The sequence below is a fragment of the Maylandia zebra genome, linkage group LG10 (genome assembly GCF_041146795.1).
Source record: "Maylandia zebra isolate NMK-2024a linkage group LG10, Mzebra_GT3a, whole genome shotgun sequence".
In the NCBI taxonomy this organism is placed as follows: Eukaryota; Metazoa; Chordata; class Actinopteri; order Cichliformes; family Cichlidae; genus Maylandia; species Maylandia zebra.
This window is the reverse complement of record NC_135176.1, coordinates 25,189,377-25,261,465: the sequence shown is the minus strand read 5'-3', so window position 1 is coordinate 25,261,465 and position 72,089 is coordinate 25,189,377. Positions and strand designations below refer to the sequence as shown.

Here is a 72,089-nt window from a genome sequence, read left to right as displayed (position 1 = left end):
TTTTTTATGTACAAGAGGAGTGTGTGTGTGTGTGTGTGTGCTCTGTTTAACAGAACAAAAGGTTCCCCTGTTGTTCTCCCAGAGGACCAATCAGCCGCATTGCAGCTGTGCTGTCTCCGCACATTGATGACAACACGTCACTTATCCACACACACACCTAACTATGGCCCAAAATACGTGGAATACGTGGAATAGTGCACATCTGCAAACAAGAGCACACTGACCCCTGACCTCTTTGACCAGAGGGCCTCCTGGGAGAGTTCAGCTGGTCAGCCTGGAGCACCTGCCTCCCATTTCTAGCCAATCAACTACACACACACACACACTGACCAATAGCATGGTGATTCACAGCGTAATTGTTCTTTTTCATGTGTTCCTGATTTCTTGGTGAAAAGAGGTTTTGTACTGGATAATTAATACATACTTATAGCTTTTAGATATATTTGAAAACAAAGGATAACACTAAGAAGCAGATGGGTATAAACAGAATTAGAATTACTGAAATAGAAACAGAATAGTTCAAATTCAGTAGCCACTGCTTATGATGAACGATCAGGAAGCACATATGAAAAGAAATGATCACTATGATCGATTCATAGGTATCCAGGACCTGATCACTGTCATCAAAATAGTATCTCCTAGTCCTTTTTTCTAGCAGACTATCATTCTTAACTGTTCCATCATACATCACTGACTTTAATGGAGATGTACTTTTTGACAGTTCACAATAATGAAGTAATTTGATTCCTCAGTTAAAAGTGTTACCCATATGTGTTGTCCCCGTTTATATGGACTACTAAGCACATGCAGAAACAAGACTGTGGGGCAGAACAGCGATTGACACATTCAAATGAGAAGCAAACATGCGCTCAACATGCTTTTAAGCTGCTAAAAACATACCAGAGAATACAACAGAAACGCAGTTCAGCAGTGCAGCTAACACACAGCATCGAGCATATGACTCTGTATTGAAAAACCTCAGAAATACAAATCCAACAGCTGTTCATCTCTCATCAAGACTATTGGGAGGAAGAAAGGTGTAGTTCTGAGCTAGCTTTAACTCAGAGCACCCTTTGGTGACAGATGTATGAGCTGTGTCACCTGAGGGAGGCAGGTGAGCAGGGCTAGGGCAGGGCAGGGTGAGGCCAAGTTAGATAAGCAAAGGTCAGGTAGGAAAATTTTTCTGTGGAATTGCATTACTGCCATACCAAAAGACAAAACAACAATAATTTAAGATGTGAAAGCTAACTCGTACTCTGTTTTTAGTCAAATAATGAAAGCTTGCCTTTCACATATTTGACAGGTATGAAAAACAGATATCAGTGTGTCCGGATTAATTTGACAGTGACACCGACAACAATATTTAATAGATGTTTGCACTCTGCTCTGTATAGAAATATTGCACCTGTTTAGCTACAGGCTAACAAAATAAGTCACAAGCACCTTACTCATGTTTGCCTATTTCTTGGTGCTCCACTAAAGTTGAGTATAATTTGCATACTGGATGCTACTTTTGTTTGGCAGCACTTTGCATGTTCAGACAGTACTAAGACTTTTATTTGAAGAATGGTGACATAAGGCGTGGCAGCCAGTGATGGATGTCAACAGAAACAACCACGCAATACTGGCACATCATGGGAGTTTCATTCAAGCACTTTTCAGCTTTGAAAAGAGCTAATAGGAAACAATATGATGACAGAAGCTTCTGTTCGGGGGTTGTATGTGCAGGACAACATGGCATTGTTCATGCTTTTCGAGGCATCTACAGCTACTCAGTCTGAAGACAATGGAAAATTCTCACTGTGGTCTAAATAGTTATGGTTTGTTGTTTTAAACGTTGCAGTAACCCTTGTACTTTTATATCTGTAAAAACGGACCGATTTCCTTTAGAAGTTGAAAGTGAAGTCAGGTGATCTGAAAGTTGTGCAAGTTAAAAAGGCAGTCAGCTGATCCTGATGAGCTGCTGCGTGTAATTGTCTCCCTTCACGATGACAGATCTAATTATCCAACATTCCTGCCTCCGAGGCCTCAGTGAACCCAGGTAACTACACCTGTAATTAACTGTTTAAATGGGGACTATTCCTTTAAATAACACCACCCTCTGTGTGGCTCAGACTGACACTGGCATTATCTTTAATGGGGGCCTGTTATGGTTTTCTTTAGTTTCTTGGTGAATGCGAACACTAAAAAATTTAACAAATAATCAAGCAACTGTCGAGCGATCCATATTAGCCAGAAGCTCAGGCTTCAGGCTTGTACTGCTTCTTTTCACATGTGTGATGTCAGAGAAGGGGGATATCCTTAATATGTTCATGTCCAACCCATCTGCTTTTCAAATCTTCTGCTTTTGAGGCGCAGCCAATCTGAAGAAAGTTGGATAAAGAAAACTCCAAAAACAAATAAATAAAAAAGCTAAAAATGTTGTGTAAGTTCTAAATTTGCCTTTGTTTGGTACAAAATCCATGTAATGTAATTTAGGGAAAACAAAAGAACGTTACTAACAACTACACATTAGAAGAATTTCAGTTTTCCTTCATTACTAGATGGATAAATCTCATCTAACACACTTTCACTGCCCGTTTTGGTCCTTTTTAATACCTGCTGAATTGCTAATCAACCAAAATTATATAATCAGCCAATCACACGGCAGCAACTCAATGCATTTAGGTATACAAGACAACCTGTTGATGTTCAAGTTGAGCAGCAGAATAGGAAGGAAAAGTGACTGAAGCTGTAGGATTAACAGGAGATAAAAAAAAAGAATAAAATATTGAGTGGGCAGCCGTTCTCTCTGTGAAAAAACCTTGTTGATGTCAAAGGAGAATGGCCAAACTGCATGGAGATGATAGGAAGGCAGCAATAACCCTTTTAACCAGTCTTTATAATCAATGATCTCTCAACATGCAACATATTGAGCCTTAAAGCAGCTACAGCAGCAGAAGATCCACAAGGTGCTACTTTGCTAAGAACTGGGAACTGAGACAATAGAAGATTATGTAAATGTTGCACGAGTCTTGATTTCTTGTAATATTTGGGCAACAGTGTCGGAACTTTGTGTGACCAACATGAAAGCGTGGATCCATCCTGCCTTGTATCAACCATTCAGTCTGCTGACTGTGGTGGAATTGTGTGAGGACGTTTTCTTGGAACTCTTTGGGGCGCTTAGTACCAACTCAGCATTCTTTAAATGCCACAGCCTAACTGAGTATTGTTGCTGATCGTGTCCATCCCTTTGTGGACTTAGATCAAAGTGTACCCATCTTCCGATGGCTGCAGCAGGATAACACACCATGTCACCAAGCTCAGATCATCTCAAACTGGTTTCTTGAACATGACAGTGAGTTCATTTTTCTCAAAATGGTCTCCACAGTCACCGGCTCAATCAAAATTAGTCCACGACCAGTCAGCAAAGTGTCTAAGATATGTTTTCAGCTCCTTGTTGGATTGACACAACAAAGAATTAAGGCAGGTCTGAAGGCAACTGGGTAGTAGGCAAGGTGTATGCATGACTGGTGTCCTAAGAAGGACTAAATCATGATTTTACCGTAAGGTGAGGCTAACTGCTACCTTTCTCCCTCGTTGGTAGTGTGCAGATGACACTGATGAAAGTGGAAGAGGAACCTGGCAGCCAAAATCAATGCACTAGAAATTCACGTAGGGTTTTCTGAGGGTGGTATTTATGTGTAGCTAGGAGATAAATAACACTTTTTATATTACATATGGATCTATATGAATACAAATCTAGATTAGTGTAGCTTCAACAAGTATAAAACCCTCTCTGTCTGCAGGATTTTTCCTAATAAGTAAGACTAGACATAGTACCGGTCTTAATGTTGAGAGTTGGTGATGGAGGAATTTTTTAGTAAATAATTTCCCTATTATTTATCTTAAAGTAAACAATAGGTGTGCATGTGCTGCATCAGTGCATCGGTGTATTTATAAGACCACAGCCTAAAATGGATTCTAAGATTTGATTAATTAAGTGGAGTGTTTTCACCTCTTGCACATACTACAGCTCAGACAGTCCTCCCACCTTCCTGCTGAACTGGTGGAGCCATTAACTAGCCTCTTGCCATAAACCTGCGACAAAATAGCAGCTCCTAATTGTTGAGTTTAACGCCTGGTGATTACAAGGGCTTATAAAAATCCCTTATGACAGGGAAGCCCCCTCCCCCCACCACCACCTCTCATACACATACACACACACACACCTCCCTTCATTCCTCCATGGCCACACAGGGCGCCAGTGCCAATCAGCAAGTCTCGTTTTTAACACCATTTTTTTTTTTCATTTTACAGCCCCAAATAGGGAGGAGAAGTCTAGTCTCATATAGCCAACAGAGACCAATAAACACAGAGAGAGTAAGATTAATTAACCATTTACAACCAAGGGAGGAGGCAGGCTGGGTAAACACTGCTCACTAAATCAGCTGGGATGACTTGAGCTCCCTGCTCCTCACCTCTAAAATACCATGTCAAAATACTACAAGCCAAGAGGGACAAAAGTGAAAGGATCCAATAAAAAGAATTTCATACCTTTATTTTTTATAGTAGATATTAAACTCACTTCTTAAGCATTGCTCACTTGATGGCTTATTCATTCATTCATTCATTCAGTGTCCTGTTACAGAAGTGAGAGTGCAGAGATATTAAATCTGCTCCATGTCTTATCGTCTTGTGGAAGTTTAAGGGATAATACTCATGTTTACGTTTTGTCTCGTCTCCATTCTTTACGATTTGCCTTCGCACATTCACCACAGATGTCAGAGCTTACTTTTCCTCTTCACAAACATTCAAAGCAGGTTGTGCACATTCATTGTGTAAAGATGTTTTGGTTTGTTTTGGTGCGTTCCCTCAGAAACAAACTTGCCACCATACAAACCTACCCAGTACCTTTTCATTTAGGGTATCATTGTTTAAGCCTAATTTGAAGTTTGTACTATTATACAGAATTACATGATGTATCACTTTCTAAACCTTTTCTGCCATGTCAGCGAATGTCAGTACAGTTGAAGACGTAAAGGCAGACACTCTACAGCTTTGAAAGATTACTTTCAGGAGACATTTGGTCTACCTGATATGCAACATGACTGGAATCCAATAATTTAAAACAGTCCTGATGGAGAAATCAAATTCACACATTTCTTACATTTGTCATTTAAAAAGAGAGCTACACACTTACCTTTTCCTGATTAAGCCTTATACACTGTTACTGTTGTCAATTTTTTATCAACCTTATTCCTTTGATATTTGTGCTCGTACTCATTTGAGTAGGAGTACCAACTTTCTTCTTCTTCTTTTCTTTTCTTTTTTTTTTAGGAAACACAGAGACAGAGGAGACTGGGAAAATTATAAAAGAGGATTTCTAAAGCTATCTCCTTGTAAAATATTCACTAACAAAGAAGCAAACGCTCCTCCTCCTAAATGACCAAACCCTCATTTTAAACCCAAACTATAACTAAACCTTTTTGAGGTATTTCTTAATCTTTATGTGAGATTCTAGAGCAGGGGTCTCCAACTCCAGGCCTCGAGGGCCAGTGTCCTGCAGGTTTTAGATCTCACCCTGAGTCAACACACCTGAATCAAATGATTAGTTCATTACCAGCCTCTGGAGAACTACAAGACATGTTGAGGAGGTAATTTAGCCATTTGAATCAGTTGTGTTGGATCAAGGACACGTCTAAAATCTGCAGGACACCGACCCTCGAGGCCTGGAGTTGGAGACCCCTGCTCTAGAAGAGGAGGTTTGGCGTTCTGTAGTTATTGAGTTAGTAGAGCACTGGCGATGTTTACGCTCTGTGCGCCTCAGCACTCTGTGACCCTGCCTCTTCACTTTGTGGCTGAGTTGCTGTGTTTCATCAGTGCTTCCACTTTGCAATAACACCCAGCACAGTTGATCGTGGAATATTTAGGAGGGAAGATATTTCACAAACTAACTTGTTACCACAGTGGTATGTTATTACAGTACCAAGCTTATATTCACCGAGCTCTTTACAAAGATCCGTTCTCAAGGGACTCTCATAGGACTCAAACCACCTGAATTCAGACATTAAGAGACTGTTGCTACTATTGTCCATATATGTATAAATACTGGCAATGGCATTGGCCTCTTGTATAGGCTACATTGCACACTCTGCATAGATTAAACAAAGAAGTATAGATTAAGCTTAAGTCTTAAACTTAACTTGATGTCACAAAACTAAATAAAACATATAATTTTAATTGTTCCCCCAAAGGGAAAGAGAATCGGTTCCATTTGTTAGTCTGTTTGTCTACATATATTGAGCTGATTTAATTTTGGTGAAAGTCTCATCAAGTCAAGGCCACACCAAATGTAAAAACAGTCTGCATATAATGTATATCTTTTCTTTGAGCCCTTGGTACTTCTCCGGCTTCTCGGGTTCCTTCGTCCTCATGTTGCTGTTATTCGGTATCGCTACGTCTATCACTACAGCTGCTTGTCCACCACTACTATGTCCGGTTAGTTAGCCATCACCAGTCTGTATCTGGAAGTCCCACAGGATCTTAGCACAGGCATTCTCGACCGCCTTAGGGGGCGTCTCCCGTTTTGACCTCGGGACTTCCAGGCCGTACTCGGCATAGATGTTCCTGTATGCTATGCCGGCCACTTGATTATGGCATTACATGTATGCTCCGCTGGTAGCATCTCGCACTCTGCTGTTATGTACTGGATTGTCTCAGGGGCATCTTTACACAGCCTGCACCTGACGATATGGATCGTCTTCAAACTTCAGAATATATGAAGTCTTGGGGGTACATGAGTACCTATGGTTGGCTAAGCATTTGACCTTGACCTTCATTGTTAGCACCCAATGGCAAAGTTGGAATTTAAAAACAAAAAACATACAGAGTAACAAATCATATGAAACAGCATGGAGAAAGCTGTGCAATGCATCTTTTTACGTCATCACACTGTAATAAAAACAACATAAACCTCAAAGTTTTAGTGTCTTTGTGTAACCCTTGCTCTAAGTGCTCTTCTTGTAAGATTTTTTGGTGGGAATGAAAATGTTTTCCTTGAATCTATCCATCCATCCATTTAGGATTGTGGACAGGGCTGGAGCCTTTCCCAGGTAACCCCCGTATTTCAGGTTTTCCTTCAAACCATGAACTGTATATTAAAGATGACATATTAAAGTGACATCACAAGTTAAACTGTTAAGTCACATTTTTGAAACTTTTGTCATGAGCATGAGATGGGTTCGAAGGAGAAAGTAAGGGACACAGCACAGTTACGTGGGAGTTGCTTGTCAAACCAAGATACTCTGCAGAGGTCACAGGTCAAGGATTGTTTTCCCATAGACCTTTATGCAATCTGATATCTTTTGAAAACAAGAGGAGCTGCCCCCAGCTGGTCATTAGAAAGAATGAAGGTTTTATTAGGCACTTCATTTTCCTCTCATTTGCTTCTTTTTTCAGCTTTACTGAATGGAAATTTAATTTTTAGGAAATAAAGCAGCCTTACTCCCAAAATAAAGAGACCCCCTCACCACCACGCACACTCACACCACAGCACACACATGCCACCGATACTCCGACTCTAACTGCAACCTTAAACAAATCTTCATCCTTAATGTTATTTTCTTTTTTCCCAAAAGGAAAGCATTGTTACGCCATAAAAAGATTCATGTCTCCCAAACATGAGTAATACAAACACACACACACACACACACACACACACACACACACACACACACACACACACACACACACACACACACACACACACAAGAGGCCTTTGTTGTCTGTGTCTACCACTGAGTGAGCTGCTCTCACAGCTTCAGTGGAACACCATGAATTTAAACATACATTACGTGTCTGTATATTTGTGAGTCTGCGAGCATCTCCTGTGTAATTTTATTTCTCTTTTACACAAAAGGCATTTCAGGCAGCCTTAACTACACGCTGCACAGATGGGAAAGTTTTTTGGTAATTTCGTTTTAGAAAAACAGAGCATCACAAGCTGCTGTTTAAATGAAAAGGCCGAGGGTAGCACAATGCAGAGCCAGGTTTCCCCTCTAATTTTGGCGATGGGTGATGTTTTCATTTTTCACTTGGTCCCACGTGTAGCCTAATTTTATTTTCCAGTTTACATTATTGTCCGGTGAGAGCACAAAGAACCTTTTTTTTCTGGAGATTTACTACAGCCTCATACTTCGAGGGTGTTTTGCTTCGGTTACATGTCTGTTTTCCCGCGATGGCAGGTTTCTGCCTAATGGATCTGGAGGAAAACACTTGTGTGTAGTGGTTGCATGGCATCTTTGTCAGAGGGGTTCTCGAGTCCAAGCTGAAGATGCCTTCTCATTAAGTCGGGGGTGCTGGGCCTTATTGTTGTGCTAATCAGGCACAGATGTGGACACCCCGACTCCGGAAAATCATCCAAGGAGTCTTGACAGCAGACGCCTCTCAGGAGGGAGGGGGTTGGTTTGAAATCCTGGTGGGACCATTATAATTGTTTTTGACAGGGATCCAGTCCAAATATGTACATGCGTGAAAATGAATCAAGCTTGAGCTGTCAACCTCTGAACTGAGATATTTATGATGGTGGTGTGGAGGGAAGCGACGGGTTTCTTTTGTCAGGGATGGGAAAGAAATGATGATTCTCAAGCTTGGATACCCTGGTGAGCCATGAGAAGAATAGATTGAGGGAAAAGTGGGAAAAAATGAATAAAGTATTTTACTCCCTACTGCTCATGTGGAGCTTCACTGTGGCTACAATTACAGAAATACTGTATTCATGCTGTCCAGTTGAACATTAAGTATCTGGAAGTGAAAAGTTTGCAAATATCTGTTAAAATGGACTCACAGGACTACTATAGGTCACATTTGTTAGTGAACTGGACCTAAAGACATTCATTCTAGCTCCTCTATGAGAATATAGTATATGTATAATATGTTAAACAAATTTAATTTATCATGATAGCGTAACCCTTGTGTGTGTGCTATGCGTTGTGTACTGGCGTGGAATGATGAAGCGAGAGAGTAGATATTTTCTTCTTTATGGTCTGTCTATGCTCACCGCATAGGTCACCTCACACACCGACATGACATAGTCACAAAGCCGCGTCCACTTTCCACTTGAACTGTTACGGCACTTTTGTCCATTTGCAGTCTCGCTCCATGAGTTCTGTGTTATCAACAAGCTATTGGTACGGTGGCCCTTAGACGCGAAACGGACTGCAACTTAAGAAAACACCAGCAATAAGAAAAATGCTGCAAAAGCACACACAAGGCAGCCCAGAGGTGAATCCCTTGAACTGACTTTTAGATTTAATGTCCTTATTCTGCTCTGAGTTATCGATTCTGTCACTAGCTAGTGACAGCTAGCTTATGCTAAGTCTTTTAGCTGCAACCAACCACATGACAATACGCTCTGTACAGACAGAAGACGGCGCTAACCGTTGTTTTAATCACTATCAGGCCACAGTCAATGACAGTGATTTAAAAAGGTGTAGTTCATTTTCCTTGTTTAAAAACATGTTTAAAAATAGAGTATTAGAAAAATATATAAATCAAGAATGAAAAGAGCAAAAAGGAGAAAAAAAAAACAACCTCTTGATTCTTTTGCTTTGATGTAGTTACTTATCTAAGGTGGAAAGTTTTTTTTTCTTTGGTTTTTTTTTGTTTGTTTGTTTGGTTTTTGCTTTGTTTTATTTTTTTCTTCAAGCCCTGTGTACAGGAGCTGCATACAAAAAGATATTTTGTGAAAAGGGTTGGCGTAATAAGCAAATGCTTCAGCCAATACCTTTTGATTAGCCTTGTCTCATGCTTTCTTTCTTTATGGTAGATTTTTGTTCTGTTTTCACTGGGTTTTTTTTTCACTGTTTTCACTGAGATTTGAATTTGAATGCTAATCAATAAAATCAAAAATCAAAAAATCAAAATCAAACCTGCAGTTACCTGTAAACATTCAAGAATCACTTAGTAAGTAGTTTTCAGACACGCCAATGTCTTCCATACAAACTACAGGAGTTTCTAAGGGAACCTACAACCAATTTCACCTAGCAGCAACAACAACTACTTGCCAAATAGATGGGAAATACACATTTTCCTTAACGACCAGTGGTTACCATGCGGTCACTGATAAGTCTTTAGGCCTGTGTAGCTGGGACTTATGAATCAATTTCAAGTTATTGCCAGCGCCCACTCACAACCAATTGGTGAATACTCATTTTTCCCTAGTAACTGGTTGTTGCCAGGTGGTCACCAACTGGTCTCTAGGCCTGTGTAACTGAGGCCTAAGATAGACAGGTAAGCTGCGATTCTAGTAGACTGTGTGATATTTGTCACAATAATCTGACCATCTGACCACCGTATTTACAACCATGCTTTATGGTTATATGAGGAGAGAATGAGGTGATTCTGAGCGTAGCTCCTGGAGACCTGATGGAGGCTCTGATACCCTCCCAGGTGTCTCTGGACTGTATTTATCTATGGTTGGTTGAGCAGCAGAATCTAAACATCCACAGAAATCCTGCTTCATGTTTATCTCTCTTTGTATGAGTTACTGTCTCTGTCACCCACTCTTTGTCTGTCAGTGAGCGGGAATCCACCTGTGTCTGTGTGTGTTTTAAAGAAATGCAATTACACAGATATACAGACCTTCTATTCTTGTAAAGACATTCATTGACATTATGCGTTCATAACCTCCCTTCTTTTAACCTTTACTTTGAGAACGCAATGCTTTATTCAGACCTGTACCATGCTCTCATTCTTAGCTGATCTTGGGTCTAACCTCAGCCTTACAGGTAGTTTTAACCCTTTTGAACTTGTGACAAAGATCTAAAATGACCTTACAATGCACAAATGTCCTCCCTATGATGGTTTGGAACGTCCTCACAAACAGAGAAAGATACAGACATATGCCCTGTAATCATGCCACACATTTAGTATGCAGTATAACAAAGGCAACTGTCATGATCTGCGTGTGCAGATCGTGTGTTTGGACCCAAAAGTAGATGCTTGAAGTCAGAATTGATCTTAACAAAAGGCGAGCCGTTTATTTATGGTTGCACAAAACACAAAAAAAGGCAAAAAGAAGACTTTCCTAACATGCAACTAAGAACAGAACATGGCTCATAAAGCATGAACCATGGACCATGGCGTGAGGTGAACTGAAACTGACGTTCCGGCAAAACACAAAGGGGAACGGACACAATATATACATATGAGGGTGATTAGGGAAAGTGGAGACACATGGGAACACAGGAGGGTCAAATTAGGCATAAAGAGACAGGGGAAGCAAAACTGAACGCAATGCACATGAGACGAGGGACTGTCAAAATAAAACAGGAAGTAGCATGCACACCAAGTCTCAGATAAGGACATGCAGGCTTGGCACTAAGACTTGGAAAAACAAACATGGAAACACAACAGACTGGGGGAGAGAAAGGATGAAACACAGGGAGAAGAACAGCGACAGAGAAAACAGGTTCACTTCTCAAAATCAAAAATGAATTAACAAGATTAAAAAGGTCCAAAACATGAACACTGGGTCAACAACCCAGTACCATGACAGCAACAAGGCAAAAGACAAAGGCTACTGACTGTATTGCTCTTTAATCCACTCCTTTGCTGATTAGTTTAACTGCAAAACAAATGTAGAAGTCAGACAAACAAAGGCCTTTGTAATGCAAATTTAGCCTAAAATTGTCCCGAGGTAAGCCCTGAGCTGTTTAGGACATGGAGGAGAAACAATGCAAGGCCAACTAACTCGTGTCATCCAAAGGATCAGTTGGTGATCTGAACTGGAAAAAAAAACTGAAGTAAAAATAAATAAATAAATAAATAAAATATTTAAATTGACTGTTTTAATAGAATATCATTATTTTTACATTACAATTATAAACCTGACAAAACCTTCAGCCTTTTCAGTGTGATGTAAGAAGGGATCAACGGCAGGGTGGCAGATAAAGGTCCTCAGATCCTTCTATCTATTCCAGAAGAGTTCCACCATGATGTCACCCTGGATGATGAATTTATGGTGCCCCGACATGCGTGCTCACCAGCAGTGCTTTCTACTTGATGTGCCACCTTGAGTCTGGACACTGTGGAGGGATGTCACCAGACACTTCTCATGACTTGAGTCCAGCTTTATAAGCCTTTAAGAATAACACTAACATCCACTATCATTCCACAATAACCAGCTTTAATGAACCCTTTTATAAATCTGGTGATAGCAAAGAAGGCTCGGTCATTTAAGAATATGTGGGAGAGACTGTGAGATTAAGAATATCCCCCTGAAGGAACATAAAGGGAAGACAGACTGTTGAGTGCAACACCTTGGTTTGCTTTTCCCACATAGCCTCCCAATCCCTCTGGAATGCTGCATCACTGTCCCTCCAAACTAATGTCTTTCTTTACACTCAAGAATAATTAGTATATGGGTCTAATCCCCAATAAGATCATGGGTTTGCCTCTATCCTCATAAGACAAGCTATTGATTTGTAAAGTTTCACTTTACTGAACAGCAAACACAAAGTCAATATGGTATATGTGGTATCTACAGGGCTTCTAGTTGAATGTTCATTTTTCTTTATGCTCTGGTCTTTATACTTTGATGGTTTAAAACTGTATCACGTTTATTGTTGTGCAGAATAATGAGTCCATATAAAGTGCAGAATTTTTTTAAGGTATTTTTATTCTTAGACGTATTAAAAAGAGGAGCAAAAATCGTGTTACAGTCCCCATTCTGAGAGAAAACTCTGGTGATAACAACGTTCCCGCCATTGTGACTTCCTGATTGTCATCTCTTCATTTTAAGGAAAAGTTTAAGGAGCTGATAAAAAACCACGAGAAATCCGATACTTAGTTGTTTGACTCTTTTATGAAGTTATAGTTTTTTTGGACATACTTCAAGTCATGGCCTTGATTAGAAAAAGCAGATCATGGTACGCACAAGCCAGCCTTCAGCTCCCTTCTTTGATTGATTGATTGAATCTTTATTTTGAACATGTTGAAAAAGTATAAAAAAAAAATAGAATTAAAAGAGACAAATGAACAAAGCAAACAAAAGGAAAACGAGCAACCACAACTCCAAATAACGTCCATGTTCAAAAAGGAGCAGGAAGAAGCATAAGCTTATTTAATCCCACCCCTTTTCCACTATCTAGTATCAATAGACTACAGAAATACCTCCTTGCAATTACATTATATGTTATGTGTAATTTTTTTTTAAATATATACACATATATGTTTCTATCTATCCATACATACGTATATACACATACGCACATATACACATTTTCAATAACCCCATTAACACCTCAAGGATACACAACCTACAATTAATTATATATATATATATATGTATATATATATATATATATAATATACCCATACCAACAAACCCGTGCATGCGCACACACATGAAAATATTAGACAAGAACACCCTATCAAATCTCTACCTTTTCCCTGTACCCTGTAAAAACCATATCCTTAAACCGCTTTTTAAACTGCGCCATGCTTGGACATTGCTTCATATCTTTACTTAGTCTGTTCCACAGCTTCACTCCACACACAGAGATGCAAAAACTTTTTAATGTTGTACGGATACGAGGATGTTTTAAATTTAATTCCCCCCTCAAATTGTATCCCCGTTCCCTTTTAGAAAACATTTTTAGAATATTGTCAGGAAGCAGGTTATTTATTGCTCTATATATAATTTGTGCTGTGAGAAAATGAACCAGATCTGTGAATTTTAGAATTTTTGATTTTAAGAATAGTGGATTTGTATGATCTCTGTAACCAGTTTTATGGATTATCCTTATGGCCCTTTTTTGTAATATAAAGATTGAACCCGGGGTAGCGGTCATGTCCGGTTGGGGGCTCTGTTGGCTCTCAGGTGACTGTTTCCTCGCGGCTGCGTGCAGCGGGGCTAGGGGAGGGTCTGTGCTGACGGACGTGGGCTACTGACCTGGTAGCCTGGCTGGCCCTGGGTGGGTCCGGGATGGGCGTGAGGTTCTGGGGGTGCTCCGTCTCTGGGCTGGGGCCCGGGCCGGGCCTTGGGGGCTTGGGTCCTGGTTGGTGTGTTGCCGGGGTTGTGGGCGGGTGGGTGCATGGGGGCCCGGCCCTGGAGCAGGGTGCCACCGGTGCGTCGAGCCACCTGGGGGGCTCTTCAACTGGTGGGGGAGATGGTCACATCTTGCAGGAGCTTTCCTCTCTTCAGGAACTCTCTCTGCAGGAGGGGGAGATACAGGAGAGGTGGAGGAAGATCTCAGCCTGGGCGTTTACTGTCTTATGTAGTCTGGAAGATGAGTGGATGGTGGGGTGGGTGCAGTTTTCTCTGTGGTGGGGTTGGGTGGACTGTCCCGGGCTCTGTGGGGCCGGGGGGCGCTGCTGCACTGGGCCCCGGTCTGGATGGGCCTGGGCACCCTTTCCCTGGCGGGTCGTGGAGTATGGGAGTGCCTACTGGGGTCAGCGGGGGAGCTGGCCCCAGGGAGGGGTTACCTGCCCCTCCCTTCCTTCCCTCCCCATCTCCAGCTGCCTCCCTCTTCCCGCTCCACCACAACCACCCACACATGCAGGACCTTGGAGTAGGGGTATGTCACCAGGGTGCAGAGGAGGCTACCCCCCCCCCCCCCCCCCCCTCTGTCCCCTTCTGGCTGCCTCTGCCTCAATTTTATCCCACAACTTAGACATTCACATTATTCACACTCTCATTACACATACATATAGGATCTTGGGGGTGGGCACAATCACGGAGTCCAAATTACCATCAGGGTGTACACCTCACCCCTGGCGTCGTTGCCCGCCTCTCAATTTTAAATACACTTAGACATTGAGGGCTATCAGGAGGGACTATGCGCTTACCTGCTGCTCCTTGGCAGGTAGCTCCATGCCCTCCTGGGTTTTAATTGCACCTTAGAACACACATGCATCAACACTACAATGAGCGGGTGGAGGGAGGTTTGGAGTCTTCTCCCACCCCCATTCTGTGGGGGGCTAGGAGGAGTTGGCCGTCCGACTGCGGTCTGGGGTGTGGGGCCTCCCTGCTGCTACGGAGTCGGGGTGGTCTGCCTCTCCCCACCGCAGGGAAAAGGGTAACACCACCTGGGTCTGGGTGCAGTTCCCCCCTCCAGGGGCAAGGGTACCTAGACCCGGTTTGTAGAGTACGCTTGGGGAGTGTGATCGTGTGTACAGCGTCTCTTTATGTCTGTCTCCACGTTGGTTGAGTGTGGCGTGAGTGCATATGAGAGCATGAGGGTGGGAATGGATGTTTGTATCTGTGTGTGCCTGTATGTCTGTGTCTATATGTCAGGTTGGGTATCAGACGCCACCTCTCTGGGGACACCTCAGGCCCTCCAAGGTTTGGAGGACTATCTCCACCCACCACCACTTCCCCTGCCAGTGGCGGACTCCCTCAGGTGTCGGTGCGTTGGTGGTTCTTTGTGTCTGGGGGTGGGCGTCCAGGTACACACCGGCTCACTCCTTGGCGGCCGCTTGTCGGGGCCTGGAGCCTGGGGCTCGCTTGGGCCCCTTCGGAGGTGGGGTGTCCCCGGCCTCTCGGCCTGGGGCTCGGTCACTCAGGCACAGCTGGCGGCCGGCGGAGCTCACGGGCGCGTCACTGCAACTCCCCCTGGCTTCTGCTCCGCGGCTGCTGAGTGAACCCTCATCTGGGACTCTCCTCAGCTCTTACTGGAACAGTGGCGCAGCTGCCCCTCTGTTGGTCTTCCATGGTCTCTTGTGTTCTGGGGGCCTCTGGATGTCTGGAGTTTTGATCTCCTCCATACCCGCTTCACACCCTGGAGGACGGGGCTGTGGCCCCCCCACACTCCCTAGCAGATCGTTACATGGAGAAACCTTTGGAATACAAGCGCGCTGATCCACACAGGTATGCACACGGGTGTTCACTGCTCGTAGACCCAAATTACACTTTTCTTGGCTGCTACTTCGAAGCACATCTGTCCTGCGTGCTGCACAACAACATTGAATATTTAGTATTTACTGCTGTTTACACTTAGCTAGATTAATGCGATGGTGTTGTGTTTAGTATGTTGCTTTGTTTTTTTTGCTTGTTTTCTATTCTTCTCTCAACAGGTGATCCAGGAGATTTTTTTTTCTCCCCCCCTTTCTCACTGTCCCTCTCCCCTTCTGTTTTTCCTTTCCTTCCTCTTTCTTTCTCCCTTTCCTATCCCTCACTCATGTCTGTCCCGTCTGTAACATCTGAAAATAAAATATAATAAATAATAAAAACAAAGATCGACCAAATGGACCAATACGGCAATGCCACGATGATCCATTTGGCAAAGTAAATCCATTGGGTATCCTTGTTGGTCTTCAGACAACAATTCTGATGGCTAAAGAACCAAATGGGACAGGCAAAAAAATAAATAAATAAAAAAAATAAAATAAAGATTGATGATAGCGAACATTTGTAAGTATTGCCCAAACCTCTGCACAGTAATTCAAATACAGTGCAATCAGGGAACAATAGAGAATGTGGAGTGATTTGTGGTCCAGAATGTGTTTTACTTTACTCAAGATTGAGACACTTCTTGAAATTTTGTTATGTATATGATTTATATGAGACTTCCAGTTTAATTTATCATCTATAATCACACCTAGAAACTTATGTTCAAGTACTCTTTCAATTTCCACACCATCTACATGAATCTGCACTTGTGCATTTCTAAGGGAATTCCCAAATAAGATAATTTTAGTTTTACTTAGATTTAGCGATAGTTTGTTCCTGTTAAACCATTTTTTAATTTTGCACATTTCTGAAGTAATTGGATCCAGCAGCTCCTTTAGATTCCCCCCAGAACAAAAAATATTTGTGTCATCTGCAAATAATACTAATTTTAATATATCAGATGCCTTACAAATATCATTTATATAAATAATAAATAATTTTGGACCCAGTACAGAGCCTTGTGGGACACCACAAGCAATGTCCAAGCATGATGAGGAATGGACACCCAGCTTCACAAATTGTTTCCGGTCACTTAAATAATTTTTCACCCATTGCAGTACAACCCCCCTAATCCCATACCGTTCCAGTTTATTAATTAATATGTCATGATTGATTGTGTCGAATGCTTTCTTGAGATCCAGAAATACTCCAGCTGCATACTGTTTCTGATCTATAGCATTCGTAATCTCCTCAATTGATTCGATTAATGCCAGAGATGTTGATCTTTTTGATCTGAATCCATATTGACTGTCAGAGAGTAATTTATATTTATCTAAGAATTTGTCTAATCGTTTATTAAACAGGTTTTCTAGGATTTTGGAGAATTGTGGTAGTAAAGAAACAGGCCTGTAATTTGTGAAGTGGCGTCTCTCCCCGGTTTTATACAGCGGCACAACTTTAGCTATTTTCATTTTGTTTGGCACTTTTCCCGTCTGAAATGATAAGTTGCAAATATATGTTAGAGGTCCTACAATTCCTTCAATGACCTTCTTGACGATTTTCATGTCAATATCATTACAATTAGTAGATGTTTTATATTTACACATGTGTACAATGTCAATTATTTCTTTTTCCTCCACTGATGTGAGGAACATTGAGTTAGGGTTCCTATCAATCAGGTTTTCACTACAGTCTACTGATGGCAGTGACTCAGGAATTTGTTCTGCCAGTTTTGGTCCAATATTTACAAAATAATGATTAAAGCTGTTGACCTTATCAGCAGTGTTTTCCATAATATTGCCATTATCGATAAAGTATTGTGGATAACTTTGTTGTCCAGAATTATTTTTAATGATACCGTTTAAAACATCCCATATTCCTTTCATATTATGTTTATTGTTGTTCAATATTTTACTATAATACTCCTTTCTACATACACGTATAATATTGGTCAACTTATTTTTGTATTTTTTATATTTATTTTCAGCTTCTTTTGTTCTTTGTTTTAGGTATTCCCTATAGAGTGTATTTTTCTTTTTACATGCATTTTGTAAACCCTTAGTGAGCCATGGTCTATCTGAATATTTGTGCTTTCTGTTGTATTTTATTGTTGGACAGTTTTTATCGTACAACTCCATGAATATTCTTAAAAATATGCCATATGCAATATCAATATCAGCTTCTTTGTACACATTGTCCCAGTCCTGATTTAATAGATCGTTCTTAAATGCAGTCATAGTTTCTTCTGTCCTTACACGTCTGTATCTCAGTTGTTCTTCATGCTGATTTTTCTTATAATTAGTGTCATAAACTGCAAAAACTGGTAGGTGATCACTGATGTCATTAATTAATACTCCGCTCACAATGTTGTTTTTCATATTGTTAGTGAAAATATTGTCAAGTAAGGTGGCACAATGTGGTGTAATTCTGCTAGGCCTGGTTATTTTAGGATGTAAACTCAAACTGTACATAGTGTTTAGGAATTCGTCGCTCATTTTATGCTTTTTTGGATTCAACAGGTCAATATTAAAATCACCACAGATAAACATAACTTTTTGATTTGTTTTAGAGAATATTTCCTCTATGAAGTCATTAAATACTTGAATACTAGAGCCAGGTGTTCTATATATACAGCTAATTATTACATTTTTTTCTTTTTCCTTATAAATTTCAATTGTTATACATTCTAGTAAATTATCAATTACAGTTGTCATACTTTCTACCACCTTGTAGTTTAGGTTTTTATCCACATACACAGCTACTCCCCCTCCACTCTTGTTCCTTCTATTTACAAAATTCACTTCATATCCCTCCAGTCCAAAGTCCATTCCTTTCTCCGCATTGATCCATGTTTCAGAAATGGCAATAATTCCAAATGGATTTGTCAACTCATTTAGATATTCCTTTATATTGTTGAAGTTGGCATACAGACTTCTGCTATTAAAATGGATTATTGATAATTTATTTTCCGTGTTGATGGTGTGCTTAAACTGTTCATCAGTGAAGTAGCAGCAGTTACAGCTGATGTTGTAGAAGAAATTATTTTCCGGGTCTATATCCTTTTCTAAGTCTAGAACATTATGGTCTGTGTATCGAAATGTTCTCAGTTCCAGATTATCATAAAGAGAATTCCAATGAGTTATGTTGATATTGTTGCCGGATGCAGATGAAGTTCTTTTGGACTGTGCCATGTGTTGTGTTGTGTGTCACGTCACATGTGTATTCATACCTCCAGAGTAAGTTGACCTCAGTATTTGTCCAGCTCTTCCATATTTCTGATGACCAACACTTTGGCTTGTTCCGGTGTTCCATTGAGTTTAATGAATACTTTGCAGTTGGTGGTCCATGTTGTTACATTCTTTATATGTAACAATGCGGTTTGCGGGATTTTACATAATTAATCACTTTGTATTAAGATGTTGCCTTCAGTTTCTGCCAAAGCAGCTCACTTCACATTTATGAACAGGGACATCTCCAATCTCTGGACAAGTGTAAGGCCTCGGGCCGAAAAAATATAAGCTTAAGTTTTAAATCCCTCATCGTCTAACATCCCATTGTGCTTTAAATCCAGCCTACCTTTAAAAGAAGCCTTCTGAGCCCTGCAACAATGTGACCCGTAAGACCGCCCCAAGACGTTAAGAAAGAAAGATCCTCTCTCTTTCTTACCCCCAACTCCTTCTACTTCACTCAGTGTAAAGGCCTGATCCTCCAGTGTGAGAAGCTCTTAATCAGGGGCCAAACAATGAGGCCCCAGATCCCTGCTTTTTGACAGAGGGCCTGATCTAATAAGCAAAGGATGGCTGAGATGAGGGGGGTGGATGGACTGATCCAAGGGATTACTGAGAAGGATCTATGCTGTAGAGGGGCTTCTGAATAGTGTAGAAGGTGGTTGGGGGTGTTAGGGTGTGAGAAGGACTGGACAGAGAGGGAGGGAAAGATGGAGAAGGTGAAGTGATGGTGGATATGTGTGTTGTAACAAAAGAAGTACATTACACAGAATGCAAGAAAAGGCCATGTTTGATGAATTTCTTTGATCGTGCAGTTTGTTTTGCAGAAAATCAAGAATCTGAGCTGCCTTGGGCCTCATGCTCGGTGCTTATTACTTTTTGATTTAGCAAAACCATGCTCTACAGATTCTTCAAAACAGCTATGTTATGAAGCCAATGAGCAGAGTATCAGCGATATAAGTGTTAACAAATAGCTCTTTTCTTACATGGGACACTTGGTATTGTTGGCTTCACCGATCTGTCATAGCCTAATAACAGTTTGCATTTCAGGTATGGTAGATCTGTTATGTAAATTTTTAAATGGTAATAATAATAATTATTAAGTTATTATTATTAAGTTATTGTTATATATGTACGTTTGCAAATGAACACAGAGGAGATTAATAATGTTTAAAAGATGGCACAATATAGCAAGCTATACATCTGATCACTAAGAGCATACGTGTGCTCGCTTTTGAGAGCTTGAGAGTTGTTATTAAAATGTACTTTTAAGTAAAGCACTTAATGAGTGTGGTTGATTGCTTATTTTGAATAAATAATTTTACTCCTCTTTTAGGTTGCTAAGTCAGTTCTAAGTGTTTTTTTTATTATTATTATTCTTTTTTTTTTCTTTTTTTCTTTTTTTTTTACAATTTTCGTGTGCTTATTGGGTATATCACATCAACTTTATTCAGACATATAAATATCTTATGCCCAAATAGACACATTAATTCTTTAGTTGCAGTACTTTATGGACATCCACGATATTTATACATGACATAAGCCTGTTACTTTAGAATTTTTTCACTGTATATGTTATTCTGCTCAGCACTATTTTATACTTTTTTTTTTTTTTTAGCAATGTTTACCTTTTCTATGCTGTGCTGTAAAATAAAATACATACTTTTTAACATAACTATTTACTAAAGTTAGTTAATATACTATATATAGCAGTTCCAGCTAAGAAAAAGTTAAGCCTTAAATCTTTCACATATACAGAGCAACAGTTTCTTACAATCATGAAATTAAATGAAAAAATTAATTTAATTTTTAATTTAAAAATTAAATGAAATGCACATTTTATGCATGCCTGTATTCGACTTTGTGCTGCTGCAGTATTTCTTCTTATCTAATAAGAGATTCGGTGCAGAGCCACACCTGGATGTGTTGTAGGAACACCTGCTGGTCTGCCTTCAGAAGATTTCCTTTGCCCTGTCATCCCTGTAGGTTTTGGACTTTTGAATTCTTTATTATTTAATGCTCCATTGGGCTTCTTGGTTTGTTTGTCTATTCTTGAACGCTGTCTTTAGTTTGAGTTCTTAGTTTCAGTGAATTGGTTTCACTTAATATTTTGCTTAGGGATTAGTTTTAGATATATCTTTTATTACTTTACTTAGGTATCCCCCCGGTGTCAAGTTCAATATGTTAGTGTCATTGTCTCAGTGTTTTGATTATTGCCTGGTTTATCTTGGTAGCTTGTGTCTTTTGTGTCAAGTTTTTAGTTTCACTTCCTCTGTGTTGTCATCATGGATTTGTTACCCAGGCATTTCGCATCTCCCTGAGTTCCTCGAGTGTCTATTTAAACCGTGAGTCTGCTTAGTGTGTTAATGCCTGTACTGTTTCAGTTTTTCTGGAGTTCCCTGTCTCTGCCTTATGGTTTTAGTTTTCTCTGTAGTTTACAATCTGCCTCTATCTGTCTCTGCTTTTGTGTCCACACTTTAACACACTCCAAACATGACATGGGACTTTTGGGGCACCCATTAGACAAACGCGTAAAATGTTTAGAATCAGTTTATCTTACTGTGACACTTGGCTGCGCACACTTACTCATGTAGACGGAGAACAGCTCCTGGTAACTTGTAGAGTTAATTTCTAGTGCTCTGTAAATCTGTAATATTCCTGGTGGAGTGCAACAAATATTATAACGGCTACTGTTCTCTTCACTTATCAAATGCATGCAGCAGAAACGACCACCTGCCAAACCTGATGTTGAACAGAGCTGTTTTAAGTCTCCTGCTGCAGTGTAAGGTTACTCTCGGAGAACAATGTGTGCGTTAGCAGTGTAAAAAAAATGCACAGGGATGAAAACACCTGTCTAGAACTAACAGGAGGTCATTAACTTGTGCATGAAGGTAGGAGAAAGGTGAGGAGACATACAGAGTTTTTGTTGCTACTGGGGTTGCATGTGTAACCATTAAAAATAAGCATTAATGTTTTTTATAAGTTGCAACTGTGTGGCTAGTATTGTTTTCACCTTGTTAGTCAGTGTGTTTATACGTGTATGTGTCACAATGGCAAAATGTGTTTTTTAAGACACCTAGTGTTACAGTGCAAAGGCACTTAAATACTTTAACAGGTGTTTACATGTCCGTGGATGAGTTTTCTCTGCACAAAAGCATTAAAAAAAGCAACTGCAAAAAGTTGCAAAAGCTCTGTGCTTTGCATGCTTTGGCCTCTGAGTACTGAGCAAAGGATGAATCATGCCAGCCACGCATGAAGTATCAAGCACGAAGGCAAAACAAAGAAGTCCTAATAGTTACAGATGTCCCACTGCTACAACTCTTTTTTTCTCCTTTTTCTTCTCAGAGCCTCTCAGTTTCAAACCTTTTCTTCCCAACAATTAACACCATCCATCTTTACACAAAAATGCCATTTTGCCCACAGATCTTAAACCAGTATAAAACTATAAAGATAATGTTCGACTTAACAGAATTCATCAAAAGGTTACTCCAAATACTAAAACGATATAATTGAATCTGTGCATCTTTGGTTACAAGTATTTTTTTTTAGGTTTTTTTCTGACCAGTTAAATAAATTCCTTGAATAATGAATCCTGGGTATTAAATTGAGGCTTTAGGTCAATGGAGGCCAACGTGGACTGCATGGTGTGTGAGGGTCATTCACTGGAGGGCTGGAGAGCGTGCCTCTTAATGTGAAACAGGGGGCGTCTCGCTTCTTGGTCCAATGGAGAGGGCGGACCCATTAGCAAAAGCTACTGTGACACCGAGTGTTCAACACCTTTGATGTCTTCATAGCAGCAGGCTGCAGTGGTGCAGGAGAAAAGACCTGCAAGGTTTCAAAGAGGAAACCTGGTGTGTCTTTAATTCACAGCATTATCTGTCAGAAAACAGGAGATTCTGTCTTCATGCATGACAAAAGGTTCAAAAAGCAAGGCTTGTTTTTAGTTTAATGGGACCTAATGTATAAGCTTTATTAACTTTAAAGTTTGAGTAAAGCTGAGATGTGGGCACCTTATAATTCAAACATGTCTTCGTGCCTTACAGACACAAAAATGATTTGATATTTTTGAAAAATGGCTGCTAAAGAAAAAAGATTCGGATGTCAGAAAAAGAGAGGAGAAGAAGAAGAGACAGTAAATGATTTCCAGTTAAGTGAGGTCAGGAGGAAGAGCCAGACCACAGATCCGTTTCCATCCTCTCTTTCTGTTTATTGAACTGTAATCATGAATAATACCTCCCATATGTAACACGTTACCGGATTTCCTCTAGAATACAGCAGCCAGGGGTCTGCGTTCACTCAAGCCCGAGTGTTGAGGTTAACCAAACATGTCTCTGCACGTACATCCTGGGTATATCACACTGTGTGTGTTTGGGGCGACAGTAATCCATCTGTTGCCAGCCAAACAGTAACAACACAGTCTATTAATTACATAAAAATATGTCTTTATATGAACACATACACACACATGCATATTTCTCTTTATAAAGTAAGCCATATATAGTGTGTGCAAGCCTTTAGCAATGCTGTAATACATGTATTTACAGAAGGGAAATGTTAAAGTGCTGCGTGTCACATTTGTTCCTCATAAAAGTTTTTGGACGATGGTTGTTTTGGATGATGGGAATGAAAAGTACAGAAATTACCAGTAGCACCAGCATGGCACCATAAAACTGATGGGCTCAAAGTTGTGGAAATGAGAAGGGAAGAACTTCACAGATGATTTGCAGATGTAGCTCGGACATTTTTGCTCACCACGATTTTCTTCCTACGGAAATGTGGGAAATGTTGGATCTCTAGTAACCCAGTCAGAACTGGCTCTGCGTCAGTACTGTGTGGAGATGTTAGCCTATAATTTGATATCGTTGTGCTGGGGCTGGATGAGGATGAAGGTATTAATAACTCAAATAATTTGAGTTATTATGGTAAGAATTACATCCTCTAGGTTAGCAGTTCAGTGGTTTCATAGTGTAGTGGCTTACATAGTTGCCTAACAAGTGAAAGATCCCTTTGGCGTTGCATCATGCGTAAAAAATCAGCCAAATCAAACACGTGGTACAACCTGCTGTGGTGACCCCAAGTAAATAAGGAAGCTGCTGAAAGTAGTAAACAAGTTAACGGTTTATTAAGTTCATTCAAAAAGTTAAAAGATTTATATAAAAAATATTTTCAGTGCACAAAACTTAGAAGCAATCATGCTTTGGTGTCGAGCAGGCCCTGAATACAGGACGTAATTGGACATTTCATGTCATATTGAACTTTTCCAGATCCAGATGTCACTTCATGTGGAGGGAATATTGGCAGAGATCTGCAGTCTGGCACTTATCATGTAAGCTAATGCATTAATCCTTTAAAGCCTGCACCGAGAAAAAAATTGCTCGTGATAACTTGAGTTGTTCTTAAAATATAATTTTCAATAATGCACTTCCTCTGTGTGATTTATTGCTTATATTGAATAATTAATTTTATTAATTTAATCAGTCCTAAGTGTTTTTTATTTGTTTGTTTTTACAGATTTGACATGCTTATAGTTAATATTGTACTGCACTGCAGTAGAAATAAAACAGTTCCTCATTAACTTAGTAATACTTTATAAAATATATATATTAATTTGCACAAATATGATACAGTAGATGCCAAAGGGGTTTGTGTATTATACAATACCAACCAAGCAGTTTGACTTGGCAACATTTAGCACTCAAGAAGTTAATCATACTTTTCATTCGTTAAGCAGATATTGTCCTTAGTGCACAGTAGGAACTGTACAAAACTCTGGTGAGTCTTTGGAAATATTTCTCACAATGCTTTATGTTGAAAGAAAAATCAGTTCAACTGAATACAAAGAATAGATGCTACATTCAGTTGCTCCCTTCTTCACAAGGTCTCGATCCACATGTTTGATTTTGCAATTTTTTATGCTCTCCCTGCTTCACGCACAAGGGATTTGTGTCTCCTCCTCCCAGAACCAGACTAGCAATGTTTTGCCTGTTAGGTGAATGTGTAAACCACTACACTATAGTCCCTAACACAAAGAGAAACTGCACCAACAATTAATTTCTGTAGTTGCTTCTCCATGTCACTATAACTAGATTGATTGCTGCTGAGAAGCCTGATAGTGAGGCAACATTCACACTGTTAAAGCAATCATTTAATGTTAACTTTTGTTAGGCAGCAAGTAAGTCACCTAGAGGTTTCAAAATGAAAACAGCTTTGATTTCAGAAACCTTCTTTTAGAGGTCTTAAAATGCTGGAGTAATGAGTATGCTAGATAAGGTTAATATTTCTAATACTTGAGGAGAATAATCAAGACAACCTCCACAAAGAATGATTTTTAAATAAGAAAACCCTCCCTTCTCATGTATTCTTGTTAGCAAGGCTTCGATGTGTTTATAAGGTTCACGATGTCGCAGCCTGATGTGAGAACGAGAGCTCTAACACAGGAACAATACAGAGTGTGTTTAATGAGCTTCTTCAGTCACCTGATTGACTAGCAGTGTGCCAAAATTTACACCTAATAGAATAACACATGCTGTGAGATCACAACACCCCGAGACACTTGACATCCTTCATGACGGCTCCAAGGTGGGAAACCGGCAGCGATGTGACGAGTGGGAATAAGGCTGCCACTTATGCATCTCTTAAGGTAACGCTGAACACGTCGCTTTGTGAAAAACGGTGGAACAGAGGGTGAGGCTGGATTAAATGCAGTTAATTTTCTCGTTGGAAGGATTTTTTTTCTGTTAAACTTAAGAGACTTTTAATGGTGCCTTTCTGTAGGGAGTTTCTACGTTCTCCTGGTGGTTTCTTTCCGGATGCTCTGGCTTCCTCCCACAGCCCAAAGACATGCAGTTTGGATTAAGTGGTGATTCTAAAATTGTTCTAGTCATAGATGTGCACATGGCCAAGTGCTGTGTGACTACGGGAAGCATTCATGTTAATTTGATGCTCAGTGTTTTTGTGACATTAGTATATGACTTGCTCCCTTTTTGCTGGTGCACTCATAGTAATAACAATCCATGAAAACTCTGGAATCAGATAAGCTTCTTGGTCCAGATTAATATATTTTATAATAGCTTTCCTCTCATATTAAAATACTCTAGGACAGAGCAGCCTGAGATGACGTCAAATTCCCAGCTTGAATTGAATTGTTTCAATTGTTTCTGGCCCTGAGCAGAGGGAAGAAAAAGTGGAAACTATCCTCCTCTGCTGGAGGTTATCAGTGCTGGGCCGGCGGGGTTAGGCTATTCTCAGTTGTGGCATACGTCCCAAATACTTCAAAGAGGGGCGCGCGCACACAGAGAAAGAGAGAGGCAGTCAGCCAGCCAAACAAATAATTAACAAAGTCAGTGAGATTAATTAAAGCAGCGGGGTTCAGGCAGGGTTCAGCCTTCTGTGTGTGTGTGAGGGGAGGACAGAAGTTCCCTGCTGGATGCGATTAGGGAACCCAAGAAGAAAGGGAGAAGAAGCAAGGGAAAACAGTGGCTGTCATTGATATCCATCTTCATGTACACAGCTGGGTGTATGTAGTGTGGGGCTGGGGAATAGGAGGAAAGCTCTTCATTGAGTAGCCTTCTATTGAGCTTCAAATAAGAATAAGGTGAAGAGGTTAATGCCACTGCAGCTGTTTTGGTCACTCTTTTTTTTTTTATTAAAGAAAGACTTATATTTAGCTAAAGTCTGGAAACTGGTTTGAATGAGCTCAAATCTGTTCAGAAATTACCCCCTTTTTTTACAATCAGCTAATCAAATGCCCGAAATATGATTCAGACATTCAGTTGTGTTTAAGTAATGAGATTACTGTGTTTCTCACATTGTAAGTCAGACTATGACTTTTGCTTGAAACCACAGACTTAGCGACGTGTGAATTTCTAGCCACCTTCCGCTCGGACCACCATATATATTGCACAGATTAGCATGAACATTCATGTGTTTTTAGCTGCATAAATGTCCATCTTATTGTTTTAAGAACTACAGCCACAATCTTTTTTTTTAAGCTTAGCTTTTCCCTTGTCACTATGTAAAATATTTTCTAATGGATCAATTTATTATCTCTGTATTTATTTATATCTGTCCTGTATTGCACAATAACGCCTTAAAAATATTACAAGAACGTCAGGCGCCTTGGACACAAAATATAAAGAAACTTTTGCACAGCACTCTACATGTGATTCACCAAAACCAACACAGCTTTGTGTCTTTATAAACTTTTTAATCTTCACTTTCAACATAAAGTTTTGATGCAAAGCATGTGTTTAAACTGCAAAGAATACCAATATGTCAGATGGCATGTATTAAGCTGTAGAGACTCTCGTCTTTGCCCACTCTCTTCTTCTTCTTCCCCTCTTCTCCCTCCCTCCCTCTCTGCTTCTCTGCTCTCTCTCCCTTTCAGCTCTGTGTTTTGGAAGCAACGTTCCCCCTGCATCACAAAGCCCATATTCTCAGCTCGTTCCATTGTGTTGCAAACATCGCAGGTAATGATTAACAAAAATACACAACAATGAAAGCTTCAGCAGTCTACGAGTGTGGGAGTTAGTGAGAGGAGCTGACCTGTACTGAAGCCGCAAGCCGACAGTTCTGTATGATTTAGTCCTTTGTTTAGTTGAAGACTATGTGAAATGAAAAACGAAATCCTCTCTATGTGGTTCACATCTATTGTGTTTCTAGCTTTATATTCAAGGCTCTTTTTGAAGACACTAAGCAAATAGAAAACCTACATGGCAGTCACCTATGACAACACCTATGGGAGATTTCAGAATGACAGCACTCTACTACCATCGTGAAACAAGTCAACATATTTGCCATTTCAACAGTTTAAAGACTTCAAAATATGAAGAAGTTCTTATGAAATGTTCTAAAAGAAAAGAAAGCATCAATGTGTTTTTCTCCACTGTAAACACACACTTTATACTTTGAGCCTTCAGTGACCAGATATGTGGGCGAATCTTTTTATCCTTTGAGTCAACACTTTTTCAGCCTCTGGCTTCTTGCTCCACTTTTCCTCAAAACAGCAACTTTTAACCTGAAATTATGATCCAGCCTTTAATTTGAATGCAGGGCCTAGAAGTAAAAGATATGCTTTTCAACTTAAAGAGGCAGTTCACTCCAGAGTCAAATACATGGTTTTTCAACGGACATGTAGAAGAAGGAAACATGCAGCTACCAATTATTACACCTCATTAATGTTTACATCTTGGCACTGTAAAGTCTCATCACTGTGATGCGTTTGGTGGGTATCGTTTTGTGGAAATGCTCACAACAAAATTTGTGGATTCTTCTTTTCCTTGGGTAGCTATGCTATGATTTCTTTTGACCTTTTAAAATGTATTTTTGGTAAGTGGCATCTAATCCCAGTTATATTCAAAAGAAGGCAAACATTTTTCATCTCTAAAGCTGACCATTTCACTCAAAACAATTGAAATGGGTAAACGCCACTGCAAGGAAAAATATGTAAATTTGATTTTAAGGTTAACTATCTTTTTAAGAGTGTCGTTTTTTAAGAGAAGCATCAGTTAAATAGTCCAAAATTTAAATCTAAATGGGACCTGATGTTCCTATGATGAGTCCCTTTTGGGTGAAACAGCCTAATGAGCCACCAGCCACACCTCGCACATTCCTCCTGACCTCTATTCCACCTCACTTTCCCTCCATACACGCATGCACCCTCCTAACTTAACCTCACCCAAGTGATTAGCATTCACCCCAACATGGCCCCTCCTCCTTTCCAATCTGTTATCAGTTGTCAGGCACCAACCAGCTCTGGTATTAACATCTTCAGGCAACAGGCTATCAAAGTTATCTGAACCTGGAGGCTCCATGAGAGTCGGGAGGGATCTGCTGTATCACTGATGTCATCAGATAAAGAGGTGGTATGGAAGGTCAGGTTCCTTGTGTAGGGGGATGGAGTCCTTATCTGAGGTATCCGATTCTATCAGCTGATGAGTATTCGCATACTAAAAACTCAGAGTAATGTGTTACATTACATTTGTTTATGTCTAGAAATTAAAGTAGACATAAACAATTGAATATGATGCTAAGTGCAAAGTTGTCCTGAGAGGACATGCGTGCATTGTAGTCAGATGTTTACATATACTCAATATGGTCATGAATGTCCTGGTAACTTTGTCTTTTAAAGATTTCTTTGAGCTGTTATTTTCCCTGGGTAGAATGATTGCACAGCATACTTCTTTAATGACTTTAAAAATAAGAATTGGGTGTAGAAGTTTGAATTTATTTTGGGTTTTCTCTGCACACGACCTTTCAAATGTATACATACAGGCTCAATACATCCATACACTCACTTAAATCGTTTATGGCGATGAAGGTTTTACAGTGTCATTTAACTTGACAATGCCAAGGGCTATTAAATTCTCATTAGTGATCATAATTGACTACAACTAGCAGTTTTTCTTTGTCATTATAAAGGGGGCTTGTTTGAAAGCACTCAATGTATTGACCAATACTCAGAACAATGGGAAAGTCCAACGAACTCAGTAAAAATGTAAGAAGGAGAACTGTAGATTAAGATAAGTGGGGAAGGTCTCGTGGAGCCATTTCTAAACAACTGCAGATCCCAAGTTCATCTGTTCAAACAATTGTACGTAAGTACAAGCCATTTTGTCAAGGTCTGGAAGGAGACCCAAACTGTCATCCTCAGATGAGAAATTAGTTAAGATCTTCAAGAACAACCCAGGAACAACAAAGGCTCAAACCTTGAACTGGAAACTGCTGGAACACCAATGCCCGCGTCCACAGTGAAGCCAGTTTTACATCGCATGGACTGTGAGGGACTACGATGAAGCAGCCCTGCTTCAGAGTCTACACACGACAAATATTGAACTATTTGGCCACAATGACCCTAAAATGATACAAAGAAAACCCCACAATCAGATGACCCCCTATGAGCAAGCAGAAACCTTCAGCAGAACCAGGCTCAGGGGAGGGCAGCCATCTGCTGTGACCGGCTGAGGAGGTGAGGAAGACAGAACTAAAGATACACTAATTAAAAATTAAATGCAAAGTGTTCAGTTTACTTAAATTTAGAAATAGGAAATCAGAGGTCATCCAGTTCTTTGTGCTTAAGACATCCCTACAGTTTAACTAATTGGTGTGTGTCATTTGACTTGTGTTGCGTATCATCTGCATAGAAGATGCATAGCATGTATAATGTAAACAGAGTTGTTCCTAGCACATAACCCTGTGGAACTCCATAATTAATCAAAGTGTGTGAAGAGAACTCTGCATTTACATGAGCAAAACTGTGTCTATTAGATATTATTCAAATCCCTTCAGCACAGTACCTTTAATAACTACAGCATACTCTAATCTCTGTAGTACAAAATTATGGTCAACAGTACTGAGCACTGCAGTGAGAGCAGGACAAGCACAGAGATGCAGTGTGGGATCATTTTGACAGAGAACAGAACAAAACCAGCCAACATCCAGAGTAAAGTTGTGCATGCCCTTGGAGAACCCCAGAGGACCATTCCCTAAAACTGCTTAAAGAAATTGCTAGAAAGTTTGCCTAAGAGAGTTCAATCTGTGATGAAGAATAATGGTGGTCATACCAAATACTGACTTTAAAGCTTCAGTTTTCAAGTATGAAGAAATACAAGTTGGCTTAAGACACAATACGTAAAATATAACAATTACAAAAGATTATATCTTTCTTTGGAAACTGCAGGTCACAGATATTTTAATTCTTGTAGTGGAAGTGGAAAAGACCCACAAACTCAAAGGTCACATGTATTGTAAATAACATCCACAATCACTGACCTAATTATATAGCACATTTTAAATGGTTGGAATAATCATATAAGCATAATAAATATTCCAATTAAAATCTAAATGGTGCCTCTTATTTTGACCTGAACCACTGTAATTTTGACTGTAGAACAGCCAACTGAGAGAGAACTTAAATTCCTTTTAAATGACTTTTAGTGTAAATAGAATACACGTGGCTGAAATGTTTGGTCTGTGTACTGCTGGCAGTCTTATTTATAATTTAACAGTCCTCAATTCTTTTGCCACAAATTCTCTTTCTTCTGTGGGGGACACTGATAACTGTGCTGTGTTCAAAGTGAAGCAGCTCGGCCAAGCAAACGGACGTTAGCTCCTCCAAACTCGGTGCATTTGCTTAAAGCGTCTAAGTTAGGGGCGTGTCAATGGGTTTCATTGTAAGAACTGTGTGGTGAGTGTGTGAAGCAATTGAAGTGGCAGCAATACCAACTGTATCTCATTAGCACAACAACAAGGAGCATTATCATTAACGCTGCTATTCCCTCCCAAAACACAGGTATCACAGGCCTAAACACACACATACACACCTCACTTTCTGACCCCAGATCAAGCCAAACTTGGAGGGCGACCTCGAATTAATCATTTGTGGGATCTGGGCTGTGCTGCTGTACTTTGCAAGCTAACAGTTACACAAACAAAGTTGTGTTTCCTCTACCTCAGAGAACATTATATTGGCTTTTATTTGTTATCTCAAGGTCTACCTTCATGATCTTGCATGATCCCTTCTTATCCTATCACATCTTTACACTTAGATTTAAAGATTTATGTCATGCCGACTTGCTACTGGTTCACAAAAACCAAACAAGGTGCCCCAAACTTCCCACCCAGTGTACCCGTGTAAACTGATTTATGTCCCCACACACGCACACACACATTTTGAGGCTGTCCCACCAGTTGACCACATAGTTGCCATTAGCACAGCTCTTATCTGCTTTATGACTTCCACACTAGCTCGTTTATTTGTGTACTTTGCCTTTCGCTGTAAAGCTGAGTCTGACCTGACGTAGCAGCATGCAGTGTCAAAGGTCAAATCTGGAATTTATTTCGACACATAAATTTCAGCTAAACACGCTCATATTTGGGCCACTGGAAGAGTTTGACCTGCGAATAAAAGTAAACGGAGTGTGCTGCTTGATCCTTTCCTTGTGTTTGTGATTTATTTGGATCTCATATTTTGAAGGTGGCAGAGCTTTCTTGGAGGCACAGCTAAAGTCTTAGATTTCTTTAATCATGTAACCATGTTTGAATCGGGCCAGGACCTTCGCAGCTTGCGATTGCCCCCTTATTCTTTTGCCCTTCCTGTCTTTCTTCACAATAAAAACTGTGCAGCAGAGGAAAAAAAAAAACAGTAATTCTAAAGGATTTCTCCGAGGCTGAAATGAATTTATTGGTGGAGTTTAAGTGCTTTGGGGATTTATAGGATAACAGGTTAGCTAGCTTGCAAGTCTGATCATGCAAAACCAGTTATGATAAATGTACAGCATATTGTGATAAGACATAACTGAGTTTTGAAGGCTCTTCCTTGAGTTTTTCATGTTCCGCAAGGTTAAAAATATGCAGACAGCTGAACTTTGCTCCCATATGTATTATCCAAAGCCATGGGGTCTAATCTGCTGCTGATCCAGTCCTTCCATCAAATTTTACTTACTGGCTCATAGTTGAAATTCCAGATTTAACACATAAGGGTAGGATAGGGTATGGCTGTTGCATGACATCCAAAATGGTAAGGGTTAGTGACAGGGCTAGGCTTTTCTTACTCCAGAACATACAATGTACAATGGTGTGTGAAAAGCAAAAAATGCACTGTGATTACACACAAAATTACTCCTAGAAATTGATGTTATTAGCATACACCTTATTTTTCTCCACTAGGTTAAAGGATTGTTTTAACTGCTTTCTGTAAAGCATGTTGGTCAGCATCTGATATATTTAATAAACTGGCCAAAAGAAACTAAAACAAATCGGAATGGGCTGCAGGTTACATGTTTCTTGTCCTGTTGATCAGAGCCTCTCACAGATTGCTATAAGTAGTAAAGGCATGGCAGGGAAAAAGTGAAACACAAAGGTGAAAGAACAGACTCAACATCAACAGAAAAAAGAAACCTGATGAGAGGATTCCAAATCTTATCCTAACATTTCTAAGTGAGAATAGATGGATAAAACCTCTTTATAAACCTCTGACATTAACTTTCTGAGGGTGATGGGGATCTAACACCCAAGAACCTGGACATTTATTAGACTTTACCAGAATATGTAGCTGCTAGTGAGATAAAAAGCTTCAAGTGACGCACTGTCCTTTACTTTAAAGTTTGCAGATGATATCCTGCCAAGGGCACACAAGACATTTTATAGGACACGGAGGCTGAAGACTGAACTGCATCTGGAAGAAGGAATGATTTAATTAGCGTACTTGTGTGATTTATGTTCCCATCTTCTGACTTTGTTGTCATATCAGTTGTTATCCTTATCTCTGCATGAATTCTGATGTTATGCTGATCCTGGAGAAACCCTATTTCTTTGCTGCATGCTAATACTTCATTTTACTTCACAAGATTAAAGAGTTGTGGGACCTGTAGTCTAATAACTCTGAGAATTTACCACATATGTTTTACTAAAATGCATCAAAACTTCCAAATGAGGGGAAACATTAAGACAAAGTGTGACAACCAGATTTTTTTTAAAGCAGGGCCTGTATTTATTTAAATGCCATTGTCTTGTTTTGTGTTGTTTAGCTTTTTTTCATTGAGGCAATTAAACAGGGAGGCAGTTCTCACACATTCACTCACAAAAACGACTTAATTTGAATTTGTGTCTTCAAAAGGGCAATTAACCCCCAAAAAATTATGACACCTTAAAAAAAACTCATCAGTGGCGTGATTTATGTGGCTAATTACTGTATGAGAGAAAAATGCTTCTAGCAATTTTAATACCGAATACCGTTAGACTTAGATTTCAACTCTGCAGAGAGGAGAGAGAGGGGGAGAGAGTCTTGGGTTTTATTTGCCAGCTCTTTGGTAGCATGGGGCTGTTTTGTGAGGGGGTGGCAGGGATGTACCCCTCCCCTCTCTCACTCTCTCTCCCTCCCTTATCCTCTCCCCTCCTCTCTCCTCCTCCTGCTCCCCTGGCCGCTCTCAGACCATTGTTGTTGTGACTGCCGTCCAGAGAGCAGCAGGGTGCTGTACGAGGGCTGGTGTGCGAAGGTCGCAGTCGCTCGCTCCTCTCTCTCTCAGCAGTTGAACGAAACAGGACTGTGGAGGGAGGCTGAGCCCCACATTTGATCAGCAGAGCTTATTGGGATAAACACACTGAGCAGTGGAACTTGAAGAAGCGCTGCGTAAAGACGCGCGTATCCAAAACGGTGTTGTAGTGTAACCAAGAAGGGACTCTGAACTACGGGGCACGGGGTTTTTTTGTTTGTTTTTGTTTTGTACCCGTCTCTATAAATCGGATCATTTTCAGCATTTTCATACAACTCTTACTCGTAAGTTCCTCGCCCCCTGACTGTTTTTCTTTATCTCCGTGGATTTAGCCTTCTGAGCGGCAGCCTGCAGTGGACTTTGCCCCGGGGATCGCAACGCTTTCCCCCGGGTCACTGGAAGAGCCCGACAGCTGTCGTTCGTGTAACAGGCCACTGTTTTTTGATGGATTTAAGGCTCAGCTTCGATTTTAGTCGGATACACATAAGCTGAAACACGCTCACAGACTGATTTTTGGGAAGGATACACCGGGAAAAGTGGCTCTCCAAATGAGGATTTCAATATTCGCTCGGATCAACCGGGACAAGGAGTGATTTCCACACCGGTGCCAATTATCACTGCGAGGACAGACCCAAAGCAAAGGTGGGTGAAAACAGACAGAGACAGCTGGAGCTTCTTTGAGTTTCATTCATTTTTGTCCTATCAGCAGGCACGGCGGACCGGGGGCTAGATTACCAGAGAGTTATAGATCATATAATGCCACCATCCATCATGAAAAAAACCGAATAGGACTGATAGAACACACAGTGTAATTTCACCCACCAACGAGTTAATTTTAAGTTAATCGGGGGGTTTAGAGACGAAAGATTTATAATTTTATGTGTGTTTCCCAATGAAAGCAAAACAGATCAATTAGTAGACACTGAACTTTCCACTTGTCAGGAGAAAAGATTGTTTATATCGCCCAAAGCGGAGTTTGAACTTCATCAGACCACAAGTGCCATTAACGCGTGAAAGAAAGATTGATCATCCTTTTTAACATTTAATTAAAGTATTTTTCAGGAACATTATCTAAACACTATCAGCTCCTTTATTCTGCAGATCAAAGTTTTTGACTGAGGGGGGGCTCACGTGCGGGCTCCAAAATTACAAACTTCTAGGTTTAACTGTGAAACAAACAACGATTCTCATTCGTCGGTTCTTGAGTTGATTGTAAACTACACGCACGGTGTGACATTAATACAGCTCTTAGGTGCTTTATTGAGCGTGGATTATGGTACTGAAATATAAAAGTACAATACAGCAGAAGTGTTTTGGCTCCAGCTGAATACGGGAAGGCTGCGTGCCAGCGGAATTAGCAGCAGCAGGAGAAAAATGTTTTCCAGTCCTTAATTGAGAAAGAATACGTTTCATTCAGCAAGCTGGTTCTTTAAACAGTGTGTGTATGTGTTCGTGCGTGCGTATCTGTGTGTGTGTGGGCGCGGCCTGCCTACATGGAGCGCACGCACCAGGATCTGGCGCCTGTGCTCAGTTTGCTGTGCTTGCAGCAGAAAAAAGAAAACCAGTGTATTATTCCTTTAGCGTTCCTACAGACTGTCAGTTTACTGTTTGTCCGCATTCAGATGCTTAGACCGCTTTAATAACCTCTGTACTTCAATATCACTTTCTATGCGAGTCAAAATGTTTGAAACAGGTTTATCGATCATTCCTAACGTATAACAACATCTGGAGGTAAAACTCACAGCTAACAATACTGTGAAAATTATTTTGAGCTGAAAAATAGTTGCAATTGTTTATTTGAGTTGAAACTTCAGTTCATAAAGTGAAAGTCAATATTATTAATTCATTAGTAATCAACTTTCTGCTTTTTCTGTTTCCCCCCATTATTTCTGAGGAGTTGCTGCTTTTCATTGACTTCTTTAATAGTAAGCTGGATATCACTGTGGTTCTGGACTGTTTGTTAGATTAAAAAAAACATTTCAAGGCACCATAGCATTTTATAGATTCACAGATTAAGTAGGGAAAATACAATGACCAATCATAAAACTGCCTTTGTAGCTGGCCCTGTTACCAGATCTGGGTCTAGGTAAGAACACCAGTGCATTTCAGATTTTGAAAACCCACTACCATCACCCATTTCACTGTTTTCCTCCTGTCTTTGGGTTTCCACCTCCTGAACCTGAAGTCTCATCAACTTTTAGTCCAATCTCTCTGCTGCTCCTTCAGATTCTGTAGCTTCCTGGCAAGTTTCAAGTGTTTTCCTAGTAAGGGCCCATTATCCCGGGACAGACCAAGCACCATCCACTGACAAACAACAGGCAGTAACAGCCCTGCTCCTTATTCATCACGCAGGAGAGCCTGGACAATGTGAGGCATACGAGTGGGACAGATAGCAGGACATCTGGTTAAGAATACAGCTGCTCACAGTCAATACAGGCTCTCTCTTTAACTATTTGGCCTGACAATTGTTTGTGTTTTTGCCATCTGGCTTAAAAGTGAACAGAAAAGTTTGTGTCTTTAGCTGCTCCCCTGCTAGATCTCCTCAGAGAATCAGGTTTCTGATCAGCAGATAACTGTCTGCCATGTGTTTGTTTTTCCCAGCAGGCTCCACGTTTACAGACTTTGGGGGTCTCTGAAGTTGCCAATGCCAGCGAGTGGAGTGTGAGGCCCGGAATAGGCTTCCAACGTTTAATTTTCCCTTTTAGCCCACAAAACACGCACGTCACCCACAGAAGATGATGCGGATCTGCTTGTTCTGTATTCTGCTGCTCTGTTTGGTGGTCAGAGTCACGGCCAGAACCACCGATGGCTTAAGAATAAAAGGTAAGTCAGGAAATTCTGCTCTGATATCACACAGTTAGTATTAACTTGATCACTTGGGGTTTGTCTTTGCATAAACCTTAGATAAGCATATGGCTGGGGAGGGAGGGGGGGGGGGGGGGGGGGGTTGATCACAGCCAGATAGCAGGTCTCATTTTTATTCATCTGTTGACTAGGAGTGAAGCTGCTTTAAATTCTTAAAAATATGTTATGTATCTGGAATTGTGTGGACCAGTCCACCTTCCCTCCTTAGAAAGTTTAGTCCAGAGGGAGGCAGGGTGACAGAAAAATGATTACGAGAGCTTGTAGGCGAGAGTCAGAAAGAGCGAAGAAGTCGGAAGCTCTCAGCGTTTGTAAACGGTGCTACCCGATCTGTCCGGGGCCCTGAGGCACGGAAGTGTAAATCTGCCTGGCTGCGTGCCAGCTGTAGAGGATGGGGAGGAGGGGGGGGGGGGGGGGGGGGGTGGCAGGGCCTTCTCACTGATGCTTTATAAACAGAAGCCAATGCAGTGCACCAGGCACTGTTAGTTTAAGGTGCCATTAAAATGTTTCTACTGAGGTAAGCCACAATCAGCCTTTTATACAGCCAGCTTTCAAAAACGAAACTATTATGTGTGATAATAATTTTATCTTCTGCTGCAAAATAAACTGGCTTAATACTTAAGATTAGAGGACTTTGGGGTGACATTCTTTTTGAGGATGTGTGTAGATTGATGAAAGTCGAGGTGGATGGTTGTCCCTGAGGCACAGAGAACAGAAGCCGTCTCTGTGGCTCCAGTTTAGACTGCAGGGCTGTCGAGGCCAGCCGGGACTTGTTGTTCCGACGACAGTGTGCAAGAGGGGGCTTCAAAAAAAGCCCCTCAAGAGATGTGAGTAAATAGTCAAACAGTTATAAAAGCAGCTAGATTTTAATAGCATGCACCGGATATCAGGGTTTGTATTTTACATGCATAAATTGTCTGCACCAGTTCATGTACTGGTGCTTTGATTGATGGTCACCATAATGTCCAAAGTCAAGAAAAACAAGAGCTGTAAAAGCAGCAACTGGCCTTGAAACAGTGACCGGCATTTTCCCAACTTCTGGTATATAATAGAATCTACACCTTCCAAGCTGCCAACTTTATTTATTTATCCAAACTAAATCTTGTAGTAGGCTATAAACAAACTTTAACTAAGCTTTTAATAATCACCTGAAACAATTCTGTGGGTATTTTATGTTCAGTTACTAATTTGAAACCCGCTCCGAGCGCATGTCAAATATAATTATATATCTAATGTTGCTAATTGTATGCTGCAGCAAAAGGAAAACTCATTTTCAGTCCAGATTTTTTTCCCTGCTACATCATTAGATTATATAAAAGTCTAAGTTAAGATTTTTGTCTATAAACTCTGTACTTGACTGTAAATCACCAAAAATAAAACATAAGACATAATTCAACCACACATGTCACAGATTAGAGGATGACTGGATGATCAATTTTGTTTAAAAATAAAATGTATATATATATATATATATATATATATATATATATATATATATATATCAAATGTCTATGAAATGGAAATGCAGCAGTTGTTAGCGACATTAATTTTATACATCATAAGAAGTAGCTATAATGCAGCTTTTGTATAAAATAATGCTGAATGCATACTTCCTGTGGTGGCGTATGCTACATGCATGTGTGCCCCCAAACCATTATAGCTTTGTAATTATAAGTGGGAGCTGCAAACTGACAATGTAATGAATTCCAGCAATTTTCCTTGAAGGTTAATCAGAAACTGGATAATTCTGGGAAGTTCTTTAGCCTGCTGGAAGTAAACCTAATTGGATAAAAGTACATATTTGAGGGCTCTGCTGCTGTACGTTCCTGCATTGGGCCACAAATGCCTCTTCATTGTACCATATGAGGCTCTGCTGCCAGCCCGGCCGGCCGGCCGACCGGCTGGCTGGCTGGCTCGCACCAGCTGAGCAGGTTTGTTTGTGTTGTGTTGTGTTTTGTTTGCCCCCTCGCCTCTGGGTGGCAATTCACACTCTGCTGCGAGTTCATCTCTGGGGCACCGTCGCTGTCTCTGCAAGTTCATTAGCGTGGGTATAGTGTGTGTGCTTCAGCTCTCTGATTTACAGGTTTTTTCCCTAACTTTTTTTTAACTAGATAAAATTGTGACTTGTTGGGATTTCACGTTTCTGACTCCCTGTAAACAAACGAAGTGTTGAGTTTGTTTGCCTCCAAGGTGTTTCTTTCATTTGCTTTTGACCAACTGCCATTTCTCATTTTCCACTCAGAAGGTAGTGACTGTATATTTGTTCCTGAAAGGATTACCTGCGTGTACTCTGGTGTTTGGAAAAAGAGATAGCACTTCACTCCGACAGGGAAACAGATTGCCTTTCACTAAGCGCTCGCAGGAAGCAATCAGACAGAAAATTGCCCTGGAAAATTGCTCGTTCTGAGTGACTGAGCAGAAAGCGAGGTCCCTAGCCAGGGCGCACATATGCTCCAGCAAGTGAGTGGGTGAGTGACCCACTGAATGGATGGCACTGTAGCTGAGGGTGACACCATAGTGGCTGGGTTATCAGGGCACTCTATCACCGGTTCCTGGTAGCATTAAATGTCTGTGGTTGTTTAGGAACATGGTGTGCTTCTGTTGCCGGACCTTTCAGAGGTAAAATGAAACCGCCAGGATGTGTTTTGACAATTTTTGCCTTGTTCACTTGGTTATTGAGACTACGACGACTTGTAGCAGTTTACTGATTCCTTTATTCTGCAAAATAGCTGTACTGTGAAGCCTGAAATAGGTTCAAGATTGAGAGAAAGAGTAAATAAGGAGGCTGTCACTGATCTGAAATATAACAATGAAACAAATCTCAATAACAGGAAAAAGATATGACTGATCATCTGTCTTTTCTGAGTTTCTCTCCTCCATCTCCACATTTGGTTTCCAGATCTTCGGGTCACTAGGCCTCTGATAGTTCCAGGTTACCCAGAAAACACCACAGCAGTGGTTGGTGGTCAGGCAAAGTTGATGTGTAAAGTCCACAGACCAGGAAGCACAAAGGTGCAGTGGCTGAAGGTGAATGTCAGCGAACCAGGTCAGAACCAGGGAGGACCCCCTGGCCTCAGGGCTCTGACGGTGAGAACAGATCTGCTAACGTCAGCAGTTTTATTGTCCTCTGCACTGTGTTCTCTTCTCATCACTCTAAAATAATCTGTCACGCAGCCCCTGCAGAACATATCATCCAAGGTGAATACTCTCCATCTGTCCAACATCACTTTGGAGGATGCTGGCGAGTACATCTGCATGGCTGAGAACACCCATGCGGGACAGACAGTGCAGGCCATGCAGTCAGCATGGCTGGAGGTCCTGCCTGGTAAGGCAGACTTATCATTATATGAATATTTCGGATTTATAGGCATATGATTTTTTTATGTTGTTTAGATAGAAATGCTTAGTGTCAATTTTTAACATCCCACATCTTTACTTTTTTTAAATGACAACTTTTCCCTTTCACAGGGATTATCATTTCCCAAACTGAGGACATGCCTGCTACTAAAATCCCCTCAGGTAACCTCACTCTGGAGCTTTTACACTTAGAGCTTTTTAAAAATAAATAAAATCTATTTGGGTGTGAGAAGTGAAAGTATACATTTACCATACAGTGGTATGTTTGCCAACCGTGAGAGCTCTAAACTTGGCATCCACCTCCACAGATTTTGCTTCTCTTTGGTCTCTTAGATCATTAGTGAGCCTTTACCACCCCTTATATTCACTCTGCGACCGCTGTCACATTGCGACATGTTCATCAGCTTCAGTCTCCCTTCCTTCTTGTTTATTTTCTTTGCTTCTTTTTGAGGGAGTTTGCAGAGCTAGCCAGATCGCTCTCAGTCTCATAACAATTCACAGGGGAACAAAAAGATGAAGAGGGGAAGGGGGAGTGGAGGTGGCTCGGGTCAGTAAGGCCCTGTCTCCATGGCAATGTCATTGTGCTTGTGTGTATGTGGGGACTGGAGATAATGGAGTTTGAGGAGCTGAAGGTCATAACTGAAGGAATAGCGATTAGACTGGGCTCTGTGGTGAGATAATCAGAGCTACAAAAGAAATAAAGAGAAGGAGAAGGAGAGCTCGAAAAGGGTGTTCAGACTGATCATAAAAACTTGAGAAGAGCCTTCAGCACCGCAAGCTAATACCATGCCTGCTTTTAGCAGATGTTCTCGAGGACTTGAGTGAGGACACCACAGAGCATCTCCTGTTAGAGCCAGGCAACGTCCTAAAACTGCGCTGTGACATGAGCACCCGGCCCGGCATGGCTGTAAACTGGTACAAGGAGGGTGCACGTGTTCTGCCCACACCCCGGATCCAGATGCGAGGCGCCATCATGGAAATCACAGACGTAACATATGAAGATTCAGGTGTTTATGTTTGTGTTCTCCGGGGATCCAAAGAGCCTGTGAGGAACTTCACTATCACTGTGGCAGGTAAGAGCACCCGCAGTGCAGTTTTGATGCTTTACTGGATTTTTTTTATATATAAAGTCACTGGTTTTTAAAAAAAGCTTTTAAGTAATGAGGATTAGAGGCAGCCGTAAATGGTTTTTGACATGTCTTCGTCTCAGACTCGCTGGGATCTGGGGACGACGATGAGGACAACGACTTGGAGGATTCTTCAGCTGAGATTGAAAATGACCAAGTTTACTTCTACAGAGGTAAAATTGCTGTTTATTTAGCAGCTGCATTTCTTGAATTTTGTGCTTTAACGGCTTATTTGCGGTTCTTTGTCTGTGCAGGACCGTATTGGACACATCCCCAGCGTATGGAGAAGAAACTCTATGCTGTTCCTGCAGGAAACACAGTGAAGTTTCGTTGTCCAGCTATGGGTAGCCCCATGCCGAGCATCCGCTGGCTCAAAAATGGACGCGAATTTAGAGGAGAGCATCGCATTGGAGGCATCAAGGTGACGAAGGTTTCAGTTTGTCATCTCGTGCGACATAAACAGATTGTGTTTTTATTTGCTCTCTTATTCATATCATTTTGTACTTTGTCTGCCAGCTACGACACCAGCACTGGAGCCTGGTGATGGAAAGTGTTGTGCCCTCAGACAGAGGAAACTATACCTGTGTGGTAGAGAACAAGTATGGCTCCATCAGTCACAGCTATGTTCTTGATGTTCTGGGTAAGACATGAAAGATCATGCTTCTCATATTTAATGTTCATATTTAAAAAGTAAAATAAACAAAAAAGCATATCTTGTGACATCTAGAGTGAAGAACACAACCCTTACACGAGTAAGCACTAAACTAAAGCCATAAATAACAGAAAATCTTTATTGGTTGGATTATACAATCTGGCTGAAAAGCATTGGTCAGCACAAAAAAGCAGAATTCCTTCAAATTTAAGGCTCCAGTCTGAGAGAGGAGATAACTGAGCGAGTGAGCAAATGGTGACAGGGGTGCCTGGTGTCAGGCTGCGGCGGGCAGGATGTGGATGGTCAGACTTCCACTCCAGTTTTCTACCTGACTTGTGACAAGAGATCGAGCAGTGCTGCGGTTTGTTTGTTCGTTTGTTCGCTATCTCTCCACCGCAGGGTCAGTTTCCGTCCCTGCTGACAGGGGGAAAAGACTAACGAGGCAGCTAACAAGATCAGAGAGAGAGAGTGACCACAGATCAAAGAGACTAGCGGCAAATAGGCATGCTAATGGAACCAATTTTCATTCCAAAATGACATTTCCTGGTCTTTTGCCAGCATAGAAACATATTGAGGGTGACAATGACAATTGCTGGCTATTTTAAGGAGCTTATTTGCAAAGCATGCATTTTTGTGGGCTTTAAATGACTAAATAAATGAATGTCTTTAAGAGGCAGTCAGGTGATTACCCATTACCTGCCTAAAACTTCATACATGCTTAACAGATAAATTAACCTTTGTCTCCATATGCTCTGCTGTTTATTTGAGATGAGAAAAGGCATTGAGTGGTTTCTCTTGATCTTTGAACAATTTTTCAGTCTGAATCTTTGCTCCCTTTGCTTACCTCTTCCGTGTGATTTCCTCCAAAAACAGAGCGTTCACCCCACAGGCCGATCCTGCAGGCAGGTTTGCCAGCCAACACCACAGCAGTGGTAGGCAGTGATGTCCAGTTCCACTGCAAGGTCTACAGTGACGCCCAACCTCACATTCAGTGGCTCAAGCACATCGAAAGGAACGGCAGACGCTATGGTCCTGACGGGACCCCCTACGTTCAGGTCCTCAAGGTTGGTAATACAACGAGATGCTATCCTTTCACGTGTTGTTAACAGCAACTCCTCTGGTAGCTTCCAAACCTAACTTCTTCCTAGCTCTCTTATCATGCCCCATCATTGCATTTTGTGTCATGCAGACTGGCAGTCTGAACATGTCCGAGGTGGAGGTCCTCTACCTGTCCAAAGTTACCATGGAGGATGCTGGAGAGTACACCTGTCTGGCTGGAAATTCAATTGGCTATGCCCACCAGTCTGCCTGGCTCACTGTCATTTCAGGTAAGAACGAAGCAACGTAACTATATAAAAAAAGTCACTCTACACTACTTTGCATGGTCTTTTCAAAATATTTTAGCATTGCTTTGGTCAGCTAATCATTGATATATAGCACTTTTTCCATCAAATACTCCACAAACCTTCAACTAATCATTTCTTGTTTTGAGTTCCCTCTCCTATTGAATTACATTTTTTTCCTCTAATTTTTTGTCTTGTACCTGCAGAGGAAGAAGCAGCAGATGCTATGGAAACAATGGAGACCAAATATAGTGACATAATTATCTATGCTTGTGGATTCCTGGCTCTGATCATGGCCATTGTCATCGTGGTGTTGTGCCGAATGCAGGTCAACCCCAGAAGGGAGCCATTTGATGCACTCCCAGTGCAGAAGCTTTCCAAGTTCCCTCTTCGCAGACAGGTACGTCTCATAACCTGCTATGACACAATGGATGATCCAACTGCATCTGAAGGCAAACCTCTTAAAACCTGACATCTTTATCTCTTTCTTCAGTACTCAGTGGAGTCCAACTCGTCAGGGAAGTCCAGCGCATCTCTGATGAGGGTGGCTCGCCTGTCTTCCAGCTGTTCACCAATGTTGGCTGGAGTCATGGAGTTTGAGTTGCCCTATGACCCAGACTGGGAGTTCCCCAGGGAGAAGTAAGTCATCTGTCATTATTTATTGAGCTGTAGATGATAATCAATCACAAATGCTTTGTATCATATATATATATATATACAGTGTTGGGAAGGTTACTTTTAAAATGTATTCCATTACAGAATACAGAATACATGCCCCAAAATGTATTCTGTAACGTATTCCGTTACGTTACTCAATGACAGTAACGTATTCTGAATACTTTGGATTACTTAATATATTATCATGCTTTTTACAACAACGTGAATGTACTATTGCTGTGTGATTTATTACTATTACTGAAGGTCCGCGACTCCGAGCTGTAGTAAAGGGACCTCTGACTAAAACGGCGGGGTCCCTGTCGGCTCGTAGCCGAAAAATAGCTTTACTTTGTTGTGTGGGTCAACTTTTCTTGCGAGAGACAGAGAGAGGCGTTGAAAGACTGCTCCAACGGAACTTATTGTTTTCGGAGGAAAACACGAACACGGTGTACAGTCGAGTCTTAATAGCTTACTTACAACTGGGCTCGTCAGGCACTCTTCTTGGCTGAAGTGGTTATTATTATATTTAGATGCTTCCAGCTCCCGTTTTTCCTCGATGACAACTCGTACCTTTCCACTCCCCTTTTTCTCCCTCCTCGCGCTCACAGACCCATAACGTGTATGGCAGTCCATTCTCCCTGCAACACGGACTACACTGCCCATGATGCTACATTCTTTAGAGCTATGCTTGTAGCATTCTGCCTGTTAGCTTAGCACAACAACAACAACAACAACGAAAAGGCGCTCTCTCACCCAGGAAACACACAGTCGCAGAGAGAGAGAGAGAGAGAGAGAGAGCGTCGCCCTGTAACCATGGCAACCGTAGCGCTGCCGCCTGGAACAACAGAACGTAGCTGTCAAACAAAACCCAAACAGTCCTGACCCGCGACAGAATGAAACAGGAAAGTACCGCAGTGTAATCCATTTATTTCAACAAAGTAACTGTACTCTGAATACCACCTTTTTAAACGGTAACTGTAACGGAATACAGTTACTCATATTTTGTATTTTAAATACGTAACGGCGGTACATGTATTCCGTTACTCCCCAACACTGTATATATATATATATATATATATATATATATATATATATATATATATATATATATAATCTGAACTGTTAAGTCTCAACAACATTTAAAGCGTCTGCTCCTTGCTAAAAGTATTTCTTCACTGAGTTTAGTTTGGCTGCCGGGATCTGTACTCATTTAAACATTGTAGCGCTCGCATCATGTGTGAACCAAAAAAGAAACAAGCCCGCAAGACATTTTTGGCTCCCTCAAACCTATAGTTTTAGAAACCGGAGCTTCAAATTATGGATTTGTACAGTTTTCTTTTGGACATACTTATTTTCACTAAGACTCCCTTTCTCTTTCTAGTCTAACATTGGGTAAACCTCTAGGAGAAGGCTGCTTTGGTCAGGTGGTCAGAGCTGAAGCCTACGGCATCAACAAGGACTGTCCAGAACAAGCCACTACTGTAGCAGTCAAGATGCTCAAAGGTAAGAAAGGAATACTACCAGCGAAATAATTCCTGAGATTAACTTGGCAGATCTTACTTATAACAGCATGTCAACTAAATAAAACTACATGTCTCTCTCAGATGACGCCACAGACAAAGATCTGGCAGACCTCATCTCAGAGATGGAGTTGATGAAGGTGATGGACAAGCACAAGAACATTATCAACCTGCTGGGAGTCTGTACACAGGATGGTGAGTGTCTAACCTTTATTTTGGATAAGAACCAACACATTTCCTCATTTTCCTCCCAAGTCATTTTGTTATCATTAATCTAATGAAGATCTGCCTGATTTAGGGATTGTTTCAGCTGTGGTGGTTGCAGCCCTTCATCCTGTTTTTGCTTGCCCCCACCCAGGCCCTCTGTATGTGCTGGTGGAGTATGCTTCCAAAGGAAGTCTGAGGGAGTACCTGCGAGCCCGACGACCTCCAGGCATGGATTACACCTTTGATGTGACTAAGGTGCCTGAAGAGCAGCTCACCTTTAAAGACCTGCTGTCCTGTGCCTACCAGGTGGCTAGAGGGATGGAGTACCTGGCCTCTAAAAGAGTAAGCTCTCTATAAAGAGTTGAAATGTACTAGAAGTAGTAACTATAGCTTATTTCTTTTGTAGTTCTGGATTTTTTCCCCAACTTTTCAGTAATATTTCTACTGGCTGTTTGTTTAGGTTTCTAAAAAAAAACATTTGTTCACCTTAAAGTAGAAACTTTCGTGACACTAACCAGATTAGTATCACAAGTACAGCAACAGTAGGAACGCAAAGTAACGATATGCAAAGATATGCTAATACAGACATATTAGTTAAACAATACAAGCAGTCATAGTCCGGGAGAAAACAGACTTCCCTCAAAATGTGATTGAAAATCCAGTTTAGCTGTACTGGAACATCTTTTTTTATGAGACAGGGCCAACTGATGTGTATCCATATTGATCCATCTATTTTCCTAACCCCTGATAACCTGGACAGGTTGCCTGTCTATTGGAGTGTGTCTGAATCCCCACAGAGTAATGCAGACATAAAATGAGGGCATGAGGGCAGAACTAAACTTCTTTAGGTCTTCAGAGTTATATATGCCCCAAAGAGGCTGTAATATAAGAAATGTGGTTTTGATTGAAAGGATCAGGTTCCTTCATGTAATTCATCGTATTTTGGGACTTGGCCTTCAAATTGATTAGTCTGGTTGAGGCAGCACCAGCTGTTCTTCCTCTCTTTGTCCTTCCTGTCGGTTCTCCTTTTTCTACCCCCATCCACATGTTTCTTGTCCTTTCAATTTCCCAGCATGCACCATGTTTGCGTGCTTCATATCAACATGTCTCCTTGTCTGCCAGTCACTTTCCCAGACAGGCATTCCTCAGCAGAGAGCTGCTGCAGCTTCAGTCCTGTTTACTCTTCTCCATCCATCTGTCCGTCCCTTCATTGCATGGCTTTGTCCTTTTTAGCGCTGCCATAAATCTGTTAGCAAACAGGCCGGCAGAGCCTTCGTCTGGGTGTAGGCATCAGGTTTCTGGCTATAAGGCCTCCGAAGAATGCAGGAGCCTGAATCTAACCCTCCATTATGGGGAGACCCACAAACCAAGACTGGCTCATTTCGCACGTCCCCACAAATCCCACGTCTATTTCAAATGAAAACCAAAATAAACTTAATGACATCCATTCAATGTGGGCAAACACTGCTTTCTTTTTTCCTCGCAAAGGGTTGTTTTTCTTAAAACTCCAGGATTTCTATATAAAGACATTATATTTTTGTGGACCTCACCAAACTGAGGCACCGTGTGTTGATTTTAGGCTCCCGCGTCTTTTAACTTTTTGGGAAATCTGCAGTCAGTCATTTTTACCTCCCCTACCTCAGCATTTTCAGACAGGGAAATGTCACGCCACAAATCTGAGAGCTTGTCATGCATTGGGAGAAATAAGTCGTACAGTTATCTAAAAATCAAAAGAAACATGCAATATATTTAGAAACTATATATATATTGTGTGTGTTTTTTTTTATCCAAATTTTTAAAATCTGTTTATTTAATCTGGAGACTCAACAGCTCGTGTTGGGAATTTTTCATCCCCTTCTTTTCTCTTTGCAGTGCATCCACAGAGATTTGGCAGCCAGGAATGTTCTGGTGACCGAGGACAATGTGATGAAGATTGCTGACTTTGGCCTGGCCAGAGGAGTCCACCAGATTGACTACTACAAGAAAACCACCAATGTGAGTAACATTTCTAAGGAGCATTTGTTTTAGGAATTTGCGCCTCTAACACCCAGACTAGGGTGCAGCTAAGCTGTCGTTATTCTTTTAAATTTTCCAGCATAGCTAGCTAAAATATTGACATCTCAAATCAAGTTTCAAAGGAAAAATACTATTTTTAAGTGCCTCGATCTAATGTCTTTTTGCTCAGAAATACTACTGCAGTATTGTTAGCAATCAGTTTGTACAACCCTTTCCCGTTAGTACTGTACATGGTAGGTACATATATATCTACGGCTGCTTATAAACCTATCTGCCCCTTAGTCATTTTATTACTGACTGGTTTCCTTTACAGTTTTAATACTCCTGAAACCAGATGTTTGATGTTTTCCTCTGACTGGCAGCAGGCTTAATGGGACTTAATTAGAAAAGAGTTGATGAAGAGCGAGTAGGGGAAAGATCATATGAGAGACATGCAGGAGCATGGCGCAACTAACTAGGATGAGATTCTGGTTAAGTTTGGGTAGTGAGAGGCTCTAACGTGTTCGTGTCTGCTCTTCAGGGACGACTACCAGTGAAGTGGATGGCACCAGAAGCTTTGTTTGACAGAGTCTACACTCACCAGAGTGATGTGTAAGTTCAACTCATCACAGTAAAGTCTCAAAAATATCAGTGTTATACCTTCCTTCTCACATCTTGTCTAAACTTGTACTCAAACTCCTTGAAACCTTTTCTCCGTAAGGCTAACGAGTGATATCCAATGTTTTTACAGCAACATCAAGAAAACCTTTCATTTTCAAATGTGTTCAGTTAAAATCATTTTAGATCTGGACAACTAAATGGTAAATGCCCTGTATTTGTATAGCGCTTTACTTAGTCCCTATGGACCCCAAAGCGCTTTACATTACATTCAGTCATCCACCCATTCACACACTGGTGATGGCAAGCTACATTGTAGCCACAGCTGCCCTGGGGCGCACTGACAGAGGCGAGGCTGCCGGACATTGGCGCCACCGGGCCCTCTGACCACCACCAGTAGGCAACGGGTGAAGTGTCTTGCCCAAGGACACAAACTGCCAACTCTTGAGCCACGATCGCCCACAACTACAAGTTTCTTAGTTGTAGTTAGAACATTTTCTTTTTAATTATTAAAGTTTTAGCTTATTATTTATATGCCACTTTTAGCTGCTACTTTATTTATGATCTATAAGCAACCAATTTAACTGTATTCACTGTTAATTTAAAAATGTTGTTTGTACCTTTAGTCAGCCATTTCAACTGTTCATCTTTAAATACGTATTTTTAGCTAGTAATGTAACTGCTAGCAAAAATGTTAACTAAAGATTTTTTTATTTAAAAATGTAGTTAGCTACTGTGTCTTCACAGTTTATCATTATCTCTAGCTTTAGTGAGCTGTTTCAACTGCTTTTTTCTACTTTTAACTCCTCAGCATTATAGTGAGCCCACGGTATAGTGGCTAACCTGTTCACTTTACCTATGAAAGATCTCTACTTTGACTCTGGGAATAGGCACAAACTGGGCCTTTAGCAATTATTTTCCCAGCAACTGCCATCAACCTCCAGCAACATCTTGCAACAAGTTTGGGAATCTTTGTTTTTCCCTCAAGACAAGTTGCTGACAGGTAGCCATGGATCAGCCTCTAAGTATGTATGGCTGTGGCTTTATTCACTTGATCCTATATTGTCACCATAGCTGTCACAATTCACACATGTGGTTACTGCTCACGTGTCTGCAAAACCTCAATACCCCTATTGCCTATCCCAAGCCTGGATAAATTGGAGGGTTGTTTCAAAAAGGAATCTGGCATCAAATCTGCACCAAACAAAATGCGAAGATCCATCTGTGGCGACCCCTTGGGAAATAAGGGAGCAGCCAAAACTAAATATGTATTTAACTCTTCAGATGAGCCCAGTTGTTTAATAGTGGAGTTAATCTTTCTACTTATCCCATGGTTACTGCTGAACGAATCCAGTTGAGAACAATTGCTTCATACTAAAGAAATCACCGATGCGTCCTTTCTGTGTTCAGGTGGTCATTTGGTGTATTGATGTGGGAAATATTCACACTGGGCGGTTCACCGTACCCTGGTATCCCTGTTGAGGAACTTTTTAAGCTGCTGAAGGAAGGACATCGCATGGACAAACCATCAAACTGCACACACGAACTGTAAGCAAGCCCTCTTTTCTTTTTAAACTTTACTCTCAACTGTTAGCAAACATGCCTATCTATTCTAAGAAACATTGTAGCAGACAAGTAAAGAGCAGTAAATAAACTGGATCCACTAAAGCTACCACCAGTAACTACATATCTTTAGTGTAGCACATTTTTGTCCAGATCTTTTCTAAAGAATGCAGTGGTAACATGTGCCCTATGGTAAATTATGTGGATTTTTAAACAATCCTTCTATTTTTTTTCCTGCAGCTATATGATGATGCGTGAATGCTGGCATGCTGTTCCCACCCAGAGACCAACCTTCAAACAGCTGGTTGAGGAACTGGACAGGGTGCTCCTGTCCATTTCTGACGAGGTAGGTTTCAAACATATATACCAATCTATCCACCTGTAAATGTTCCTGTGTTATGTGTAAGTCTGCTGTTGTACAATTTATCCTTCTGTTCACTTTATAAAACTCATGGTAGTCCTATAGGTTTCAGACTCATTCACAAACACACAGTAACGTCTGCAACCATAAAGATGTGTGCACACATTTTCATTGACACCAACAATCTGCAGCCCAGATGTTCAGCACGCAGACTGCTTGAGCTGAGCAGATTTCTGATCCTATAAACTCAAAGCAATAAACACAAAATCAAACAGTGTTTGGCTGCTGAAATTGCAGCACTTTTTGTTATTCCTTTGCAGATGTGCCAGAAGTTAACATGTTTGATTTGTTTGCTTTTAGGTGTTCATGAGCTTAGATACATTCATAACAATCTTTAAAGCAACCAATCCAAAACCAGTCTGTGCTGACCTGGTGGTCCAAAACTATGATGAAAACAACTCTCCAAAATGTGTTCAATAGCAGTGTGATAGCCAGTCAAGTTCAATCTTTATTGATTTTTACTGAAAATTTTCAAAAACATTTATTTGTGCATTTCTCTAGAATTTCTTTTTATTAATTCAACTTCCTCTTCCCCTCAGTACTTGGATCTGTCAACGCCTTTTGAACAATACTCTCCTTCATGCGAGGACACATCCAGCTCCTGCTCCTCTGACAACGACTCAGTTTTTACCCATGATGCCTTATCCACCGACCCCTGCCTCTTGGGCTACCAGGACGTGCACTCTCGGATAGACACGAAGACGGCTCTTCGATAGGCGCACGAACACCACACACGTACAAACACAACACTACAGTTGGGAAACACTACTTTGGGCTTTTGAATGAAGTAACATCCTCTGGCTACCAAACTGAAGGACTGCTGCTCCTTTCTAAAGGTAAATTAAAGATTTATTCATGCGATGTTGTTCATTGGACCTCCACTATGGCATCCGACAAAGCCCTGGAATATAGATAGCATTTGTAAACACACGTACACACACAAATACATGCACAGCCACACACCTCTGCACATGGAGCACCAAGGACACTACGCTTGACACCAAGGTGGAGTTTTGAAGTGTTACATCATGGACAGAAGAAAGGAAGACAAACCAATCACGGTACTTTGGACTATCAGTTGTGGAACAGTGCCCAAGAACAGTTTTAGCTTTGGAGGCATAAAGCTCAACAGAAGTGACCCTGGTACTTGAAATGCCTTTAAGTGCTTTCTCTCTTTTAAGGCAGCAGACAAAGATCTCCTCCACAAACTCGACCCACAACCAGGGCTGGAAAACCTCGGTCATAAAGACATTTTGACAAAAACAAAAAAACAAAAGATTTATTTTGCTATGATAGAAGATAAGAAACTGATTGTTAAATATAAATCTGTTTATATAAGATTATATTACTTTTGTGTTGCTTATTTAAGGAGAAAACAGTCTTAAATCTCAGGATCTCTCATGCTAAGAAGTTGCTGTAGTGGCAGCAAAGTGCCTGAATCGATGATTTCCTGTGAATATATTAGAATATTAAACTATTGTTATGTACATATCAACAACAGAAAGACAATTGCCTTTTATAAATTATTCTGAATGACACAACAAGTGAAGGCTATTGGGGGCAAAAGAAGAGAGGAATTTAATCAAGTGCCAAACCTGTCATGTCATGGGCTATCTATTTCTTTCCAAAATACCAGCTTATTCATATTTATCTCCAACAGCATCCCTAAATCTAAAAAAGCAGATCTTATTTTGAATTATGACTGATTGACTGAGACATGAAAAATCCATTAACAATTAAAGCCTTAAGTGCTTTTGTGGCAAGAAAAAAAATAGATAGCTTGGGCCTTTAAGCATGACCTCAGCTTGGGAAATTTGGGAACAAAGTCCGCCCCCCCCTCCCAGAATTTTTCTTTTTGTATTTAATCTCAAGTCGAAGACAAGGTTCAAAACCACAAGAAGACAGTTGAGATAAGTTTTGAACGTGTCTCAAAGAAGCAGAGGTTGCGAGTGTGGCTTGTTTACTCATACAAGCTACCACATGACCTTTGAGGCGACATTACGTGGTGCTCCTTTAACAACAGCTCTACTCTTACATGAATGCTCCGTGAAGGACAGTGTGTCCAGGGTGGGACTCGTTCTGAAAGGAGCACTGACGATTTTAGCATGAGGACTCTGTTGGGAGCTGGCCCAAGCCCAGTGTCACTGCTGAGCAGCATGGGGAGGGTGGGGGACACTGAATGTGAAAGCCTGTGTGATTGATTTCAAATAAGGGAGGAGGGGGAGGGACACCTATTGTCTCCGTGTAACCCTTCACCCAGCCAGATCTGTTGGCAATAGGTCCTCAGGTCCGCAGCCTGGCTGGACAATGAAAGCTTTGCAGGCTTAATGGGTGTGACTACAGACCAGAGGGAGTTTGGGGGTGGTGTTGTGGGCATAGCTTGGGCTTGTGTGCAAATGAAGAGGCTCTTATTATGGTAATATCTCCTCTTCTCTCCCTATCTTTATCCACAAAGCCTCCATCTTTTAAATTACAAATCTTAATTCAGATTTGCAGCCCCACCACTGCCACCAGGACCAGCTGTAGACAATTCCCCTGTGGGCTAAAATGCCAACTGATTCTCAACCCACCTCCTGGAGCTGACTGCAGACAAACCTAAACAATATTTGCATCGCCAGCCCAAAACCTTCATATCTTTAATATGTTCAAATAGAAAAAAGGAGGGTTTTACTTTAAAAAGATGCTGTAAATTCATCAATCATTTTATTGTCTTTGAAGAAAAACAACCATCTTGTCAGCAAAGGATTCATGTATGGCCTCTTCTCATGTTAAGCTATCGCTCAGCTTCTACGTCATTTTGAAAAGACGTTTTATCCACAAAGTGTTCAAAAAGCATTGATATTTTTACATTCCTGTTACCTGCTCTTCTCTCAAATACCAATTGTAAACAATCATGGCATTCTTAAACATTTCCTCAAGAGAATTATTTTAGAAATATCTAATTTATTTGTTTATTGTTTTGTTTTTATATGAAATAAAGTATAATTTAAAATAAAGCAGCTCTGTGTGCTCGTTTCTTTATTTAACTTTAAAGAACTCCATTAAGGATTTTAGGTTTGACATTCATCACTTTCCTTTGGTGAAAAAGGAGCTTATCCCAGCTGACACCAGGGTGAAGGCAGATATTATCCCAGACAGTATGTGTATCACAGGGCTAAAGAGAAAGACAACCAAACAGCCTCACATTCACACCTGCTACCAGTTTGGATCTAAAAGACATGTCTTTGGACAGTGGAGGAAATCCATGCAATCACAGGAACTATATACAGAAAGGAAGTTCAAACTATACCTAAACCTCATTTTATCGGTTTAGACTGAAAACAAAACCAGAAATGCTGAAAACCAGTGTTTCGGAGGATAATTGGTCGAGCAAAGGAAGGCTGACCCATGCTCTGATGAGTTTTTTTCCATTCTTGTGATAGCTGTGCAGCGCTTTCTCTGTAGCATGTGCCATAGCACCAAGACACACCCTTAAAATCCACGCATTACACTCACTCATTCCTAACGTGGCTGATTCCCACATCTCATTTTAGGAAGAACTTTAATTGTAATAAATTACATTTAAGTAAAGGCCCCTTTGGTGTGACAAACTGGATCTTATATGGGATTTAGTGATTTAGTCTGACCATTTTAATCCTATTACCCCACAGCTTAATCACTGGTATGTTTGGTATTTAGCACTGTGCTTAAGATGTTTGAGTATAAAGAAATGGTTTAGTTCTTTGATTTAGAGTTGGAGATGATTTCAGGGAAGAGGGAACATTTGTCCCCGCTTTAAGTTGCAGATGTATTTTGTTGTCTCATACCAGGCCTTTAGATGTGTCTAAATACTCCACAACAAAATGCAGAGACACTGGTTAATAAAGAGAGTCACCAGAATCCTGCACATGAAGGGATTGTGAGGTTCAAGAAAAACCTCTGCAGAAGAGACACCTTCATGCCAGACTGAAGTATGTGAGGGACAACCTGGAAAAAGATTATGAATACTGGAAGTGTGGCCTTTGGAAAGATGAGACAAAATTCGGGGTCTTTGGTGTCAGAGACGCTGCTTATGTTTGGAGAAAGAAGCCAGAGGCGTATAAAGAACATTGTCCCCAGAGTGAAACACAGTGATGGGACTATTATGCTGTGGGAATGCCTCAGGGCATCTGAAACCATGAATATCGTCAAGGTGGAATGAATCAAGAAAACTTCAAACAGTCACTGTAAAACTGGGTCTGGGTCATCAACACATCATAGAGACCCAAAATATGTCAGTATTAACCATTGCATTAAATAAATTCTTTAAAAAACACGTTTTTCCACTCGTCTTGTGCAGTGCGTTAATAGTGTTGAAGATTCAGAATCATAAAATTCATTCATTTGTAAAAACTATTTTCTTTTCAAGACTTTCTGCATTTGCTTTAAAGTTACATTTTTTTCCTACAGTTGGATGCAAATTTGTCTCTTTATCCTCATGTCCTTTTGGTTCTGATGAAGGCTGTACTTGTTATATGAAAACCCAAAGTGCTTGGTTTTACTGATGTCACTGCATTCCTGGGTGAAAGAAATAAACTTGTTACATTTATTAGTTCAGACTAAATCAAGATCCTTGATATGAAAGTAGAACTTTCCACCAAATCCCCATATGAATTTGTGCAATTTGTTGCAAACTTGAAAGGGGTAAGAGTGTCTTGATCTCATCATTGTAGGAGTTGGCGATTCTCATTAAACTAAAAAATAAAGTAATAACTTTGACAAAAAAATTGGGTGTGGAATATGCTATAGACACTGAGAAAAGCAAAAACGACAGCAAATTGAAACAAATGTGAGAAAGATGAAAGACAGAGACGGGAACATAGACGGCGAGACAGAAGAATGAAGAGATGGAGGTTAAAGGTTAAGAGGAGGGAGGCGAGGGCAGCGCTGATCCCATCCAGCCACGGCTTTTGAAGTGTGCATGTGTGTGTGTGTGTGTGTGTGTGATTCCTGTGTCTGTGAGTGTGAACATGATTATGTGTCAGTGTGTGCGATATCTGCTGTGTACACTGTGTGTGGTCCGTGCATGTATGCAGTCGTGTTTGTGCGTCTTATCTCCTGTGTACAATAAATCGCGATCGCCCGTTGAGTCTCTTGTAATCTCTGAGCTCCATTCCTGCTCCGGCTGATAAAGGTCTCAGTCTGCAGGATAAGCGTCTCTGGCTGAAGGGCTGTTATCCATGTGTGATATTAGTTGTGAAGAGAATTTGGTTTTCATGTGTGTTTTTGAAGCAAAGAACAAGAAAATAGCAAATTTTCTGTGTTGAGGGTCTGGTGTGCTATGTACCACCTATATATTTATATATATAAATATAATACTAGCATATAAAATATTAAGAAATAAAGCATAAACTGTCTTTAGACAGCAACTATTAATTTGTTTGCTCTGTTATGAGCAACGAGGCATTATTTCACTATTCTTTTCACTTCTAGTGGATCTCCTTGGTTTGAAGGACCTTCACAGGACAAACCTAAATAATGTTTAGATCCTTGTTCCACAAATGTCCTCCAAAGCGGGTAGTACTTTGTGAAGGTTCAGAGTCTTTAGGGGTTTCATTTCCTCCACTGAACACATCTGATTTGAAGGCTTATTGCTAGCATTTAAACATATATCCAACTACAGACGCATTATTTTGCTTGTTTGTGGTTGGTTCACAAGAACAAAGTCAAGCTTTGTTTAGTATATTTTCAAAGACAACAGTCATTGGGAATTTGTTAGTGGAAATTATTTTTGTCATCTTAAGGTCCTCTAGCTGTTTAAAGGAGATGAATTAGAAATTTTTTCTTTTTCAACCAGGAGACATATTTTGGGAGCTTGCTTTGTGCTTTTTCACTTGCTGGTTAGGTTCAGGCATCTAAAGTGCTTGGTTCGGGTTCTGAAAACATTGTGGTTTAGATTCAAATACACCCCTTTACCACTTAAGAATACCCAGTCCATTTAAATGCAACACTAAGGGATCATAAAAGAGTGTCTTTATGTAATGACTTGGAATTTACACCCATTTCACCATTGCTGCGCTCTGTGAGCCTGGCGCCAGTGCTGGCGAGCGCTTGTGTATGAATCTCTGAGACAAATGAACGAGAAAATTTAGGCTGCAAAAAAGTTCCTGAAACGGAAGCAGCAGAAGCACCTCAGACATGTGAACCAATAACAATGAATTATACTTCTTTTAGGCTGTAGTGACATTTCCATGAAGATGCAGGTCAAGTTACCATACAGTGGCTTGCAAAAGTATTTGGCCCCCTTGAACTTTTCATTCCACTTCTCACGTATACACCACTTTATATTGATCTTTCACGTGGAATTCCAATAAAATTGATTCATGTTTGTGGCTGTAATGTGACAAAATGTGGAAAAGTTCAAGGGGGCCGAATACACTGTGGTGTAAGGTTTATCTACATCATAGTATTAAGATATAAAAATTCATCCACTGTAAGTAGCACTATTGTATCTATGTGTTGCTTTGCTGGAGGAAACAATGGATGAGTCAGAATTGCATTATAGTAGAAAATGCGGTCAAGCTCATCCTCTTTGTATCTAATGACACATTTTTATCTTCTAGAAAGAAATTAAGACAGCTGAGGCCTTTTAGAGCATCTCATCAGATTTATCATCACACAGGCCTGAGACCTGCACAAAGTGCATCGGGTTACAGTTACAGTTTAGCAGCTTGCTTGATATGACCGCACAAATGCGCAAAGGCACAATTAGCTCTATTTCTTTGTCACAATATTAGGGACAAAGATGAACTCCAAACATGATGTAAATGTATACATTTGATTTGACCAGACTGCATTAAATTTAACATTTTGTGCAACAAAATGACAAATTTTTTTACATGCAATCAAATTTCTTAAAGTCAGCATTTCAGGCTTTCTGGGTGTGTTAAGGACTTCTTGAATTATGTTCCTACATTAATATCTTCAATGTGACACGTTTGGGTTCACATAAACTATAAACACACTCAGGCAAACACGTCTACATGTCTGCTACAAACAAACAGAAACTCCTTATCACTGCAGTACAATCTGTTCAATTTGTGGTTTGTGGTTGCTTAACTCCTGATATCTGAGTGTGTGTGTGTGTGTGTGTGTGTGTGTGTGTGTGTGTGTGTGTGTGTGTGTGTGTGTGTGTGTGTGTGTGTGTGTGTACACGTGTTTCAGTGTAACCTTCATTGACCTGGCATCAATGGAAAACTGTTGGGGTCACTGAATGTTTGTTTATCACGTTTGAACCTAAAAAAACAAAAAAACAACAACTGTATTTACATTAGAGTTAAAATATGCGACACTGCTGCTCAGGGGTTCCCTGGTGAGCGTGTGTTAGAAGAGTGCAGAAAGAGCAGATGGATAATTTTGGCATCTGTGGTGTCATCACCTTGTCTAACTTTCCACATGACCAACACTATGGATTTGAAATAGAGGTGCTGGTGGGTTTTTCTACTGGGTGTGAGTGCAGCGTTAGACTCAGCGGGCAGCATATCTGCTGACTGACTTCCTTCTCCATTTGTCTGATTAGTCAGCAAGGGTCCAGCTTGCGCTGTGTTACTCTGACAGCAAATCCAGCTTCCATTCAGCCACATAAACTGTTGATGCTGCTAATGCGAAAGCTCCAGGCTCCAGCTTTACTGACAATCATGTTTTTAGGTGCTGCTAAGCAAGGCCAGTGTTACTTGGCTTCTCATTACAATAAGCAAATGCTTAACTTTATGAACACATAAGAAGGCAAGATGCAGGATGCTTGGAGGTCTACTCTGCTCGAAAAGAAATTAGGGGAACACTTGATCGGTGCACTATACGCCAGGTCAGTTATATTTCAGGGATATTACACAGATCATGTTATGTAAACAATTATGAATCCATTTCACCTGTTTTTAAAGAGGCGTGTAACAGCTTATAACAACTTAAAAGATCAGCTGTTGTGTATGTGCTATCAAGAGTTGTTCAGATTTCTATAATTCCATGTTTTCCCTACAGCACATGTTACCCTTTTCAGCGTGTTCTTTCTCAACCTGTGGAGAGACTTCATCAGGATGTGTGAACGCAGGCCAATACCATGCAGCTCAACAAGCAGCTAACGGACTTTTGGACCTCACGCAACCCTCATGGACACTTTGGACAAGAACGTGCAAATGAGTAGCCCACTGGAGGTCATTTTGTAGGACGGTACTCCTTATGTTCGTCCTTGCAAAAAGGAGCAGAGGTCAGTCCTGCTGTTGGGTTTGTGTCCTTCTATGTCCCTGTCCAGCTTACCACACTCTTTATAGTGTACTGGAAGACACAGCAAACAATTTGATGGAACATAGGGATGTGCCAACCCATCGGATTGTCTCGTTGTTGTCTCTCCAGGACACTGTTATTGCTTTAATTTGCATCAAAACAGCTAAAATGTATTCACAATAGTTTCTGCTTCCTAAAAGGACAGACTGATATCCATTAGGTTTAACGGGCTTTGTGTTATACTGTGATGATCAAGTGTTCCCTTTATTTTTTGGGCAATGGACATGTTGTTTCCCATGAGGTGAATGTGTCAGACCAGCAATTATGGGTCTTTTTAAAAGAGCTGTTTAAATTTCTCTAAATCATCCATCTTTCCCTAAAGCACATATTCTCCATTCCAGTAAGCTCGTTCTGAAGCTATTTACATAAAATCAACATTTTTTATAACTGTCTCCCAATGAAGGAATTTTTTACCCTAAGTAATGGCTGCAGCTGTAGAAAGACTTCCTTTAGGAAGTTTCAGAAGGGTAAGAATGTGCCATCAGCTTTAGCGCTGCTTGTTAGTAACAGAGAAAGGATTGTTTGCAAAAATGTCACTTTTTTTTCAAGAGATTTTAGTTGCTTGAGCAACCAGCATCAGTCAACTTTGAGAGTGTTGCTGTGCTAACACAGTGCTCACAGCATCAGCTTGCAGAGCCGAGAACCTTTCATAAAGAATGACCTTCCTGCTACTGAAATGTATTACAAAGTTCATTTTTCTTTCTTGCAAAACTTTTCTATTGTCTTATTTTTCTCTGGGTAAGTGAACTAGAAAACAATATTTAAAGTTGCCCTGCATGACGTGGAAATATAAAACCAAGTCAATTAACTGAACTCAAGAAAGTTCAGTCAATAAAACTTAACATGCAAACTTTTAAAAGCAGTCGGGTTGTTATTCTACTCAGTATGTGAAACCAGTTCAGCTCAGATGAAAGATGAAGTTTCCTGAAGTCAGTTGATGAATAAGCAATATAAAAAATAAGGACAGAGGAAACCAAACAGAAGTTTATTGTTCCTGCCAACTGTTGTTCCCAATGTACTTGAGTATCTAACGCATTATCTGATTCCAGTCAGTAATTTTCTGTAATTTTATCTCAACAGGATGTCGAGCTTGCATCAGCTTTTCTTCTGTGGTTTATAAACAGAGCAATTTCTTTTCTTCTCCTTTATTTCTTATTGTTTTCTCCAGTTTCACACGCCTCACAAACCACAGTTTTCCTGAAATGTCAGAGATCTTCTGTTCAAGTAAGGAAAATCCAACGTTTGAAGAGACCAGCTGTGATTGTGCTCCACCGTGCCAACTGTGACCCACATCCTCATCTGTTACTGCGTTTTAAACAGAAAGCACAACATCTTCAGGATACATTTTCAGCAAATTCCGGTCTGTATTTGTTAAATAAACAGCAGCTATCATCGGTTGGCAAAGTTCAATAATCAAAGGATCATATTTGTTATGAAGGGACTAAGACTCCACAAGGAGACAAAAAAAGTCTCATCGGCAAAATAAACTACACTGTTGTCAACATCTGTCTCGCCCTTCTTTACTCGTCATCTGTATAACCTTCTCTCATCTCGAGCAGCCTAAATATTTAAGGCTGTCAGTCCCAAAAATGGTATCATATCAACTCCAAACAGCCTCCCAGTTTTCAAAGTCTCCTTGTTACCTGAGAGATATAAACTAACAAATTCTCAATGGGATAAAGAATTTTTTTTGACGGGCAGAAATTCAAAGAAGAAGAGAGAAATGTTTGACTAAGTTTTTCAACGTTTGGTTTAGTTTGAGGAGTTGTGTCTCTGTTATCGCCTGCTTTCTATTTGGTTCGGGAAAGCTTCGGCGACAGCAGTCCCAAATTGTTTAAATCCTAATGCCCCAAATCTGTTGTAAAATTAAAACTGGAAATATAAACATAAATATTTCATTTAATTGACTGGATTAATCTTTATGGCTAACAGATGTTTACTCGCAGAAGGTGCCCTTTGCCAAAAGTACTTCGAATTAGCATTTAAACGTGACGCCAACAGATCGTGAGAGGCTTGTTTAGCTATTGCCACATCTTGCTACTTCACAGAGTGACCAAACAACACCTTGGAGAGCAGAGCAGTGTTTGATGCTCTCTGAAAGACAATAGGTTGAGTATATCTGAACAACGTGGAACTCCAGGCAGACCTGTGTTTAATGCATCTGACACACTAAAACAGTACAATATGATGCACTGACAGAGGAGCTCAGCTCAAAGCTCAAGTGTCAGGGCTGTAAACCATTTGCAATTTGAATGCTGCTGCTTTTAGTTTGAATAATGCTGTCTCTGTTTTTTATTGTAGTAGTTTTTAATAGTCTGCAGCACTTTGTGGTCATTAGTTTTAAGCGCTCTGCAGGTAGGCCGTTTATGATCTACGTCTTCCTTCTTGTGCCTTTAGTGTCTTAAACCTTAAATGGGACAAAACTTGGACTTCTTTATGGGACTTCTGCAGTAACACTCTGATCAATAAACACACAAGAGTCATGGAGCAAATCCTCCGTTTATCATGGGTTAAAGTTTAACTGTTTGCAGCAGCACTGAACCCTGGACTACATGTAACTGGCTGTTGTCATTTTATGTTTAGTTCAGTGTTTGTTGGTCGACTTTATCTACTTTATCTACTGACCTCCGGAAGTATTTGTAATTCCGTCTAGATACACAGTGTACGATAAGGCCAGGAAGAGAGTGTGGACACAGGATGTTGAGTTAACACTGGGACAACAGCAGAGCTGCTTATCGCACAGAGAAGCAGCCGCAATACAACAGCCAGCCACGTGGATCCACAGTGGTGTCTGAAGTTTGTTGAACAGCTGTCTGAAATTTGCATACACTCATCATGGGCATGAAAGTCATGGTCATTTGGGGCTTTTAAATGACTTCTTTGGACTGTTATTTTTCCAGAGTGAAATAATTGCACAGCATACATCTTTAATGGCTTCAAACAACAAGAATTGAGTTTTAATTTATTTTGGATTTTCTCTCATTCAAACAGGGTCAAAATTATACTTACAGGCTCAAATATATACATGCACTCAATAAGTGCTGCTCAAAACAATGTCTTTTAACTTGACAAGGCTGAAGTCTATTAACCGCTAGTTAGTGATCATAATGGACTGCAGCTGGCAGTTTCTCTTTGCAGTATAAAAAGGATTTGTTTGACGGCACCTATTGGACTGACAAATACTCAGAACAATGGGAAAATCCAAGGAACTCAGTGAAGCTCTAAGAAGGAGAACTGCAAATTTACACAAACTGAGAAGGTCTCTTGGAGCCATTTCTAAACAACTCCAGATTCAAACTGTGTGCAAGTACAAGTCATTCAGATGTGTCACAACTTTGCAGAGGTCTTGAAAAAAGCCAAATTGTCACATTAGAGGAAATTTGTTAGGATGTTTAGGAACAACACAGGAATTACTGAAGCTCAAGCTCCTGTAAACTGCAGGAACAACAGCATCACCGTCCACAGTAAAGCCAGTTTTATACCACCAAGAAAGAAGCCCCTGCTCCAAAATCAACACCTTCAAGCTCAACTAACATTTGCTTTATGTTTTATGGTCAGACAAGACAGAGATTGAGCTATTTGACCACACAAGAGCTATGCTTGGAGGAATTAAGGCGGGGCTTTTAAACCTAAGAACACAGTACCAGCTGCCAAGCACGCTGGTAGTAGCGTCATGCTCTGGAGCTGTTTTGCTGTCAGCGGTACATTGCACACAGTAGATGGAATAATGAAGGAAGATAACTACCTCTAAATTCCTCAACTTCACCTACTCAAATCAACAGCTAGACCAGCAACAGCTAAACCAGCTAGACCAGGGGTGTCGAACTGTCCTGCAGGTTTTAGATCTCACCCTGGGTCAAAACACCTGAATCAAATGATTAGTTCATTACCAGGGGTCTGGAGAACTTCAAGACATGTTGAGGAGGTAATTTATCCATTTAAATCAGCTGTGTTGGATCAAGACACATCTAAAACCTGCAGGACACCGGCCCTCGAGGCCTGGAGTTCGACACCAGTGAGCTAGACGGTTGGAACTCGAACATAGTTTGGTGCTTTCCAAACCCCTGACATCAACCCTATTAAAAATTTGTGAACTGTGCTTAAAAGCACCCAATTCTGCCAAGAGTAGTGATCAAATATTGATCCAGAATTATGCCAGAATCTTGGTGATAGATACCAAAAGCATCTGGCCAAGGTGCAACTTGCTAAGGGACATTAAACCAAATGATGAGTGAGTCTTCTGAGCAAGCCTGTTTATGGTGTGGGACTTTTGAATAATACTCACAGGAATAAAACAATTCACTTACACAAAAGAAGCTTGGTTAAGAAAGAGGACCTTCATGGTTATGGTCAAACATAACAGTAAAGCTGGATGGTTTGTGGTAATATGATGAAATATCTATATTTTGAAATATACTGCACTTAACCTCATAAGACCCAAACTCTTCCACTGCATGCATTTTTAATTGTGTGGATGCTTTAAGCATCCACACTATTGAGTTCCTTCTTGGTGTTTCCGTACACTTTTCACCGTGGATCTACTTCCACAATTTTCAGCCGATTTTCACCGTTCAAATTTTAAACTATTCTGCTATTTCTGCTAATGATGGCTATGTCTTTTGGTATTTTTCACTATTATACTTTTTAAAATATTAAGCTTTTTTCCTTTAATTTGAAATGAATGGGAAACTTCTGCAATTCTGCTAAAATTTGCTTGTTTTTGAAACTTAACTACTTCCTCATATTTTGACGTAGAACAACCATTCAAACTTTAAAATGTTCTCAAATTATTGGGCTATTCAGGTATGATTCAGCTTTTTCAAATCTTTTACCGTTTTACTTTTATGCCTCCTAAAGTTTTGAGTTGCAAAATTGTGATTTTTCACAAAATACATGCGTTGTTATGGTTGCTATGCACTTGGCTTCCAGTGTGCCACTGAAGGTTTCGCAGTCTTCTCTTCATGTCCGAACAACTTCTTGCTACTTGCTCAAATTTCACTCAACTTCCACATATTATACATCAAAACGTAGGTATTTTTGCTGGCTTTCTGAAAATGTCACTATCATTGTTGTGGAATTTATAGAATTTTGGCAAATCTCCTCAGACCAACAGAAAGTCGGAAAACTCTCCATAGAAAGTCAATGGAGAGTTTGTTCAAAATCACCGCTTGATTTCTGTAATGAGAGGCATTTTCGAATCGTCATATCTCCTTAACGAAGCGAAGTTAAGACATGAGGCTTGTCCCAGTATATCTTCAGACACTCCTGACGCTCACAATTCAAGAATTTCTTTCTCACCTATTACCGTTCTGAAATGAGTTAGACTTGTTTGAGGGTAGGAAATTCGTCCTTCGCTCAGATTTCTTCAGATTTCAAACTCTGGAAATGAACCACTTTTTTCTCTCGTCATATCTTTTTAATGGATTTCCACAGAGACCGGAAAATTTCCATGATTGTTTACCAAAGCCTGCTGTCTCTTATGGTGAAAGAATGATATTGATACTCCAAATAGATTTAGAGTTAGAAAGCGTTGTTTGAGGGCAAGTCAAGGCAGTTTTTGCTTTGCTCTACTCAGTTATGGTGCATTAGAAGTCAAATATCTTTAATAATTCATATTTTAATGATAAATTGTCAACACTTTAAGATTCCCCCATCTCTTCTGAACAAAACGGTGTAAGAATGACCGTTCTAGCCCCTACGGTTAGGAAATTATGGTCATTTGTTTGAGGGGAGTCGTCATTATGAGAAATAGACTGCAAAAATCCTGTCTCTCTCTGTGCTGCGTGCACCTGTTTTGGCGGGAAAAAGTGCACAGCCTCTCTGATTGGTGGATTCAAATTCAGCAGCTTGCTTCTCTCTCCTGTGTGTGTGTGTGTGTGTGTGTGTGTGTGTGTGTGTGTGTGTGTGTGTGTGTGTGTGAGAGAGAGAGAGAGAGAGAGAGAGACCCTCTTTAGGGCAGCATCTCATTGTTGGAAAAAAATATAATATATTCAGACTGGTTGACTGGCATAGACCCTCTTATGTGTATGTATGGGCAGAAATCTGTGCCATCAGAAACTGAATTTGCTTTGAAACGGCATTTTATCCTTTAAAAATTCAGCTCTCGAATAATTTCAGTTTCACTTCTCACCATTCAGTTTCAGTTCTACAATTCAATTTCAGTTCCAAAATTCAGTTTTTTGGAACTTACATCCGGTTCCGGTTCAAGCGCAGATTAATAGAACTACGTTTTACTAGCGGACCGAAAGTGTTACTGACGGGAATCTACAGCATGTTGAGCTGAATTAAAACTTCAGAAGTCATTCGTCATGTCGAATGACCAGCGGATAAACTCTCAGGTTGGTAATAAATGTATTACATGTATAAGAACAAGCGTCATGTTAACAAATGATAGCCGTAAGGTAACTTTTGTGCTTATTGTAGCTGTTAGCTAAAAACGGTAATTTAGCGTAGTTTGCCCTGAATTCAGCTTTGACAAACAAATATGATCGACTGTTTCTAGTAGAATTCCAAGGTTGTCATCTTGTACCCTCTCAGAGTACCCCCTCTGTATGCTTGCAGAGACCCCTACAGTAGGGAAACATGCAAAACGGTGTCCAAACCTTTGTATTTTAGCTCTATTTATGTCTTACACAGCATCCCAACTCTGTAGCTAACTTAATAACTTTAGCTAAAGTGAATAGTTAGTCTAATTCATTAGTGCAGCATTACTGGATCACCTCTGTTTGAAGTGATATAATGTGATATACAACTATCACTGAAACAGCAAACTTTGTAAATAAGCAAACAACACTTCTCATTCTCTAAACGTTTGGCCACAGCTGTAGATTACACTATCAGTGCTTGTTCACTCTTGACAATAATTACATTTCTAAATTCTCTTTGTGCATTTACAGGTAAACAATATCTAATATTTTATCTAAATGACTGCTTTGTCTTTTAAAAAGGGTGAAGAGCCTGAGGCCGGTGACAGTCCAGTTCTACTCTAAGTACATCCTTACAGTGGATCTCAGGACAAGGCCACATTCTTGTCCTGCCAGAAGAGAAGAGAAACTTCAGAGTCTTCATGCAGTTCAACCACACCTGTCATATTCCATATGACAGGGGTCTCAAACTCCAGTCCTCGAGGGCCGGTGTCATGCAACTTTTCCATGCCCTCGAGGACTGGAGTTTGAGACCCCTGCCGTATGGTGTTCATGCTGTTTTCTACCACACAGTTACAGCATGTCTGACTGCCTGTTCAGCATATGCAAAATATATGATGAGTTTAAGCATGTGATGACTAAGGCCTTCCATTATGGTGTTTGTCATCACATGTCACAGACATCTGGATGATCATTTGGAATAAACAAAAAACTTGTTACTTCATCTTTTATCTTTATTATTATTATTGTTCTTATTTTACACTTTTCATTGTTAGGCATTAGGTTTATTTGTAGTAGTCCTTTCCAACGTCTTTCCCTCTTCCATGTTACTGTGTCAGCTTGTCAGGATCTATTTGGGTTTGGAAGTGGAACAGAAAGTAAAGAAATCCAAAGTGCCATTAAAACCAGGAGACGTTCTTATATTTCAGAAGAAGGGATTAATTCAAAAGAAATGACCACAATGCCATATTTTATTTAGGAACCTGAGAGAGCACTTTGCAAAATAACACATTCTTATAATTTCACCCTCAGATGAGCCAAGCTACAACTGTCAGGGAAGGTGGTGTAGGTACAGAGCATATGAGAGTGGTTAAGTTAATGTCTCTTGTCTAGATGAAGGCACAACACGGATCAATGGCAAGGCGTAGAGATTCAGTATCTTCAGTCTTCAGTGGACACTCCATTTCTGGCACAAAACACCTGTAAAAGATGGTCGATTTAGGAGGTGACCCGACAACTTCAGCCTGTCAAACATATTAATGGAGCAGTATGCTTTAAAAAAAGAAAAAAAAAAAATCAAATTAAGCATGCATTCAGTACCCTAAGAATTATTATGGTAGTTAAACACAGTGATAGTTGTATATCACTTCAAACAGAGGTGATCCAGTAATGCTGCACTAATGAATTAGACTAACTATTCACTTTAGCTAAAGTTATTAAGTTAGCTACAGAGTTGGGATGCTGTGCAAGACATAAATAAAGCTAAAACACAAAGGTTTGGACACCGTTTTGCATGTTTCCCTACTGTAGGGGTCTCTGCAAGCATACAGAGGGGGTACTCTGAGAGGGTCCAAGATGACAACCTTGGAATTCTACTAGAAACAGTCGATCATATTTGTTTGTCAAAGCTGAATTCAGGGCAAACTACGCTAAATTACCGTTTTTAGCTAGCAGCTACAATAAGCACAAAAGTTACCTTACGGCCATCATTTGTTAACATGACGCTTGTTCTTATACATGTAATACATTTATTACCAACCTGAGAGTTTATCCGCTGGTCATTCGACATGACGAATGACTTCTGAAGTCTTAATTCAGCTCAACATGCTGTAGATTCCCGTCAGTAACACTTTCGGTCCGCTAGTAAAACGTAGTTCTATTAATCAGTGCTTGAACCGGAACCGGATGTAAGTTCCAAAAAACTGAATTTTGGAACTGAAATTGAATTGTAGAACTGAAACTGAATGGTGAGAAGTGAAACTGAAATTATTCGAGAGCTGAATTTTTAAAGGATAAAATTCAGTTTCAAAGCAAATCAATTCATTTTCAAAATATAAATTCAATTTCAATTTAGACTAATTCAAATTCAGTTTTCAAAAGCATTTATTCAAGTTACAATTCAGATTCAATCTGAGCAATTCAAATTCAAATTGAACTTATTCAAATTCAGTTTCTGATGGCACAGATTTCTGCCCATACGTGTGTCTCTCTCTCTGTGCATTTGTGTATACATATTTGATTTTGTGTGTATCTGTTGGCTGTTCCTTCTTGTTTTTTAAATTTATTTTTATTTCTTTTTTTTTTTCACAGGTGAACAATAATTAGTTTTGAGGGAACTTAACCATGTTCCGTTTTTTTTTTTTCAGCTTGTCATCTTACTTTTCTAGTATTTTCACTTAAGTTATTACTATTCTGCTCAATCATAGTATTTGTTCTAAATCATTGTTATTATGCTATATTGGAGTATTTCTGCTAAATCACACTATTTCTACTATATTATATTTTTCTTTCTAAATACAGCATTTCTGCTATATAATTGTATTTCTGCTATGTTATAATATTTGTGCTAAACCAGAGTATTTGTGCTAAAACATAGTATTGATTTAAAATTACAATATTCATAGTTCATCACAGTGTCTCTGGTAAATCACAGTATTTCTGCTCTGTTGTACTATTTTTCTAAATCATAGTGTTTCTGTAATGCTTAAGTATTTTTGGCTAAATATATTCTTTCTGTTATCTTATACTATTTCTCCTAAATTATTGTATTTTTGAGAAGTTATCATGTTTCTGGTAAGTTACAACAAGTTCTGCTATGCTATTGTATTTCTGCCAAGTATTATGTTTCCTCTAAGATATTGCAGTTCTGCTAAGTTATTCCATTTTAGCAAAGTTCCTTTGCTTCTGCAAAGTTTTTACAATTTCTGCAACTTTTCAGCTTTTTCAGCTAGTTTTTGCAGACAGCTTCAGCTTTAAAGCATCCACACAGCATTTTCGCAGGAAATGCAAATTTTTCTAGTTTCTCTTTGATATTTGGGCTGATTGGGACCTGATGAATGTAAAAACAAAGAATCACCAGATTTTTTTTTTTTTACCCTATTTTTGTTTCTAAGAAAAATGAGAGCCACATATGAGGATGTTCGTTTTACATTTCGATAGAACAGTAGCAGTACAATGTCCTCGTAAGTGGATATTAGACCCTTGTAGAGCAAAATTGAATATTTTGGTCTAAATAACCCAAAATGTGATGTCCACATATGTGAACGCCAGGTCCTAGGAGGTTAAGCCCAGTAGCCACAGTAGATATTTGTAAGTACACGCAGTGGAAACGTGTCCTTTCTGGGAGGTCGTGGTGACATTTATTTCAGATGGTCAAATTGTTTTTTTTTCCCCAGTTGTGCAAGTTGAGTTTAACAAAACCACGTATTTTGCAAACCTGTCATTATATTGCCATCAAATTTTGTCCGTTTCTGTCAGCAACTGCATTGAGAAATCAGAATATGTCATTTTTGTTTTTATTACATTGTTCTCCCAAGTCTTGGCAACCAGGGAACAACAAAAATAATCTTTCTAATTGACATACATCAAAAAATATTCACATTTTTTCCAATAATTTTGCTTTCCCTTTTTCCAGTATATACACAGTTAGGGTTGATTTAGAGTAAAGTTTATCTCCCATGATGATTTACACCTCAGATGGTTAACAGCATGACAACTGCATAAACTGTTAAACTTTAAACTGGATCCATTTAAACATGACATTGACGTGCATTCAGATTTATACGGTCACATGATGAAAGAAACGAGTATATAAAAAGAAAGAGATCGTTATTGTACTATAATGATTGTTGCATATGTTGTATGTCTGCTCCCTAATTCCTCCTACACATATTTTCAATCTGGATAAAACTTACTATATATACTGCCAAGAGCACCAGGGGTTATCAACATCTATACAGCTTTCGGGAATTATTTTATAACACTCACTTCCTCACAAATTATATATATTATGTGTAACAGCTGATCTCAAAATGAACAGTGACATTACGCTTACGTTACGTGTAAGGTGTCAGGTTTACGTGTACGTTACATGTGCGTTGTAAATACATTTTGCTAAATGCATTTTAGTGAAGTGGCACTTTGGCATCACTGGAATCTGCTGCCTTGCATTTCTTTAAGTAAGTATTTATTAAACAGTGCTGCTAATACTACCTACCTATCAATATGTATATTCAGTTCGATTCAGTTTTATTCATACAGCGCCAAATAACAACAACAGTCACATCAAGGTGCTTTATATTGTGGCGTAGATCCTACAATAATACATACAGAGAAAAAGCCATCAATCATACGACCCCTGTGAGCAAGCACTTTGGCGACAGTGGGAAGGAAAAACTCCCTTTTAACAGGAAGAATCTTCCAGCAAAACCAGGCTCAGGGAGGGGCGGCCATCTGTCACTGGTTGGGGACAGAGGAGGAAGACAGGATTAAAAAAAGCTGTGGAAGAGAGACAGAGATAATAACAAGTTTGATTCAATGCAGAGAGGTCTATTAACACATAAGAAAGGTGACTGAAGAAGAAATACTCAATGCATCATGGGGGTCAAAGGAGCTTGTAAAGAAAAGCGTCTGGGCTTCTGTAAGTTGCTTGAAGACGTTTCACCTCTCATCCGAGAAGCTTCTTCAGTTCTGAACTGAACTGAACTGAAATGAAGAAGCTTCTCGGATGAGAGGTGAAACGTCTTCAAGCAACTTAAAGAAGTCCAGACGCTTTTCTTTACAAGCTCCTTTGACTACGATGACCTGGATGACTGAGAACCTTCACAGACACAATGCATCATGGGAATCCCCCAGAAGCCTACACCTATTGCAGCATAACTAAGGGAGGATTCAGGGTCACCTGATCCAGCCCAAACTATATGCTTTAACAAAAAATAAAGTTTTAAGCCTAATCTTAAAAGTAGAGATAGTGTCTGTCTCCAGAATCCAAACTGGAAGCTGGTTCCATAGAAGAGGGGCCTGAAAGCTGAAGGCTCTGCCTCCCTGTGTGAGGAGCAGGATTTTGAATTCAATTCTGGATTTAACAGGGAGCCAATGACATAATAAGGATAAAAATAATAACATGATAAGATAACATACACATCTATGTTTTCATGTATGAGTGATTAAAACAAGTGCTCCAGGCCTGGCAAAAATGTCCTTAGTGCTCAGTGTACCACACTTTCTATCCTTTAGCTCTAATTGCGTTGTACAAAAATAGCTTTTTTTTCTTTTTGTACAAAAATATTTGTACAACATAAAACATTAACTTTATAGTTTGCAACAAAAACCAAAGTACAAAATACAAAATAGTCTCTGGCTTTTTGACAAATGGGAGAAGTTGTGTTTGTTTTGCAGTCCGGGGGTTTTCTGTTTTCTTACAGTAATAGTTCCCCAATGGAAGGCAATACAAAAGTAACATTATGGCCAGACACAGAAACTCATTAAACCCCTTAAACCCAATTCCCACTACTTCAGTAAATAATAAAATTACACACAAGTGCTAAAGTACAGCATGAACCTTACTTTGACCCATCTGATGACCTGAAAAATACATAAACACGTGACAGTGTCTACATATGAAAAGCGCAGCAGCTGGAAATACCTCAGTTTCTCAGTTTTTTTTCATTTAAGGTAAAAAAATTTCCAGCTGAAGGAATGTCATTTAAGGTGTTTTTACTGCTTTTTAATGTCAAGATGGATCAGATCTGACCTGGATTATGTAAGGCGTAAAAACAATACTTTTCGCCATCTATGTTCAAAACATAGAGTACGTTGGAGACAGAGCAATGATTGGACTGGAACAGTTTGCAACAGAGCAGATCAGGTAACATCAGAAGAGCCCAAGGTCAGAGACAGCCCTAAACTGTAGAAGCCCCCCCGTGATACAGTTCCACGTCTACAGTTACACAGAGTCTTAGTGTGTTTAAAATTTGCAGCAGCGCTAAATACAAGCATAAAACACATAAAATGCTGCTCCTTTGTCTCTTCTTTCTGTCATTAAATAAAATACTCCCAACAGATTGGGTCACCATGTAGACTTAATGTGGCTATGCACATAAAAAGCTTACATAGTGACATTGTTAGAGATGTGGGGGTGGTGGTGGTGAGAGGCAGCATCCTGAGCTGAACATGCAGACAGGAGGGGTCCCATAACTCTGGATTTCCCTCCGCCCGTCTCCGTTGCTGCCGACTGGCCCTCGTTATTTATTGCTCTGTAATTTCTACAGACTAATTGATTTGGCGCGGCTTTCAGGCTGCAGGGAGACAGGAAACCAGGCATCCAAGAGGTTAAAAAAGAGAAAGGGGTTTGTGTGTGCATGTGTAGAGAGGGATAGATTGAATGAGTTGGTCAGAAGAAAGAAAACGAAAGGCTTGCATGTGAGAACACAGTAGAAGAAGAGAAGATGAGTTTACAGGCTATGAAATAGATGGATGAGAGACACACAACGTGTGTTTGATCTATAAATAAAGGAAATAAATGTTTGCAGAAGTATTTATTGTGTCTGATCTCAGCCCTCAAATTGCTGCATATGTAATACCATGCATACTACCACTGTATCACTGTGGTGATTATTAATACTCCTCCACAGCACCAGAGCTCACTAGCATGTTATTTTTATCACATAAAGCTAGAAATGGACAAATTGATTCACAACAATAATGTTATAAGGGCTTCATTTCATTTTCTGTAA

The 72,089-nt window shown here is 40.2% G+C and overlaps 1 protein-coding gene across 2 annotated transcripts; it reads left to right on the top strand.

Annotated features, from left to right (window-relative positions):
• The first annotated feature begins 34,025 nt into the window (after positions 1-34,025).
• On the top strand, positions 34,026-53,409 carry fgfr4 (fibroblast growth factor receptor 4). Of its 2 annotated transcripts, none has more exons than XM_004561786.5 (21): positions 34,026-34,733; positions 36,696-36,914; positions 39,853-40,040; positions 40,128-40,278; positions 40,422-40,472; positions 41,114-41,383; positions 41,521-41,610; positions 41,692-41,858; positions 41,954-42,077; positions 42,963-43,153; positions 43,279-43,417; positions 43,639-43,832; positions 43,926-44,071; positions 45,471-45,592; positions 45,694-45,804; positions 45,968-46,158; positions 47,689-47,811; positions 48,353-48,423; positions 49,840-49,977; positions 50,233-50,338; positions 50,953-53,409. In XM_004561786.5, exons 2-21 carry the CDS (start codon positions 36,827-36,829, stop codon positions 51,127-51,129), a joined length of 2,838 nt encoding a protein of 945 aa, XP_004561843.1. In that variant the 5' UTR covers positions 34,026-34,733; positions 36,696-36,826; the 3' UTR covers positions 51,130-53,409. The 2 variants fall into 2 exon arrangements, with proteins under 2 accessions (XP_004561843.1, XP_004561844.1); XM_004561787.5 differs by having other exon boundaries at positions 36,693-36,914.
• Positions 53,410-72,089: the final 18,680 nt, after the last annotated feature.

Bases quoted from the DNA above. Each gene is read 5' to 3' on its own strand.
- fgfr4 (XM_004561786.5), top strand. From the start codon at position 36,827: ATGATGCGGATCTGCTTGTTCTGTATTCTGCTGCTCTGTTTGGTGGTC. The intron at 40,279-40,421 runs GTAAGGCAGACT...TCCCTTTCACAG, and splicing joins ATGGCTGGAGGTCCTGCCTG to GGATTATCATTTCCCAAACT. The intron at 45,805-45,967 runs GTGAGTGTCTAA...GCCCCCACCCAG, and splicing joins GGGAGTCTGTACACAGGATG to GCCCTCTGTATGTGCTGGTG.